Source organism: Arachis hypogaea, chromosome 5 (genome assembly GCF_003086295.3).
Source record: "Arachis hypogaea cultivar Tifrunner chromosome 5, arahy.Tifrunner.gnm2.J5K5, whole genome shotgun sequence".
Lineage (NCBI taxonomy): Eukaryota > Viridiplantae > Streptophyta > Magnoliopsida > Fabales > Fabaceae > Arachis > Arachis hypogaea.
Genome location: NC_092040.1, coordinates 98,755,276 through 98,816,223, shown reverse-complemented (window position 1 = coordinate 98,816,223; position 60,948 = coordinate 98,755,276). Strand labels below are relative to the sequence as shown.

The 60,948-nt window shown below is 32.6% G+C and overlaps 3 protein-coding genes and 3 long non-coding RNA genes across 8 annotated transcripts; 4 read left to right on the top strand and 2 right to left on the bottom strand.

Annotated features, from left to right (window-relative positions):
- Positions 1 to 2,351: 2,351 nt before the first annotated feature.
- LOC140184736 (uncharacterized) lies at positions 2,352 to 8,386 on the bottom strand. The gene is made up of 2 exons (XR_011882293.1): positions 7,960 to 8,386; positions 2,352 to 2,698 (listed from the first exon to the last, which is right to left on the bottom strand). It is a non-coding gene; the product is annotated as an uncharacterized lncRNA (long non-coding RNA).
- A 929-nt stretch (positions 8,387 to 9,315) lies between these two features.
- Positions 9,316 to 13,133, top strand: LOC140184737 (uncharacterized). The gene is made up of 4 exons (XR_011882294.1): positions 9,316 to 10,055; positions 10,127 to 10,208; positions 10,321 to 10,437; positions 12,999 to 13,133. It is a non-coding gene; the product is annotated as an uncharacterized lncRNA (long non-coding RNA).
- A 7,302-nt stretch (positions 13,134 to 20,435) lies between these two features.
- On the bottom strand, positions 20,436 to 41,599 carry LOC112802189 (cytochrome P450 CYP736A12). The gene is made up of 3 exons (XM_025845289.3): positions 41,200 to 41,599; positions 40,026 to 40,397; positions 20,436 to 21,471 (listed from the first exon to the last, which is right to left on the bottom strand). Exons 1-3 carry the CDS (start codon positions 41,518 to 41,520, stop codon positions 20,632 to 20,634), a joined length of 1,533 nt encoding a protein of 510 aa, XP_025701074.1. The 5' UTR covers positions 41,521 to 41,599; the 3' UTR covers positions 20,436 to 20,631.
- On the top strand, positions 22,074 to 26,402 carry LOC112802190 (nicotinate phosphoribosyltransferase 1). Of its 3 annotated transcripts, XM_025845291.3 has the most exons (10): positions 22,074 to 22,383; positions 22,506 to 22,582; positions 22,815 to 22,930; positions 23,034 to 23,103; positions 23,202 to 24,087; positions 24,206 to 24,238; positions 25,114 to 25,215; positions 25,553 to 25,669; positions 25,858 to 25,916; positions 26,084 to 26,402. In XM_025845291.3, the coding sequence occupies exons 6-10, from the start codon at positions 24,215 to 24,217 to the stop codon at positions 26,112 to 26,114; spliced, it is 333 nt and encodes a 110-aa protein (XP_025701076.1). In that variant the 5' UTR covers positions 22,074 to 22,383; positions 22,506 to 22,582; positions 22,815 to 22,930; positions 23,034 to 23,103; positions 23,202 to 24,087; positions 24,206 to 24,214; the 3' UTR covers positions 26,115 to 26,402. The 3 variants fall into 3 exon arrangements, with proteins under 3 accessions (XP_025701076.1, XP_025701075.1, XP_025701077.1); XM_025845290.3 differs by having other exon boundaries at positions 23,202 to 24,238; XM_025845292.3 differs by having other exon boundaries at positions 22,099 to 22,383; positions 22,801 to 22,930; positions 23,202 to 24,238.
- An 8,523-nt stretch (positions 41,600 to 50,122) lies between the features above and the next one.
- Positions 50,123 to 52,609, top strand: LOC112802191 (uncharacterized). Its single transcript, XR_011881706.1, has 4 exons — positions 50,123 to 50,268; positions 50,736 to 50,850; positions 50,960 to 51,151; positions 52,224 to 52,609. It is a non-coding gene; the product is annotated as an uncharacterized lncRNA (long non-coding RNA).
- Positions 52,610 to 56,718: 4,109 nt separating this feature from the next.
- LOC112803842 (F-box/kelch-repeat protein At3g23880) lies at positions 56,719 to 57,909 on the top strand. The gene has a single exon (XM_025847300.1). It carries the CDS (start codon positions 56,719 to 56,721, stop codon positions 57,907 to 57,909), a length of 1,191 nt encoding a protein of 396 aa, XP_025703085.1.
- The last annotated feature ends 3,039 nt before the right edge of the window (positions 57,910 to 60,948 follow it).

Sequence of the window (60,948 nt, the reverse complement as noted above, 5' to 3'; positions counted from 1 at the left end):
AGTGAATTTTTTTTAATCTATCTATATATCAATTTATTTATAATGATAAATTATATTATTAAATAAAATTTTCTCTAAATTATACAAATATGCAACATTTTATATTTGCTTATAACTGGTACGATTTTAGAGTTTTTAATATAATTGGCTATGAATTATCGTAGATTACATGCAAGGTGTTGCAATACATAAACCGATACGACTTGTAACGGTTTATGAATAGCAACAACGACTAGAAGATATAACGATTTCTAAGAAAAAAAAACAACAGAATATAACTAAAATTTTTGTTTATAATCTCATCTTATTAGTTGAGTCCAAGGTTTTGATGGCCAAATCCGTGTTGAAGTCCTCTAACTATAATGATACCGCGTATAAAGTTATAAATAAATACAGCATTTTAGTGCAGCCTTGATCTTGTTGATTCTGTCTGATATAACAAGAATGCCTGGTTGAGACGTGACGTGCTGTCGAAGATGGGATAAGAAGGACCACAACTCCACATTCTTACCCTTCACAAGTACGAATGCGACAGGAATGATGTTGGAGTTCCCATCTTCCGCAATTGCTACGAGAAGTGTTCCATTGTACTTCCCGTACAGATGGGTCCCGTCAATACTAACCAGTGGTTTGCAATATCGGAACGCCTCGATACACGGTGGAAAAGTCTAAAAAAGATGGTAGAAATATGCTTGCTCCTCACTCACTTGGCCACCCAGTCGCACTAGACTCGTCCTCAATACTGCAACACTGCCCGGCATCGTGATTTGTATGCCTAGCAACCATTGCGACAACTCATTATATGACTTTTCTCAGTCTCCGTAAATCTAAGCCACGGCTTTCTGCTTAGTCATCCAAACCCTCTTGTAAGTCGGTCTAAAACCAAAATGGGCCTTTGTCGCATTCTGAAGTACCTTGATCGACACGGCAGCATCGGCCCTGATCATAGGGAGTATGAACGTCGAGATCACATGTTAATCGATCCCCCTATGAAGACTCGATATCGAAGTGGCCAGACAAGGATGAGGTCCATTGTACCGTTTCACTTCCCAAATTCCTCTGCGTTGCTGGAGACTGATCCGAATCAACCATATGCACCCATTGCCAAAATACTTACACTTTCCATGGTACTTGCAGTAATTAGACTCCATCACTTTATACTCAACCCCACGTCGGATGCTGTACGTCTTCACACTCAACACTGCCTCGTCTTTGTCCTGAAGCTATTGTCCAACTTGAAACTCAGCTACTCCACCGATCTCCTGTGTGGTTAGAACCTCCTGAGATAGAGATCATGTCCACAAGCTTGGCCAACAGCTCAGGGGTCCTCACCTCCAGAAATTGCCAACGACAATGGAACAAAACTTTCAAATCTTCAACACTCCCTATGACGAACGAATCATACTCCACATCGTCTCGCAAAACCGAAATCAAAATTCTATAGAATAACTTCTCCACCCGTTTCATGTTTTGTAGACCAAGTTTTTGAATTATATTATCCCTAAACTCTGTGAAACTCGTCGAATGTCTAATGAAGATACTAAGCTGATCTTTATCCGTAAACTTAATTCTGAAACGTATTTTTTTCGTAATCGACCCTTTATAGTGTACCAAAACCAAGAAGCTCTCATCACTAGCCATTGTGGGACTCACTATGATGGAGAATTCGGATTCCACACCTATTTATAAACACTAAATCGAATTAGCCAGGCTCCATTTACATATGTTGCTAAAAAAATTTAGTAAATCTGATCAACCTATTTCGATTTAGCCTCGTCTTTGTCTTGAAACTGCTGTCCATACTTACATAAATCGAAATAGCCTAATTCGATTTACTCCAAATGCAATGTTACCTACTAAACCTACTCCACCTAATTTGATTTACTGCTAAAAGTTGTAAAATCGAATTAGCATAATTCGATTTACATAAAATTAGCCTTTAGGTGATAAATGTACCATTTTTCATTTTGGGTGATACAAGTAATTTTTTGCTTCATTTGGTTTAGTTAGGTATTTTACCCTAAAAAATATTAACAAGAAAGTTAATTAGTCTCATTGAAATAAAATACACTTAATTCAATGTACACAAGTTGGTAATTTGTTAATTAACTTACTAATTAATTTTTTAGAAATCACAAAAATCTTTTGATAACAACAAAAATGTAAAGTAAAGCATAAAAGAAATAGCTTAAAAGAATGTGGTATATAAACACCGAATTTAAATTTCAAATTGAATTACTTAAACATATTTATTATTTGTTATCCCAAATAGTTTAAAAGGATGTGGTTTATCACATATTCATGAAAAACTATATACGACAAGATTTTTTCTATGATTGGAAAAGAAACAATTTTCTCAAAACAATGATCTAAATGGATCAATCCATTATCTTTTGGGGCCTATCCCCAACATTGAAATGGAAGTTTTGAATTTATCATCCGATTTTCTCTCTTTTATTTCCGGTTACAGTCCACTATATCAAAAAATCCTTAGCAATCAAATAACCCCAGCCCAATCATAACATTTCAGGAATTAAACAAAGCCCAACAACGATAAGTCCATTCACATCCCTTCAACGGGATTCTCAAGCTGACCTGGTCTTCCCATCCACCGGCTTAGCTACAATGTGGAGCCTTTGTAAACCAGCCCTGCAACGTCTGCAAGCTATTCAGAAAGGTCTGCAAGCTGCTCCTCCAACTACCAGCAGAAATTCACGTGTCAGCTTCACATCGAACAAAAGAACATATTTTTACAAAAACACATATGTACGCTATAATTGCCCTTATTATTATTATTATTATTTTGCTAATTCTTGGATGTTGATTGTCTAGAAACATCTACGTATGTTGATTAAAATTTTAAATCAACTTGCATCACTAGAATTTTCATGAAGAGTTTTTGAAGTCAAAATGGTCAAAGAAGAAGCAAAATTTTAGTTGAATACAATAATCATCAATTGGCTAGATATTGCTAGAAGCTAATGTTGGAAGCTTGAAGATTATTGAAGAACATTCAAGAGAGTAGTATACCTACAACATTCTACAACATTGAAGAAATTCAAAATCAAATTGAATTGAAATTGGAAGTCAAGCAAATTAGAAGATTATGGAAACTACATGAATACAAGTTGAAAGAAGATTCATGAAGCCAACTCATAAAATAGTAGTCATTACAAAATTGAGTTGTAATTCATAAATTATTATTTTAGTAGAGAAGCATTGCCTATATAAAGGCACATATGCCTTGTGAAATGTATGTGTGTGTTCCATAATGAAATGTGTATGTTTTGAAATGTGAAAATTCTCTTCCTTGTTTTATGAGTGTTAGTGAGTTTGAGAGATGAAAAATATGATAGTGTCATTTATATGAGTGAGTGATCCTAGGGCCAATTAGTTGTGGGTATTATACTTACATTTGGTATCAGAGCTGGTTAATCCAGCGCCTGGTGTTTGAGAGTTTGTGAGGTGTGAGAGAATTCTCACATAGTTGTTTATTCATAGAGTCAGTATGGCAAACACTTTTAATATTGTGCGGTCCGGTCCCAAGTTAGATGGGAAACTTGATTATAGTTATTGGGAGACTTTGATGTCCACCCATTTGAAGGCCCAGAACCTGTGGAATTTCATTGAACCAGATTTGCAAGAAGGAGCAGATGCTGCCCAACAAAGGAGAGATCAATTGGCGCTATCTCAAATTCATCAAGGAGTAGATTATACGGTGTTTGGCAAAATAGCAAATGCCAAAAGTGCAAAAGAAGCATGGAACACGTTGAAGCTGTCATACAAAGGCGTAGATAAAGCTCAGAAAGCAAAGCTACAGTCTTTAAGAAGAGAATATGAAAGGTACGAGATGTCTAGCTCAGAAACCGTTGAGCAATATTTTACTCGTGTTACAGATCTTGTCAATAAGATGAGAGTCTATGGAGAAGATATGCCCGATAGCAAAGTGGTGGAGAAAATTCTTCGCACCATGCCGATGAAGTATGACCATGTGGTGACTACGATACTAGAGTCCCACGATATGGATACTATGACGATTGCAGAGTTGCAAGGAACCATGGAAAGCCACATCAGTAGAATACTGGAGAAGTCAGAAAAATCAACTGAGGAAGCCCTGAAAAGCCGAGTGAATTTCAACAACGTTGCAGAATCAAACCGTACACAAGAAGGACGAGGTCGTGGTTTTAATTTTCAAAGTAGAGGCAGAGGAAGTTTTAGAGGTAGAGGTCGTGGCAATTACAACCAAGGAAGTTACAACAATTTTACACCACCTAATCAAGGAAGAGGTGGAACGAATTTCGGGCCTGTCAACCGAGGAAGAGGTCGAGGCAATTTTTATCAAGAAAGAACCAATTTCAACTGTTTTCATTGTGGAAAGTATGGACACAAAGTAGCAGATTGCAGATTCAAAATGGTGAATAACAATCAAGCACACGTTGCAGAAAATCAGCATCAAAACACTGATGATAATCCGAGTACTCAGACTTTATTTTTTACAAGTAATTCATGTGCTGAAGATGAAAATATATGGTACTTGGATAATGCCTGTAGTAATCATATGTCTGGTAGAAAGGAGTTATTTTCTTCAATAGATGATTCGGTTAAACTATTATTGAAGTTTGGTAATAGTACAAAGATCCCTATTGAAGGAAAATGGCACATACCGATTAGATTGAAAGATGGTTCTCTGAGTTATATTTCTGATGTTTTCTATGCTCCTGAACTTGATTACAATTTACTGAGTATGGGGCAATTATATGAGAAGGGATATAAGATAATAACTTATCGTGGATATTGCACTCTATTTGACAACAATGGAAGGTTCATAGATAAATCAAAGATGACTGCAAACAGAATGTTTCTATTAAAAATTCAACATGTCAATCCCTCTTGCATGAGTTCTGTGATACTTGATAATAACTGGCTGTGGCATATGCGGTTTGGGCACTTCCATTTTTCTGGCCTAAACTACCTATCAAGAAAAGGATTTGTTTCTGGTCTACCACGGATTTATATTCCCAATTGTGTTTGTGAGATTTGCCAACTGAGAAAGAAGCACAGAGATCCATTCCCTACAGGAAAGTCTTGGAGAGCTAGAAGATTACTTGAAATTGTGCACTCAGATCTCTGTTCTGTAGAAGTTCCAAGTAATGGTGGTAGCAGGTACTTTATCACTTTTATTGATGATTTTAGTAGATATACATGGGTATACTTTCTGAAGCAGAAATCAGAAGCATGTGATGTCTTTAAGACATTCAAGGCGTTTGTCGAAAAACCAAGTGGCTGTAAAATCAAAATTCTCAGAACAGACAGAGGAACAGAATATCTTACATGTTCAGAATACTTTAAGCAACACGGAATTCAACACCAACTAACAACTAGATACACTCCTCAACAAAATGGAGTGGCTGAAAGAAAGAATAGAACCATCATGGATATGGTCAGATGCATGCTCAAGTCAAAACAAATGCCTAAAGAGTTTTGGGCAGAAGCAGTCGCAACAGCAGTTCATATTTTAAACAGGTGTCCAACAAAAAGTGTTCGTGATAAAACTCCAGAGGAAGCTTGGACTGGAAAACGGCCTTCTATTCATCATTTCAGAGTCTTTGGGTGTATTGCTTATGCCCATGTACCAGATCAATTAAGGAAGAAGTTAGATGACAAAGGCGAGAAGTGTATCTTTATTGGCTATAGCACAGACTCAAAAGCATACAAGTTGTACAATCCAGAAACAAAGAAAGTAATCATCAGCAGAGACGTGACGTTCGACGAGAAAGACATGTGGAACTGGGACACAAAAACAGAAAAACATCCGATTGTAATTTCAAATACATGTGATGATGAAGAAGAAAGACAACCAGATGCAACCGAACAACCTGAATCATCTAGAAGACCTCAAAGAGAGAGGAGACTACCTGCTAGATTAGCAGATTATGAAGTTGGCAATGACAACGATCCGTCTGATGAAGAAATCATAAATTTTGCTCTATTTTCAGATTGTGAGCCGTTGAACTTTGAAGAAGCCTTTAAAGACAACAATTGGAAGAAAGCAATGGATGAGGAGATTCATGCCATTGAGAAGAATGACACATGGGAGCTGACCGATTTACCAGCAATTAAGAAGCCAATTGGAGTAAAGTGGGTTTACAAGACTAAGTACAAACCCAATGGCAAAGTTGATCGTTTCAAAGCAAGATTAGTTGCAAAAGGATACAAACAAAAGCCAGTGATCGAGTATTGTCCAACTGAGGAACAAGTTGCTGATATATTATAAAGCCATTGAAGACAGAGTTATTTTACAAATTGAAGAAGATGCTTAATTCTGCAAGTTTGATTTAAGGGAGGCAATGTTGATTAAAATTTTAAATCAACTTGCATCACTAGAATTTTCATGAAGAGTTTTTGAAGTCAAAATGGTCAAAGAAGAAGCAAAATTTTAGTTGAATACAATAATCATCAATTGGCTAGATATTGCTAGAAGCTAATGTTGGAAGCTTGAAGATTTTTGAAAACATTCAAGAGAGTAGTATACCTACAACATTCTACAACATTGAAGAAATTCAAAATCAAATTGAATTGAAATTGGAAGTCAAGCAAATTAGAAGATTATGGAAACTACATGAATACAAGTTGAAAGAAGATTCATGAAGCCAACTCATAAAATAGTAGTCATTACAAAATTGAGTTGTAATTCATAAATTATTATTTTAGTAGAGAAGCATTGCCTATATAAAGGCACATATGCCTTGTGAAATGTATGTGTGTGTTTCATAATGAAATGTGTATGTTTTGAAATGTGAAAATTCTCTTCCTTGTTTTATGAGTGTTAGTGAGTTTGAGAGATAAAAAATATGATAATGTCATTTATATGAGTGAGTGATCCTATGGCCAATTAGTTGTGGGTATTATACTTACAACGTATGCAGATTTGTGATGGATGAGCCCCTGAATGACAACTATCCCTTGTAGGGGACAAAGACTACCTAAACTCGCAGAATTGAAAGCATGATTACTGCGAAAGTGGTCAGGCGCCTTTTTAACCTTAAGATTATTAATGACCATTATCAAGATCAAGGTTGTAAAAATTAGACTGGTTAGTGAATCAATAAAGTGATTAATTCAATTGTTCAATAGTTCAACTAGAATCAAATTATGGTTGAACTAATTTAATTAAATATAGAATAAAATAATTAAAAATTTAATATAAAATTTTAAATATTTATATTTAATAATTTTTAGATTAATGAAATTTAAAAAATCACAATTTCACTTAATAATTTACCTATAATTTATCATAAAGAAATTCAAAGACAAATTCAAAATTTATCACTGAAGAAAACCAAGGCAGCAATAAGGCATCAATTATTAACAAATCAATAAGAACTATTATGAAGCAATTGTTAGGCAACAAAAACAATAAGCAAGAATGTAAATCAAAGCATAATAACAATTAAACTGAAAAATTAGTCGAAGTTTGGTTCTTTCATTTAAGTTTCTCAATCTTTATGTATATATAACACATTTACAAGACTTTTTAACCTTGATTAAATAATAGCAATTCTAAATGTAACAGAAGATAATCATCCATAATAGACAACCGGTAGGTGATACCTACAAAACAGATTTTACATTTTTTAAATTTCAATTTTTTTTTCTCTTAACTGATTTGTAAAAAGCTTATTTCAAGTAGATATATCAATTTTCTAAGATACGATTTGGCGGCCCACATCAATTTGAACAGGATGGAAAAAAATTAGTGTAGTCTTCAATTTGAATAGGAAGAAATAATTCCACAACACAGTGAGAAACCAAGAACATAAAAAAACCGAACAACTAAATAAACTAAACAAAAAATATAAAAGCAAGAACAACTTTTCGCAGTTTCACAACACAGCAGCTGAGAAATCATCACAAAATGTGTTCTCAAAACTCAAAATAAAAAAAGAGTCATGTACGTACCTAACAGATGCGAGCAAGGCTAAAGGGAGTAATAAGGGATGGAGGAGACCAAAGCTAAGTTTGGGGAGGGACAAATCGCGGTTGGAGGCAACACAGCTGGAGGCGAGACTGGAGGCAACACAACAGAGGGAGAAATCAGGCTTTAAGAGGATGATGGCAAAGCAACGGAGGAGGGCGTTCGTTAGAGAAGAAAGAGACCCCACCGGATGAAGCAGATAGAGGAGAAAGCTGGGATTGGAAAATAGAGAGACAACAGAGGCTGGAGCAGCAGAAGAAGAAGAAGACGACAGCGACGACACCCTACGGTAGAGGAGAGGAGTTTAGCGATGGAAAAGGTGGTTGCTATTAGGGTTGAGTGTAAAACTTGGTAAAGCCGTAAATAATTAAGTAGTTAATTAAATATGGAAAAAGAGTGAGAAACTGTAGCAATCAAAATTCGACAATTCCGATATGATATTTGAACTTAGTGGATTTTTTTGAATAGGAAAACATAATTTTCAGCATAAAGATGTGAAGTGGTATTTTAACCGGAAGTACCAGTTTAAGTTCATCTGGTACTGCGTCTGAGAAAATTAATTTTGTGTAAAGAGGGTAAAAAGTTAAAATTTAATTTGGGATAAGTAAAAATAAGTAAAAGTGAATTAAAACACTAATTTTAAATATTTTGACCCAAAATTGGGCTAATGGGCTAAACCGATTGAATCGGGCCCAAATTAAACCCAATTCTAACGTACATAAGCCCAAATTAAGGAGCATTCCATAGGGATGGCAATTTTTCTCGGCGGGACGGGTATCCGCGGGGATTTACCCACCGCGGAGCAGGTTTGGGGAGTAATTTTTTTCTGTGGGGACGGGTACGGGTGTAAGACCCAGAACTTTTGAAAAATGGCCATCATGAACTAATTTCAAATTCAGTATTTCTGTAGCTTTAATTTTAGAAATTTCTTTTATTAAAGAAAATTAAGGCAAATTTTGATTTATTAAATTTGAAATAAGTTATAGTTATTATCCAATTTTAGAATTATTGTATTATTTTCTATATTCAAATTATAAAGTTGGTAATGGTGCAATAATAAGGATTTTTTGTATGGTTTGGATTAAATAATTAATATTTTAAATATTAGTACTGCTACTTTGGAAAATAAATGATTTAATTATATTATTCCTAATTATTTGATTTGGACATTTTATTGAAAATAATTGGTGCAATTGATGAGCAAAAAGTATTTTTATAGATATCATTGTTGGGTTTAAATTGGGTTTCAATTACTATATTATTCCTAATTTTATGTGAAATTACTATATCGCCCCTAACTCTAATTTACACACACACCACACCAACCTATTGACCTAGCCACCGAAATAAAACACTAATCCCCTAGCCCTTAGCAGCCACACTCCAACCTTCCTTCCTTGCTTCAGCAGCAACACATACAAGATTTCCTTTTATAAAAGAAGGAAAAGCAGAAAAGCAACGTGGGAAGACTGGGAACGGGACTGCCGATCTGAGAAGAGAGGAAGGACGGTGCCGGCGGGCGTCACTGCCGTCGTGTTGCACCAGGGAGGATGAGAGAGTGAGGAATGGGCACGGGAGGGAGAGGGTCACGCCGCCACGGTCGTCCAGGAGAAACGCCGGAGAGGGAGAAGCTGATGTGCTGCCCAGAACCGCGTCCGCTGCCGTCTTCGTAGGGCTTGGGTTGCTGCGGTCGCTCCTCGCCGTGAAGCCCGTCGCGATTGCGCCTTCTGCAATCAGCCTCCCCGTTCTACTTTCCGTCAAGTCCATCGCGCTGCTGATGTTGCTGAACCAGGCAGAGGAAGAGGGAGACTCTGTCGTGCTGTCACCGCGCCGGACCGCCACGCGTGAGGAGCCGGGCTGTCGTTGCCTTTCCCGTCGCAGAGGAGAGAGCCCAGAGGAGAGAGAGGGGTCGTGCAATGTTGAGGGTGGGAGATGCGGGCCAGTGGCACGTGCAGGAACGCGACCCACTGCGTAGAGCTATCGCCGCCGTTTTCATCGCCGGAGAACCTCGTTGCCATCGCCGGAGAACCTCACTAACGTCGCCGGAGAACCTCGCTGTCGTTGTCGGAGAACTCTTTCGGTACGTGTTTTAATTAAGGTTTCTGACTTTTTGGATTTCGAGAAGGTTTTAATGCTATGCGATTTTTATAGTTGACTCACCGGAGCTTTTAGCCGTTACCGGAGCTGTTGCTGGGTCGGTCCAGAATCGCAGCTGCTTCATTTTGTTGTTTCGGTGAGTAATTATGTTTTGAAAGCCCTGTGTTAGTGTCCCGTACGTGTATTAAAAGCTTTACGGTATTAATGTTCTTAGGATTTAGTAACTGAGGTTGCTTGTTGTAATCTAGAGCTGTTTATGATGCTGCGAAAACGTGTAGAGCTGTGCTTTGAAGCTGCCTTTGATTTCGGGATGAGGCGGAAAGCGCTCGGTGAGGCGTTTGGGTTATGAAATTTTGCGTTTTGAGGTAAGGGCGCTTTTCGAAAACTATATTTTATATTGGAATTATTACATATGGATATTGATGTGAGAAAATGTGTATTTGGTGATTGTATCGGTCTTATGTATTATTTGATTGTCTCGAAAGGTTATGAATGTTTGTTTGGCTGAATTTGTTGTGCGCTTTGTGAAATGTAATGTTTGAAGTTGATTCTTTAAAGAGTTGAAATTTGAGTTGAATCCGTTGAGGATTGATTTGAGCTAAGTTGACTCTCTTGATAATGTGAAAGATAGAATACTCTTTGAAATTCAGCTTGGTTTGCTTTCATTGATTTGGTTTTTATAAATGATTTGTTGCTGAACCGTTTCTTTAAAGCTTTGGAAATGAGTTAAATCGGTTGATATTGATTTGATTTTGAAACGGTTTCCTTGAGATATGAAAATGAGATGATTGTTGGATTTAACTTGCTTTTGAATTGATTTCTGGTTTTGAGCTGTTGAAAAGGATTGTGGAACTGTTTAGTTGGGACCCGAACCGCGTGGCAAAGTCCAAGTTTTAGAGAAAATAATGTCGAAATTTCCATAAAATCCGAGTCTTTATTTGAAATGTTATTTGGGGAAATTATGAGTTCAATGCGTTTCCTATTTACTTGGAGGATTGTAAATTCAGGGCTTCTTTTATTATTTTTACTTAGAATAGTTATGAAAGCGATGAAGCTACGCTTTTGAAGAATTATTGAAAAGAGAATTATGATTCTCCTTATTTTCCAAGATAAAAATAGTATGTCCTTGGGTGCAAGTCATTCGAAAGAGAATTTTGCTTGAGGCTATTTTAAAAGGTAAAACGGGTTTATGTTTTTCTCTATTAAAATATAAAGATTGCCCCTTGGAAGAGTTTTCGTGATTTTAAAAGGATTTGGATTTTGATTGATGAACCTTATTATTCTGACATTTTAAATAAGCTTCAGAGTATCTTTTGAACTCTAGTTTAACACAACAAAAATGATTCTCCTGGTTGTTTGAAACGCTTTAGATTTAATCGTGGAATTGAAGCCGATTTTGTTTAAGTAAAGGAAATGGCTTTGAAAGGAGTAATTGATTACATGACTCGGTTTGGCTTAGATCCTATTTTGTTACTCAAATCAGAAAGCCAAGGATTTAATGTTTTTAAATGAATTTGACGAAATGAGTTATGTTACTCTCCCCTAAAGACTTGGGACTCTGCCGAGAAACTTTTGATACGAAATCCCATTGTTGGATGGACGATTTTGAATGTTTCAAAATGAATCTTTAACTTTCCATGGTTTTCGAAGTTTTGAAAAGAGAATGCCGAGGGTGGCTTTGTTTTCAGAAAGGGGAAACTTACCTTGTGTAAGAGTGGCTTATGAGTCTGAGATGATTTGAGAAATGAGATCTTTAAAGCCAAGGCTGAAAAGAGTTGAAATTTGATTTCAAAATGAAATGTATTGAGAAAAGTGATTTATGGCTTAAATGCCAATTTTATGAATTTGATGATGTTGAATGGTGGAAGTGTTATTTTGTTATGGGCCGGAATGGCTGTGTATGATTATGAATATTAGCTGGTTCTGGATTGAACCGTGAGCCGGAATGGCTGTGTATGATATGAATATTGGCTGGTTCTAGGTTGAACCGTGAGTCGGATGGCTGAGATGGATGTTGATCCATGGCTGAGAATGAATGCATATATATATTGAATGATTGATAATTGTGATTTGCACTTCCTCTATTAGAGGCACGAGTTTCCTGGGAGAAAGCACTTCCTATGTCGTAAGTATGACCGGGCACTGTGAAAGTCCCGGATGAGCTCGCCCCCGTGAATATACACCAGTGAGGGTGTTGGATATGGATCATGATTATGATCAAGTTTATGTTGAGTATAACTCGAGTTGGGGATGCACGACAGAGGGACAGTCCAATGGTTAGCTACCAGGACTTGTCAGGTTGGCTCTATAACCGATAGATGATATCATCAACCACTAGGACAGGCATGCATCATATGCATCTATGTGACATTGTTTAGGTGTGCATATTGTACTTGGTTTGCCTTTGTGAATATTTAAGATTAACTGCTACTTGTTCTGCTTGCTGTAATTGTTTGTTTGTGTTTGAACCTCCTATCTGTGTTTGTAACTAGGACTCTGTTGGATTGTGGTGATTGGTTGTTGGTTGGATTGTTTGGGCCTAGGGCTGTGGTTGAATTGAGATGGACCGATGGTTGATTTCGATTTTGTGTTTCTGGTTTGGAAAAGTACGAAAGGCTAAATTGGTTCAGCATAGATAAAACTTTTGAAAGGCTTTGAATATTGTTTTAAATGAACATTTTCCTCTTTCAGAAAAAGATTTCATATTTCTCTTTTATTGTAAATTGTTGTTTTTGAAAAGAGGCATAAGACGGTTATTGATCACTGGTACGGTTTATCTTTACGTATCCTATTACAGTAATTCCCAAAAACTCTCTACTGAGAACCCTTTCAAGGATGATGTTCTCACCCCCCTACATTTTTTACTCTCTACTGAGAACCCTTTCGAGGATGATGTTCTCACCCCCCTACATTTTTTCCCTTTCAGGATTTTAGACGTAGAAGTCACGAAGAATTTATTTAGTTGTTGTTGAGATGTTTTGTATTGCTTTAGATTATTATCTTTTGTACCCTCGCCTTTATCCTTATATATTCTGTAAGAGGGGTAGGAATTGTATTGGATAATGTTTGTAATATTATATATATATATATATATATATATATATATATATATATATATATATATATACTCTTTATGAGTTTTTGTAAGTTGTATGGTATATATGGATGTACGTTATCGAATGATGTATCTTGGGAGCGATATTGCGGTAAAAGTTTTAAATAGGCTCATATTATAGTATTAAATAGGATAAGTGTCGTCGTAATGTCCGAGCTATCAGAGTCGCACAGCTGGAAGCGTGAGCTTTGGTAGTTAGGGTGTTACATTATGGTATCAGAGCGGTCTTTCCTGTAGAGCCTGAGGAATGGACTGACTATGCTTCAATTGCATACTCTGAGTGTTTGTCATGTATTAGGTCTTGTCGAATGACGAAAATTAGAGATTTGTGCACATGACGGTCTATTGATTAACGTTGTTAGTCTTGCATGCATAATTCCTGATATTAAATTTGGCCGGCTTAATACTGGTGAATTGTGTATATGAAAGCACTGATGGGTTATCATAGATGATGTACGAGTTTTAAGTAAAGCGAATCGCGGGTTTTGGGAACGTTGGGAACTATTTCTCGAGGCCACTCAGTTGTGTGTCTTGAATTTTTGTTCGAGTCGACCTTTTCTTTCATATCCTAACTTGAAGTTCTTGTTTGCTAATCCTCTTGAAAAGTAGTTTGATTTTTCAACTCTATTCCTCTATTCATATGCATTCTTGTTTGATCTTAAGTGCATATGCTTGTTTGAAATCCTTGTTGTATCTATCTTCTTCGGTTTGAGTTCTTCTTGATTCATGTATCCTTTGATATAGCTTTGAACTTGTCCTATTGCGCTATACATTTTAACTCCTGATTCCAAGTCCATTTTTAGAGAAATTGTTGATTCAGTTTTTCTCTCATTCGACAGTGATCACAGCGAATTTTGTGATTTTATAAAAATCATTATTGATTGGATATATACTTACCTACATATGAAACTTTGAGGTTACTTATACAGTTTAACAATTATTTATTTCTAATACCTCGCCTGTGCTTTTATTAGTTTATGGAACTGCATTTACTTTAAATTACAATTTGACTTTCTAGTCATTTTACTATAGATCTAATGTACATCTTCATTTGATTATGTATTTGGGTATTCTTCAAAAAATTCTGGAAAGAAAGAATTTTTTTCACTTTTATCCCGGTTGGGTTCGTTTGATAAACTTTACCTAATTTATTTTGACTGAAGTTTGGTTTAGCATACTACATTGTTTATGCCATTGTTGTTCTTTTGAAAATGTTGGACTCCACTTTCTCTTTATGAACGGACTCGTTCCTTCTTAAACTTTTTATCTCTATGAAAGTCATATGTGATTCTGTTTCTAATTATACATCTACCTTTTGGGAGCACTATAATCAATCTCAACTTTCCTTCTCTGGTGAATCTCATTCTTATATGAGTCAGTTTAATTCGTTTCAAAATAGTGCATCGTTTATCCTCTCATTGTCTTTATAAGAATTTTTAGTCAAAGATTTATCTTTGGAAAATTACTAATGATTGGGTTGTCTTTTCCTATGACTTTTGTATTCTTTCAAATCAATTGAAAGTTTGTTTGATATCTCATGCCTAGTGGATCTTGTTTGAACTATTTTGGTTTAAGATCCTTTCTTGCTGTAAGGCCCACATCGGTTGGGGAGGAGAACGAATCATGCTTTATAAGGGTGTGGATACCTCTCCCTAGCATGACGCGTTTTGACGAGTGAGTGTTGGGGCTTTGGCCATCATACCTATCGTCAAAGGCAAAATCGTGAGGCCTTGTGTGCCAAAGCGGACAATATCGTGCTAGCGGGTGATCTGGACTGTTACAGTGGTGCTGATTATAGAATCAACAACAAATAGAAGAAGAAAAAAATACCGAATACACAACAATGACAACAGAACCAACAACTAAGAGGGAAAAATACAATCGACAAAGAGAAGGATCTCCATAGAACTCAAAACTCTGAGTGGAGAAAATTGCGGTGCTACAAGTAGTAGCGGTGAAAACTAAACATGCTCGTATTGGCATGTTTCGTGAAGAAGAGGATGAGGAAGCACGATTCCAGTGGAAAAATTTCAACAGAAACACCTTCAACGGTGGCGATAATAACGGTGAAGCGACACTCTCAAGCAATATTCAATGGTAGAGTTGAGCTCGGGAGATGATGGTGTGCGTAATAAAGGGATGAAGGAAGGAGTGAAGGAAAAGGGTTTTCGTTATTTTTGAGAGGACTAATTTTGTCCTTCTGAAAATCAAAGAGAAGAGACAATTAAGGTATCTTTAATTTAGGAATGGAATATTTTGTTAAATCAAATGTTTTTGTTACAATAGGAACTTAATTGAAAAAAATAAATAGTTCAGGATTCAATTGAAAAAAAAAATTATAAAGATCTAATTAAAAATTTGACGAATTTATAAAGACTAACATAATAATTAAATCTAAAATAAATAGAGAAAAACAAATGAGTTGAGACAAAAGGTATCTAGGATAAATTAATTATTCCCTACACGTCGAATGAAACTAGGTCCTACCTCTTGGTCCCTTGTTGTCACGCGTGAGTTGAACAAAAGGTATGTAGGATGTTATTGTCATGTTTCCGATAGACTCCGGTTAGCTCTAAGTTATAATTTTTTCAAAAAGCATTTGTAGTAAAATTAAGATTTAATTATTTTGTTAATATTTATAATTTTATCAAATTTATAATTAAGATTTTATATTTTTTAATTAAATTTTTATATTATTTTTTATTTTATAATTAAATCTTTTTTGTATTAAATATATTAAAATTAATAGAATATTTTTTAAAAAAATATATAATCAAAGATTTAATTAATTTTTTAATTGTAGACATTTTTAATATGAAAAAATATTTTATTAACTCTAATATTTTTTATATTAACAAAGACTTAATTATAAAATTAAAAATAATATAAGAACTTAATTTAAAAAATATAAAAATCTAATTACAAATTTAATAAAACTAGAAGAACTAATAAAATAATTAAATCTGAGTGATAAAATGTTTGACTATCAGATTTTAATTAGTATTTTTTATAATATATAATGATATTTTATTATAAATTGTTTATTGTATAATTCTTATGCAATATCTATTAAGTATTTTAAAGAAAATGTACCTATAAAAAAATAAACTAATATTATAATTATAAAAAATAAATTTTATTTAACAAAAATGTTTAAACAAAAAAATTTTTGTTGGATTCCTTAAAAAATTACCTAAAATGTTCAAATATCCTTTATCCCTTGTATCATTTTCTAAAATATCATTTCACAAGATAAGTGAAGTTAGAGTTAATGTTATAATACTTTTAATATTGTGTTTAATTTACTAAAAAAGTATTTAATAAATTTTAAATTTTTTATTTTTTATTTTAAAAAAATAAGTTAGGCAATAAAAACACCATAAAATTCAACAAAGAGTAATTTGGAAGCATTTAAAAGCAATGTCATTGACTAACACGAGCTTTCAAAAATAATAATTGAATAATATTATATTATCCCTATTTTCAAATCCTTGAAGACGCAGAGACGCTGGCGTGGTGCCACCTGTCTTCTCCTTTCTATCTCGCGGATGCAGCCGCTGAGTGACGCTCGTGCAGCCTCGTCTCCTCCCATAGCCATGCGCGTCTCTCCAGTCATGTCCTTGCCCATCTTTGACCATCATGCTTAGCCAACCTCATCTCCTTGCTCCTATGTGGCGTCACCTCCTCCATGCTCCTCTATGGCAACAACTTCTATATCTAGATTAATCATTGTGATTGTCTATCGATTTTATTACATTTATTTAATTTTGTAATCATTTGTATATTGTTGTATATTTATGTGGTTGAAACCTATGCAAAATTAGGTAGTTTGGTTGTGTTTAGAAATATTTTATTTCAGAATTTTTGATAAATTAATTATATAAATTTAAAATTTTATTTTTATTTGTCAAATTTTAAAGATTACGAAAATGGATAGGGACGAGACAAGTATTCGTGGAAGCTAGTTAGGATGGAAGTTTTTATTATACCTACAAGTAGGGGGATGAGTGAGTTCTATACTAGTAAAAATAAAATGGGCGGAGTCAGATAGAACGAAAATCCGTTCCTATCCACTCCCATTGTCATTGGTAATTAAAAATAAGAGTAAATAGCTATTTCGGACCATGATCAATTATTAAATTTTTTGTTCATAATTTCGTAAATACCCCTCACATTTCTTCTGTCTTCCTCGTCTTCCTTCCATAATCACCAAAAAACTCCATAACCACATCACCAGAACCACCCTTCTTCACCTCATTGCTCAATTTCTCATCATTGCCGCCTGAATCCTCATCAACAACAACTCCGTTATCGTTATCTTTATCATCATCGTTATCATGAGCATGCTCGTAATCGTCGAGCGTTATCTTGGCAATAGGTCTATCATCGTTGGGGGGTTGAAAACTGCAAAGAAGGTTCATTGGCATCAGTGATTTATCTTCTAATTTCGAGGTTTTGGCATCGGGATAGACCAGAATAGGCCTGGTGGGATCCATGTCGAAGTCCTCGGCGTCGCTATTGAGAAAGCCTTCGTCATCATCTGAGCCTAAAGCAGGTCCATTAACGCCATTTAGGAGATTACAATCGACAGCAGAGCTTTCGAGGAAAGAAGAAGAAGAAAGAGGAGGCGGAGAAAGAGAAAGAGAGCTAGAGATAAGGAGAGAGACAGGAGCTTAGCTTGGGGAAGAGAAGGGCATTGAAGTCCATGGAAAAAGAGAAAGAAAAGATATATTTTGTGAAAAGAAAGGGATAAGGTTTTTCAAGTTTGGAAAGTGGTAAATGTGAGAGGGGGCAAAGAAAAATAAGAGGGATATTTACGGAATTATCAATAAAAATTTAATAATTGGTCATTTTTGTCAAACGAAACTAATTTTATATAAGTATAACTTTAGTTTCAATTTTTTATGGTCAGTTTTATCAGTATTCGAATTTTTCATGGTAAAAAATGACTATTTACTCTAAAAATAAATTAAACAACATATATATTCATATATAAATATATCATGACTGACCTGATGATTATTTTTTTGTATATACATAATATTTTTGTATAAAAAATTTATTAGAAAAGTTTTATATAAACTATAAAAAAGTTAATTAATAATATTAGCTAAGTAATAATTGATTCTTTATTTTCTCATTTTAAAATTCATATCGAACATTATTTTTTTTTTTTACCAAAGATAGGAAGACTCGAACCCGCGATCTCTTAGGTGAGTATGGAGAGACTATACCATTTGAGTTATAACTCATTGGCCATATCGAACATTGTTATATACTTATATGACTAACAAATTTATTATTTTTGACTAATATTTAATCAATTTTAAATTTTAAATATTAAATTCTAAATTTTATATATTAATAATATAAAAATAATATATTAACTCAAAATATTGATAAAAAAATAGAATATATATTTTGTACTTGAAGTTTTTAAAATAAAATATCCTTAAATTTTAATTTGTTTTAATTTTATCTTTGATATTTTAAATATATTTCAATTATACCCTTTTTGTTAATTTTTTTATAGTCAACCAATAATTAATTTTATGTTTTCAACTTTATTTCCTAATCCTAGTAGTGTTTGACACACTTGCACTCCCAAATTCATTCCAAAGCCTCCATCTTTCTTTCCAACCCCATTTCATTTCAACACCTCCACCTTTTTTCCCAAGTATCATTCGTCCTCTCATCCATCTCTCTCACTGCAACCACCGATGCCACCACCAACCACCATCACCAATCTCTATCTCCGTCTCCTGCTCTCTTTTAATTTCTCTCATGCAAACTCACTTTCTCCTTTGCTTCTTATTGTTCCACTAACCACCTTGCACAACCACTGTCACTCATTCCTTCTTTTTTTGTTGTGTCGACGCACTCACTAGGTTACAATTATTAGATGACACCATTGTGATGGTTTCAAGTCTAATTATTCCTGAATATATTTTTTGATTATTTTCAATTTTTAAATATATGAATATCTGAAAAGTAATTAAGCAATGACATTGGAAATGTTTCAGATAAATAAGGTCAAGACGTGTTGTTCATCAAATTTACCTATATTCTACAAGGCAATAGTTCAAAAAGTTCAATAATAAAATGATTCTTAATTTAGAAAAACCTTCATTTTAGACAATAAGACATTGACTATATATCCATACTGCTAATCACAACCACATATGTTAACTATTTCAGTATCCCAAGTGTGGGTAAGTTTTATCAATTCACACATTTAGCTCGATTGCAGAATGAAGTGCCAAAGCTACAAGAATTTTTGCTGCTAAGCATAGACTATAGTAACAAGTTGAAAACACTAAAATTGAATATAAAAGAATGATATTGACAAATTTCTAGTAAAACCCTTTGGACAATTAAACCTTAATCGTAGATCACCACAAGAAATTAAACATCGTCGTTTTTGTTGGGCTATTTCTAAACCAATTTATATGGGCAACGGGAGAGGGGGAGTTAAAGCTGTCAAAGAGAAAAGCCATAGCGCACATAACGATAGACCTCGAGGTACGGAGAAACCTACAGTTAATCGTGAACAGTGGAGCATGAGCTTGAGGTGTCATGAATAGTGGATGATGTGTGAGACTTGAGTATATGAAATTGGGAGAAGAGAAATGTGATGAGTGATCGGTATTCGGATCTTTCCTTTTGGTGCTTCATGATCATGAAGATGGAGATGGATGAGTGTTGTGGGAGACAAAGATGGAGATTGGTGGTGGTGAGGGTAGTGTGGTGGTGGCGTCAGTGGTTGCAGTAAGAGGGATGGATGAGAGGGTGAGTGATAGTTGGAAAAAAAAGTAGAGGTGTTGGAATGGAATGAGGTTGTGATATAGAAAAAAGTGAAGGCGTTGGAATGGATTAGGAAGTGTGCCAAACATGTACTGTTAGGATTAGAGGGTAAAATTGAAAACAAAAAAGTTGACTATTGGTTAATTGTAAAAGATTAAGAAAAAGTGAATAATTGAAACATATTTAAAATATTATAGATAAAATTAAAACAAATTAAAATTTAAAGATATTTTTAAATTTTTTTAAAAATTTTAAGATAAAAAATATATTTTACCTAAAAAAATACTAATCTGCTGACATTCTCATTCATATTTTGTTATTCAACCAATCTAACTTTATAAAACAATGTTCACGTTGAATATATTAGTGAATCAATACACTAGAAAACAGAGCACCTAGATAATAGTCACTGTAGCTTCCTAAAATATCTAGTTTACACTAATATACTGTTTAAGCAAAGGTAACTAATCAGGATTAATAATAACATAAATATTAATTCTTAGAGCTAGGACAGCAATAAAGCATCAACATCATTTTATTACACCAATCCATATTATAAAACAAAAATTTGAAGGAAAAAACTGAGAATAAACACAAATAATTCGCCAATTTAATTGTAGTTGGAACCCTTTAATCCTAATTAAGCTTCACTAAGTAAGCGATAAGTTGGCCTACCTAGTAAGTGCTTACTTCTTGGTATAGAGAGTCCAAATTTTTCAGTCATATCTAAATCCTTCGAAGCCATACCCAATGGAAGTTTCCAACTAAAACAATGTATTAATTGTGCTATAACAATCTTAATGGTAGTTAAACCCATATTCATCCCAGGACACCCTCTACGACCTGACCCAAACGGAATGAGTCTAAAATCATGCCCCTTAACATCTACATTATTGTTCTCAAACCTTTCTGGGAAAAATATGTCACTATTTTCCGACCAAACTCTTGGATCTCTCCCTATTGCCCATGCATTCACCATGATCCGTGTATTTTTTTCGATAAAATAACCATGTATAGTAACATCTTCTAATGACTCGTGTGGCACAAGAAATGGTCCAACAGGGTATAATCGCAATGTCTCCTTCACAACCATGTCAAGGTAAGGCAATTTTTCTAAATCTTTTTCTTCGACTTGTCTATTTATTCCCACAAAGACTTCGATTTCGTTTTGAAGTTTTTTCAATATTCTTGAATTTTTTAAGAGCTCTGACATACCCCATTCAATTGCAGTTTTAGAAGTGTCATATGCTCCAGCAATTAAGTCCAATACAATAGCCTTTATATTGGTTCTTCCAACTACGTATCTTTGTTCATGATCATTTGGGTCCATTGTTTGATTCATGTGGCTGAGTAATATATCTATGAAATCCTTGTTATGCTGTGGGGATTCATCTGATGAATGGTGATCGTGATCGTTGATGATATGCTCCAATGCTTCATCAATGGCTTTGCTTACTTTTTTTGTTGTTCTCTTTAGTCCCTGTTGGTTCACAATCATACAAGGTATGCATGTCATTTATTTAACTTTTGTTATGTAAATATTTTGTAGGTAAAGTATAATTACTGGACGGTGAAAGATTAATCATAAAACAATATATATAAACTAATAATATAGTGATATCAACTCTGTAGGAATAAGAATAACTAAGAAAATAAAAGAAGGTTTTGCAAACATAGGTAAATCATTTGTTCAGGAGATGCATTAAGAATTAGGTAAGATAATAGTTAATGATTATGGAAAGTCATACATCTTACTATTTACAAGTTACATTGAAAACTCTCACTACTAGAAAACTAGTTAATACAGACGGATATTTCAGACGGACTTTATCCCACGGAAATACAGACGGAATTTCAGAGGGATTTTTTGTCAGAAAATAAAAAAATAAATTAACATAAATTACAGACGGAAAAAAAATTCGTCGATAATTCTGTCGGAAAAATTAATTTTTTTCCGTGAGAAATAGTTACAGACGGAAAATCCGTCTGTAATTAAATAAACAAAAACACTACATTTTATTAAATTATTACAGACAGAAAATCTGTCTGTAATTTAAACTTTTCCGTCGGAAATATTAAAATAAAGAGATGGGTTACTTTCCTCCCAATCCTTCAGTTCACTTTTTTCCCGATATCCTTAAATTACTCCAATGCCTTCTCTCTCCATTGAAGATGTGACTTCCTCCGCCGCTGCCGCCGCCGCCGCCACCGCCGCTCGCGTCGCACAAGCTCCTTCTACCGCCGCTCTCAATGCGGTTGCTCCTTTCATCGTCACACGAGCTCTCTCGGGCGTGCTCTTGTCTTACGAGCTCCCTCCGCCGCCGCTCTCGCGCTGCTTCTTCTCTCCTCGCCGGAGGTTTGTCATCGTCTCTTCTCGTCGCTGTTAGTTCAGGTAGGCTTCCGCCTCCTCCTCATCCCTAGCCCTAACCCTTCCATTATGATTCTGTTCCAATTTCATGATCCCTAGCCCTAACCCTGTCCTTTCCCTATTTTGATTGAACTTCAAAATCAAAGAATACGATCGACGAGAGCTTTTATGTTTGCAAATCAGTTGTTGCTTGCTGCAGAGAACGGAATTTCTAAATTCTAAGGTATGAATTTTGTATATTCCTATAATTTGTGAAATCTGAAACATAATTTCTATGATTGTAGTATAGAATGAACTTTGTTTATGAACTATATATTTGAATTGCTGAGATATTTTATCTGGAGTTTGCATGTATATTCTTGTTATGACTTGATTTTGGCTCTTCCTTCTTGTCCTTGTCTGAATCTGTTGAATTACAGACAGATAACTCATTCTTTTTAGTATTTTTGAAACAGGGGAGATGACAGTAACACAACTCTAAAGACAACAACGCGATTAATTGATTCTGATCTTGCCGTTGCTCTTGTCTTTCAACAACAGCACTATCATCATGCCTTTGATTTAACCTCAAGTTACTCTCTTTCTCACTCTCTTATCTTTCACTCACTCACTCTCTTATTTATCAAATATACCTTATCTCTCACTCACTCACTCTCCTATTTATCAAATAATAGGGCTGGGAATGGGAAACTTGTAATTGTGGACTCCAATGATCAAACTAAGCTTAAACATGAGGATAAGAAGGTTTGTTTCATTGTTTGTGTGTTACTGCTTGTGCTTACTATTTCAATTTCTGTTTCATTAGTAGTACTGATTTTTACATTTTTATATAAACATTTTAGATTGAGACTGCTAGGAAGAGTCGATTGAGGAAGAAGGTAAATTAATTGCTCCCTCGGGAGCGAGCAAGGTCCTATGCAGCTTTGGAACATTAGCACAAAGAAAAAGATATTTGAGTTTAAGGGATGGGATTCACCGATCACCTGTTGTGTTTTCTCCCCTGATATAGCAATCATAGTAGAACCTTAGTGATCTCAAACACTTTGAGGCTATTGAGGTTTTAATACTTATAATTAACTCTACAAAGTGAATTAATTAAACTGAGGTATTTATCTAATGTTTTCTGTTTTAGAGTAAGCAGGGGAGGAAAAAAAAGTACTTATTTTAATACTCAGATTTTGTTCTGATTTCTTGTTGCATAGTTCTTATTTGCATTTACAAGGTTTTATGATACTTGCTAACAGGTCGCTGAAGCTGATATTGAGGAGTTTTAATGATTTCTTCTTTTATCAAAGAAAAAAAGTACTTTCTATATGTAAAATTTGCTGTTTTAGTATAGTTATATTTCATTTGCAAGTTTATAGATTTTAATGGGTCATTGTGTCCTGTGCGCAATAGTACACCATGCTTAATAAGTAATTTGAGAAATATAGGTACTATGAGAATTGATTCTGATTGAGTTATTTCAAATGTGTACTTTGTGAATGGATTTTGACCTCTTTTTTTATTTCGAGAGAGAGAGAGAGAAAGTTAACAATATATCTCGACATATTTCAACACTAATAATCACCCTCAAACATTACTTAGCATTTCTGATTCTTCCTGTCAATACTAGAATTGAGTTTCACTTTTGAGAACTCATTATAATTTGGCTTCTTCCTGAATGTGAATCAACATTGACAGTCTTGAATCGTGATCTTAGAATTTTCTCGGCTTTCAAATTTTCAGGTTAGCCCACTCAATGATATTGATAAATAGTAAATACATACCTATTGTTTATTAGATTTTAGAATGCTCTGATGTTGAGGTATATGCTATTCCTGAGGGGTCAGTTGTTTTTCCGAAGGTACCACTGATGAGAGTTGAAGGTCCTATTGCGGTCAGTAGTCGTTACCATTTGATAATCCCTTTTATTTTATAAAATTTCTAATTTATATTTCTTTACAAGATGATCTATTTTAAGATTTTACTTGATTGGTTTTCTGTCAAGTTGTTCAATTGCTGGAAACTCCTTTTGTGAATCTGATTAACTATGCATCATTAGTTACGACGAATGCTGCAAGGCATCGTTTTGTAGCTGGAAAATCAAAAACTCTACTTGAGTTTGGGCTGCGAAGGGCTCAGGTTACTAAGTGATTAAAATGAAAAATTGGTGCACTGATTTTGTAGACTTTCCAGTTTCCACACTCATCAAAAGAATCTTATTTTAGATGTAGGGGCCTGATAGTGGAATGGGAGCATCAAAATACTGCTATATTGGAAGATTTGATGCAACAAGGCATTATCTATGAAAACAACTTCAATTCCAGTGTGTTTGACACTTGAATAGGAAGGATCTTTTTAGTGTTTTGATACTAGAATTGCATTTACCACATGCCTGATATTTTTAGTTGGTATTATTTCTAATTATATATGACTCGAACTGAACTACTTTATTTCTTTCATAACACAAAATAAACAATTGCTGCTTATCTAAGATGGCAAGTTATGATTGTGTCAGTAAAACATGTAAATTATGCTTTAATATAACATGTTAATTATCCCTTTCTGAATTTCGTTTTAGTTCACTTATTTTCCCCCTTTTTACTTTGGCTTTTGTATAACTTGGCTTTTCATGTGGTGTGCTGATAGCAATGTTGCAACAGGAAGGTTATTTGGATTTTATGTTATCATTATTCTTATGCTTTTTTATAGCTTGATTCACTTTCTTTATGCTATGTTTGCTTAGTGCTTTGTTTTTCCTGTGATTTGCAGACCCTTGATGAGATTAAAGACAAATCACTTCGTAAAAAAGTTAGTAAAAGTATATTTAAAGATTTTGTTAGTTTGGTTCAAGCATGGCTAAGCAAACTTCAGGTACCATGCAAGTCTTTGCAAACTTAATTTTTCTATTTTCCGCAATTGTTTTTGCAGCACTGATAAGGCGAGTCATTTAGAGTTACTTGATTAATAAGCCGAGTTGAATATTTTCTAATTGTTGTGTTCTGAGTTATCTTTGCAGACCTGTATCTTTATTTGGTTAAGCATCACCATAACTATTGGTTATCCCTCTTAAATATCTCTATTTCTTCCCTTCTAAATACTTGTTCGGTTGTTCCAATTTATCAGTATTATAGCATTAATCTATATTCTAAAGTCGTGAGATCAAGAATATTTGTCAGTGTATAATGTGTGTTGTATTCCCACCCTGCAGCGCTCAAAATCATTGCGGGGTGTTTTTGCTGAGACCAACCAAAGTGAGCTGTCAGCATTCATATCATATGCATTGGCATTTCCTAATAACTTTCTTGCCCTTGTAAACACTTATGATGTAAGTATTTAATATTTTCTTAGTAAATCTCTGTTTCCTGCTAAGAGGAAATAGGAATGATAATCTCTCAACATTGCTTTGGCCAGCAATGTTCCATCCTTGTGTGCAAATCTCGCTGTTCTGAATTACTTCTGGTTTAGTTTAGCTTAGTTGTTTTTTCATATAATCACCTTTGCATTTCTTGGCAGGTCATACGAAGTGGAATCCCCAACTTCTGTGCAGTTGCATTAGCTCTCAATGAGTTAGGGTATGTCCGAAGTTGATTATTCCTCCCCTTCATTTTTATTGTCAATACTTGGTTAGAAGTTTTATATTGTGGTTTGTTAGTTTTTCCTGTTGATTTTGATTAATCGGGACACACAATTTTGTTATTCGTTTCTTATTTTCCTTCTATGAATTACTTCCTTCATGCAGATTGAACCAGAATCACAAACAAAACTTTTAGATGCTACACTGAACTTGGAAGGAGTATTGTTGGCTGAAGTTCCAGGAGCAGGAGGATTTGATACTCTTTGCTGTTACTTTGAGAGATTCAAGCAACAATGTGACAAAAATATGGAGCTCACTCAATGTTCTTGCCCTTCTGGTTAAAGAAGATCCTTGTGGCGTTTCTTTAGAAAGTGCTGACCGTAGAACAAATGAAATCACTTCAGCTGTATCTTCAATTCATATTGAATAATTTATTGTAAATATTGTTTATTTTTAATACGATGAATTTGTTTATTTTTTGAAATATTATAAATATTCGAATATAAATTAGATAAAAATTTGTATTAAATTTATATTTATTTTGTATGAAAACAAGTTTATTTTGTAATTAGAAAAAGTAAAAAAATTCTATTTTATCTTACAGATGGATTTTCTGTCTGTAATCATGATTTTCCAAAGTTTAAATTACAGATGGAAAATCTGTCGGAAAATCCGTCTGTAATTACAGACGAAAAATCCGTCTGTAATTACAGACGGAAAATCCGTCGGAAAGTTCGTCGCCTTCAAAAAATGGATGCAAAATTTACAGAGGGAAAATCCGTCGGTAATTGGTAAAAATCCGTCTGTAATTTTTCGACGGAAAAAAATCCGTCGGTAAATAATTTCCGACGGGACTTTTACAGAGGGACAAAATCCGTCGGTAATTTCGTCGGTAACGAAAAATCCGTCTGTAATAAAGACTAAATCCGTCTGTAAATCTGTCTATATTAATCAATTTTCTAGTTGTGTCTCGTTAATCAAGTCGAATCAAATAGATATCACTTTCTTAGTATTCATTTTAAGACTTATTTTATATTTATTTTATTTTATTTGGTTTTATTGTTTTAGGCCCAATTATAATTTGACCCATTTTTATTTTAATAAATTTATGAGTTGGGATTTTAAACTTAAGAGGTATAAAAACTTCTAAAACCTGGTAGTCACTTTTTTTTCCCTTTAATTTTGATAAATGAAAATTTTTTATTATTATTTTTTTTTTTTGAGAAACGTAGGTGTAAACATGAGAGGTAGGGTGATTTTCTTAACTATCGCATCAGAAAATCAAATTGAGGTAAATGAGTCTCTTTTTATGATTTTTTTATCTTATTTTAAGTTTTTTTCATATCATTTTGTATCATATTTCAGGTATTAGACTATGTTTATTTTTCTTGTGTTCTTATTATAATCTTGCATCCCTGTTTTGTGTTTTTAAGAAAAAAAACTCACGATCGTATTCGTTTCTTGTTCGTAGTGTCCTGGTTTTTAATTACGTCGTCAGTCTTGTGTCCTTGGTAGGGTAGAGATTGGTCCGGGTATACCTGCGGGTAGGGTAGTGTACGGGTTTAGGGTGTATTCTACCCTACCCTACCCGCACCCCATAACACATATTTTATAAAAATTAGGTATATAGTGAAGGTGGTAAGAATTGAACCCACAACCCCCTCATGTAATAACTTACAATAAGTGAGCGGCCACTAAATTAGTTAGTTAATTTATTAATTTAGAGCAGTAGTTTTTAATTTTTTATTTTATTAATATGTATAAAATTTGGAATGATTGAATTTTATATTTGCTTTGAAAAAATTTGATATTTCTGTGGGTAGGATAAGGTAGGGTTTAGAACATTAAAAGGCCGATAGGGTTAGGGTTGAGAGATTCTCAACCGACGGGTAGGGTAGGGTAGAGTTTTAATGAAATTTTTAATCTGCGGGTAGGGTTAGGGTAGAGTCCAAACCCTACCATATCTTATCCATTGTTAGCCCTAATCTACACTAACAAAAAAATCTTGTTTGTAAAAAAAAATCTTGTTAGTTACAGCAAAAAAATTCTTGTTAAAAAAAGAAAATAAAAAGAAAAAGGTCCGGTGCAAAATAAAATATTTATATTCATATATTTTAATATTATTAGTCCATTTCTTTTATTGTATTTTTGTTAGTTTAGTCCTTTCTTTATTGTGTCATATTTTACTATTTTCTTATTATTTCAATTACCCTTTGACTTAATTCTCCTCTTAGTGATTGAGTTTTTCTCCTTTTTATTTGGTTTCTAAAGTACAACAACCAAAGAGATTCTAAGAGTAGTAAAGACAAGAGTGGTGAGTTTAATACAAGGTAAAAGCCAATTTTGAAAGTGAACACGAGTGTCCATCCTTAAGTGAAACACGTGAAAGAGTGATTGTGAGGTCCTTTCTATAATTTTTTTTGCAAGTTCATTGCTATGACAAGCCACTTAGAAAAAACTCTAATTGACATGGGAATAATGCAAAAGATCATTCAACACTTAACTAATCGCTTGAATGAATTAAAAAAAATAGAGGTGGGAGGAACTTTTCAGAATCAGCGTTAGAATCATATACCTTCTGATGACGACTCTGATAGGGCTACAACACCTCGACACAGAAGTCAAGATAGTAATATCAATGCCATCAAGATGCAAATACCACCATTCAAAAAGAGAAACGATCCTGACGTTTATTTGGAATAAAAACATAAGGTGGAAAGAATTTTTGCTTGTCATAATTATTTTGAGGCAAAAAAGTTCGTTTGGTAGCAATTGTGTTCTCTGACTATGCCTTACTTTAGTGGGATGAACTAGTGAAGACAAGACGGCAGAATAATGATAGAGACTTGGGATCTTATGAAGTGCCTCATGAAGAAGAGATTTGTGCCTTCGTACTACTATAAGAAAGTGCATCAGAAGTTAAATCGGTTGACTCAAGACTCTAAGTCCGTTGAAGACTACCATAAGAAAATGGAGATGCTCATGATCATTGCCAACATAGAAGAGGATATTGAGGTTACTATGACACAATTTATAGGTGGTTTAAATAGAGCAATTACTGAGTGGATGAGTTACATCATTATGTGAAGATAGAGGATTTAGTCAGTATGACAATGAAGGTGGAAAGGCAACAACAAAGAAGAGCACCAAGGAGATTGTCTCATGCTAATATAAATAAAGTAAGAGTCTCGTAGAGCTGACACAATAAAGACTAAGGATGATGAATCCAAGGAGTTGTTTGATGATACAAAGAATAAAGGTAATTCTAGCTTTTCTTCTACTACTTCTAGGCATAAAGATATTAAATGCTTCAAGTATCATGATATGGGTCATTATGCTAGTGATTACCCAAATAGGATGATGATGGTTATTAGAGGAATGATATTGTGTCTGATTCTGATCATGGTGATGATTCTAAACATAATAGTATGCCACTAATAAAGGATTGTTCTGATGGTGATGTTGAGTATGCAGTCCATGGTGAATCTCTTGTTGTTAGACGTGCTTTGAATTTGTAGGTGAAAGAAGATAGCCTAGAGCAATACCAAAATCTTTTTCACACTATGTAACACCCTACCACACAAAACTTTACACCTAGGATGTAAAACAGAGGTGGCGAGACGCTACGACCTCTAAAAATAAAATATAAATACGTATAATAGTCAAAAGAATGTAGTAAACTAGGAGTTTTGAAGAATAGGTAAAACAAAATCGCAAAATTAAAAGCGCAACGCTCAGGATGTAAGGTTACTTGCTTACAGAGAAAGCTAAGGTTCATAAACAATATATATATATATATATATATATATATATATAAAAGCAAGAGTAGAAGGTCAAGAGTACAAAATAACAAGTTCCTAACTCAGCCTGCGAAGCTAAGGCTAGCTAGAGAATATTTACATACATATATACATAACCCAAAGCCCAAAATACATATATAAAAACCCTAGTTCTCCATACACCTCTAAGAGGTACAAAAGTAAAACAAGTTATCAGGAGAGTTCTATACATGTGATCATATATATACTAAACACCAAAATAAAGTCCCAAAAAATCCATACGCGTGACCCCCCGTTTTCAGAAAAAAATGTACGCCCACGCGTACGCGTGACCCCTGTTTTCAGCAAATGGGATTTTAGTGTTTTAAACATGATTTTAAACCTTTAAACCTTTATTTCCACACTTTTGACCCTAGATCTTAGTAATAGGTTTAGTAATGAGATGAAGCTAGGGGAAAGGAGGTATCTCGAGGATGAAGTAAGGTTGGAAAAATGATAAATTAGGTATGAGAAGATAGGTGGCATAAATATATGTATATATACTTCTTAAATTATAAAACTAATTAAAGAAATGAATAAATATTTCATTTGAGCACTCTTTCTTGAAAGTGCGACCCCAGGAGATGGTGGAAGGTGGGGATCCCTTTTCTTGTTCCTCCTAGTATTGTAAAATCGCTCTCAGCGAGATCATGGGAGGTTAGGATCCCCTCATTTGTTCCTCCTGGGCATATGAGAACGTACCTCCTGGGTAGACGCAAGGGTTGTGGTTTCGCCCGACTTGCTCCAGGTTGGTTAGTATAGAGGCTCCCCCGGTAGATGCAAGGGTGTTGTTCACCCCACTTGCACCGGGATATGATGAACTATGTTTGAAAGTGCAAATGTATGATATATATATATATATATATATATATATATATATAAGTAATGTTACGACTATAATGAATGATTATGAAATGATTGTGAATGTATATGAAAGAAATGAGGCTTATGCACTAATGTTATCTGAGATATGAGTGTCCCTAGGTAAAGTACCGTGGCTTGCTCCCACGTATTCTAGGTTGAGACTCGATACTCTGTTAACCCTACGACATAAAGGTGACTGGGCACGTATAAATTTCCGGGAAGGATACTCCCATTAAGCAATTTTATATATGAGAAAAAGCTATGCATAGACTCTTGGGGATGTGCATCGGGGGACAGTCCAGGGTTTAGCAGCCAAACTTATCAGGTTGGCTTTATAACCGACAGATGAGACTCATCAGCCATAGGACAGCCATACATCATATGCATATTGTTTGAATTGTATGCTTGTACATTAATTGGGAATGCCTAAATGATTTTAATATACTAATTGTTATACTTGCTATCTGTATTACTTGTATTCTACCTATATTTGTCATTGTCTGCTTGTTTGTCTATGTAAATTCACCAGAGTTGGAGGAAAGGAGGAAAGGCAGAGAAGTTAGGGTTTCGGTTAGGCTTAAGACTTGGTTAACTTAGGAATCCTTAGAAAACCACCTTGACTTATGGTTTCTACTTTAGATCTTTAAGCTTTAAATTCTGAGTGTCGGTATTCTAGGATTGCCTCTGGTTTTTTCGTGACCTTATATCTTACGTACGTGGTACATTTACCATGCTGAGAACCCCCGGTTCTCATTCCATATGAATATTCTGTGTTTTCAGATGCAGATCAAGAGGCACCTCGCTAGGTGTTTGGAGCTCTACAGCGAAGTGGATCTTTTGGGACTTTATTTTGGTGTATAGTATATATATGATCACATGTATAGAACTCTCTTGATAACTTGTTTTACTTTTGTGCCTCTTGGAGGTGTATGGAGAACTAGGGTTTTTATATATGTATTTTTGCCTTTGGGTTATGTATATATGTATGTAAATATTCTCCGGCTAGCCTTAGTTTCGCAGGCTGGGTTAGGAGCTTATTATTTTATAATCTTGACCCTCTACTCTTGCTTTTATATACATATGTTTATGAACCTTAGCTTTCTTCGTACGCGTAACCTTACATCCTGAGCGTTGTTCTTTTAATTTTGCGATTTTGTTTTACCTATTCTTCAAGACTCCTATTATACTACATTCTTTTTACTATTATACGTATTTATATTTTATTTTTAAAGGTCGTAGTATCTCGCCACCTCTGTTTTACATCATAGATGTAAAGTTCTGTGCGGTAGGGTGTTACACACTAGATGCTTGGTGGGTGAAAAAGTGTGTAATCTTATTATTGATGGTGGAAGTTAGACTAATGTACTTAGTACACTGATATGATGGACAAATTAGGTTTGACATGTGTTGGATATCCTAAACTATATACGTTGCAGTGGTTGAATGGCAACGGTTAGATCAAGGTTGACAAGCAGGTAACAATTGCATTTTCTGTTGAAAAGTATGTTGATGAGGCATTGTGTGATGTGGTGCCAATGCAAGCTTGTCATTTATTATTGGGGAGACCTTGGCAGTTCAACCGTCAAGCATTTTATGATGGTTATACGAATTGGCTCTCCTTTGATTTTAGTGGTCGTAAGATCACTCTTGCTTCATTATCATCTAAGGAGATTTACCTTGACCAGTTGAAGGTTCAACAGGATACTAAGAGAAAAATGGGATGTGAGGTCGAAAAAATATGAGTGAAAAGAAGCTACGAGAGAAAAGAATATAGCAAAAGGCCCTAAGGTGAGTGAAAAGAAAGAAAAGAGTACATGTCATGAGAATAGTGCAAATACAGAGAAAAATGAGAGAGTTGAGAGAAAATTGTATTTCTTTGCAAAAGAAAGAGATTTAAAGATTGCTTTAATAGGCAGAGAGCTATGATTATGGTTCGGTTTATAGATACTTTATTATTTGACACGGAACTTGATCCAAATTTTTCAAATAGATTTGTCTCTTTGTTACAGGAATTTGCAGGTGTCTTTCCTACTAACGTGCCAAGTGGTTTTCCTCCATTATGAGGGACTAAGCACCAAATTGATTTTATTCCTGGTGCTAGCTTTCCTAATAGACCAACCTATATGAGTAACTCTGAGGAGACAAAAAAAAAAACTTCAAAGACAAGTAGAGGAATTACTAGCCAAAGGTCACATCAAAAAAAGTATGAGTCCATGTGTTGTACTAGTTTTGTTAGTTCCAAAGAAGGATGGTACTTGACGGATGTGTGTGGATTGTAGTGCAGTAAATAAGATTACGGCAAAGTATCGTTATCCTATCCCTAGGTTAGATAACATGGTTGATGAATGGTATATGCATATTCACTAAGTGTGTGTGGTCGAGAAAATTATAGAATATTCCCAAAATTTTTAAGATGGGAATATCATATTCCCATGTTTAGTTCAAGGTTTGAAAAATTATTCTTAGGTAAGTTTTATTCTAAGAAATTAAAATACTATCATTTTAATTTCCACCTTTCCTTAAGGTATATTTAATTCCAATGGAAATGGAATCTGTATAACAAAAGAAAAAAGACCAAACTACCCTCATCTAAATAACAAACCCTCTTTTCTGGATCTCTCCATTCTCATTTTACCACAAATCAAAATCCTAATAGAGCTTTTTCCCCCCAAAACATGGAAGCTCCACCGGCATCGACGCCACCTTGCCGTCGCTTTTAAGTCTGCACAACCACCACGCACATCATTCTAGAAGGAAGATTCACCTCGGTTCACCGCCACTGTATTTTCACCGACATCACCCCAACTCTATTCGAATCCTTCGCGTCGTGTGGTCGCGTCTGGCCTCTTTCGTCCATCTGAGCTCGACTGCTCGTGCGTCTCTCACCTCCGCGTCTACTCAAGCTGTGCTTCCTACTCATGTCGTCACCACACCTCCCTCTCACCACGCCTTCCTCACTCTCTCCCTCCTTGCGTTTCAGCAATAACCAATAGAGAGAGTTTAATTTGTCTTCTACAATCTTGTTCATCTTTTTCAAGCACAAGATCTTCTTCTTCGGCTAAGGATTGGGTTAAGGATATTGAATATTTATGTATCTATGATTGCTTGTCATCTTAGAAATTTAGGTATTCATCTATGTTTCTCTTTTAATATTTTTTTAAACTATTAGTGCTGCAATTGGCTTTTTTATATTGTTTATTTTTTAATTTTATTTTTTGTTTGTTATTTATTTATTATTTGGCTGAACTCTATTTGTGCTGTGAGTTAGTTGGTGAATGTTGAAAATAGTGACTGATTTTTATAAAGTTACTTGCAAATATATGTTGATGATTTTTATTGACAGCAATGAAATATATGACGTATGATGTAGTTTATGGTAGTATTTGATTTATTCATTAATATGTTAGTGAAATTTGATTTGTTTATGACATATTTGACTGTTTACTTCGTGTAATGTTGTCAAACTTGCTATTTCTAAGTTTACTGAAAGAAGTTCTATCATAAAAGATGTTGTACTTGACTATATTTGTACATAATGAATTGAGATGAAGATTTGTTACGAGAGAATGTGTATTATGTATTGATTATAGTTGCCATATTCAGTACTAGAAAAGTTTGTTGTTAGTTGAAAACTTGAAATATGTTGTTAACTGTTTTCTTAACCGGAACACTATACCACAACAATGATCGAAAGTTTTTGCAATTTTTTCTTTTCAAAGTGATATTGATTTTTATGGAGTTTTATTCTATTGAAACATGGGGTCTTCTGTATGTTAGTGTGGTATTTGTTTATTTGTGTATTTAGACCTTGGATTTATTTGCAGTAGTAGTCATCAATCCTGTATTGTTCATGTTTGGCTTAGTAGTAACAAATTTCTTTTTTAATTGGTTGATGAAGCAAATGCAGCATAAGTGTGTCAATTTGGATGTTTCAATTTCAATTGTATGCACTTTCAATTATTTCAGGCCTCGTTTTATAATATTGGAAAGAGAAGAAAGCAAAGCCGAGGGTGTTGGGGAGGCATAGAGCAAATAATGAACCTTGTCCTCTGATTCCTAATCTCATTGTGCCTCCCCTCATATCTTAAGATATGGCCATTTGGGTACTATTCAATCGGTGCGCTTTCGCTGCATCTTGATTGAAGTTTTGATCTTTCTTCAATTGGATCTCCCTTTGGATCTTTGATGATTGAGATTTTTTTAATTTTATTTTTCTATGGGTTTTTCCAAGAGAGTGCTTAGTTTATGCCTTTGATTTCCACTGCCTGATGAAGGATCCGATGTTCCTTTATTGAATCCGACACAATATTTTATATTTGCGTCGCAAGACAGTTTCTCAGTTTTGTTATAATTAAAGGTATTTTTTTAATGTTTATTTTTGCTGCCTGTCTCATACATGCAATTCTCAAAATGCTCTAAACCTAGAAATTTCAAATAATGACATGCATCTTCTAGTGCCATTTATACTACAGACCTAGAAGCAGCTGAATTATCGTTAATATTTTTTGCTTTTCTTGACTTGTTGTCTTCTTTTGTAAATAATTTGTATTGAATTATATTCTTATGTATGCTGTAGAGTGTAGTTATTAGTGGTACATCTACTTAAACGAAAAAATTTTGTGATGGTTGTAGATCCTATTGATGAGATAGTATATCAAAATATACTTAGAATAGATAGAGAAATCAACTTGCACAAAAAATGTGGAACTAATAGAGAAGAAGATAGTTTGATAATTGTGATCATTTTTTTGTGTGTGAGACTATCTATCCTAATGATTTTATTTTGTTGATGTGTTTGTGTTCTTGTACAAGAGTTGTGCATGTATACTTATTAGTGATAGTAATTTTTTACTTTTATAATTTCTTTGTAACTTTGATTTGGATAATAATAAAATTTTTTAATACATATGATTAGAATTTGTTGAAATTTATCTTACATAAGTTCAACTATAGATTATAAAACCGAATTATGAATTATGAAATTTTTAAAAATTTAGATAAGTATTTTTTGCTAATTTTAATTGTGATAACGTTAATTTGAATTAAAGATATTTAATATTAGGGATATTTTAATAAATTTAAAAGAACTAAAATCAATAATAATTTTAATTAAATAAATTTGTTATTAAAGATATTTTAATAAATTTATTATTAGAGTATTTTTATAAATTCAAAATGTAAAAAAGTAATAATATTTGATTAGATTTATATTTAATTTTTTAAGAAAACTAGAGTCAATAATAATTTTGGTGAAAAATATTTGATATTAAAGGTATTTTGAAAATAAAAATATTTTTTGTCCAAAAATAATAATATTAACCTTTTAATTAAAAATATATTCATATGTAGATTTTTTTATGTGTTTATTAAGTATAATAATTAATTTTTTAATTTGAATGATCGAGAGTAATTTTGACATATTATATAATTAGATAAATATTTTGTGCTAATTTTAATTATGATAATGTTAATTTGAATTAAAGATATTTGATATTAGAAATATTTTAGTGAATTTTAAAAAAAAAATAGACTCAATAATAATTTTAATTAAATATATTTGTTATTATAGGGATAGTATAGTAAATTTATTATTAGAGGTATTTTTTGTAAATGTAAATCAATTAGTTTTATATTTAATTTTTTAAAAACATTAAAAAATTTTGATATTGGAAATATTTTTGGAAATAAAAATAAATATTTTTATCTAAAAATAATTATATTAAATTTATCTTGAAATACTTTTATAAGTAAATTTTTTTCATGTATTTATTAAGTTTAGTCATTAACCTTTTAATTTAAATGAATAAGGATAATTTTAATATATTACATAATATGATCTAACCAACAAAACAAAAAATTACTCATTTCCAAGAATATTACACAATTTCAAAGTATTAGATTTTGTAAACTAATTAAACATAGAAATGCTATATGCCAAGTAATCTCATTCTTTGATATTGTATTTCTAGAAATGATATTTTTGGAATGAAAACTAATATCTGAACCAAATTCACCCTAAAAGTGATTTAAAAAGTAGGTATCATTAAATTAGAATAAAATTCAAAGATAAATGGAAGACTACATTTAAAACCAAACATGAGTTATGTGAGTGGGTTTGGGTTAATTAATGCACCTAGTTCTTTTATGCGTCTAATGAACCATGTTTTGTAAGAATTTTTGAATAAATTTGTTATTGTTTATTTCAATGATATTCTCATTTATAGTACTTGTTTGGATAACCACTTGTCATATGTTTCAGCTGTTTTAAAAGTGCTCCGAAAAAAAAATTATATGCCAATCTTAAAATTGCACATTTTGTATTGATAGAGTTGTATTTCTTAATTTTGTTGTGAGTGTGAATGTAGTTGAAGTTAATAAAGAAAAGGTGAAGGCTATTTGTGAATGGCCAACACCTAAAAATATTTTTATGGTAAAATATTTTCATAGTTTAGTTAGGTTTTACAAGAAATTTGTGAAAAAACTTCCTATTATTGATGTGCCTCTCACAGAGGTTATAAAAAAAGATGTTAAATTTAAATGGGAAAAGAAAAAAGAAATTACATTTCATACCTAAAAAATTATTTGTGTCCTGTCTCTATTATTGTTTTACCTAATTTTGATAGAACCTTCGAGATTGAATGTGATGATTCTGAGATTGGTATAGGTGCTATTTTTATGCAAAAAAAACGAGTCATTGCTTTTTTTTTATGAAAACTTGAATTTAGCTCAGCGCAAATATTTAACTTATGACAGAATTATATGCTTTGGTTCGAGTTTTGGAAGTTCGGTAATACTATCTCTTACCTAAAAGTTTGTGATTCACAAGAATCATGAATCTTTAAAGTATCTAAAAGAACAAGGTAAATTTGATAAATATATATATATATATATATATATATATATATATATATATATATATATATATATATATATATATAATAAATAGGTGGAATTCGTTGAGTCATTTTCATATATGATTGCCTTTAAACAAGGTAAAGAGAATGTAGTTATTGATTCTTTATCTAGGAGGTATGTTTTGATTACTACACTTACTTCTAAGTTGTTAGGATTTGAGTTTTTAAAGGAGTTTTATACAACTGATTCTGACTTTTTTGTTATTTATGCCTCTTGTAAACATGGTACATTTAACAAATTTTATAAATATGATGATTTTCTGTTTCGTGGTAATAGAATTTGTGTGCCTGCTTGTTCTATTAGAGACTTACTTATTCTAGAATCACATAATGGGATTTGATGGGTTATTTTAGTGTACAAAGACATTGAATGTGTTATCTGGATATTTTTACTGGCCACACATGCGTAGAGATGTTAAAAAATTTTGTGCTAAGTGTATTGCATGTAAACAGGTTAAATCTAAGTCTTTATCACATGATTTGTATATTCCCATACCTATTCCTATGCATCCATGGATTGATATTTCTAGGAATTTTGTTCTTAATTTGCTTCGAACTAGGAAAAGTAGAGATAGCATTTTTGTTGTGGTAGACAGGTTAGTAAAATGACTCATTTTATTGCAAGCCATAAAACTGATGATATAACAAACATTGCTGATATGTTCTTTAGAGAGGTTGTGCTCTTACATGGTGTTCCCCAAATTATTATTTCTGATCGCGACGTAAAATTTTTGAGTCATTTTTAAAAAGTATTATGGGATAAATTGGACACAAAATTATTATACTCTACTACTTGTTATTCTCAGACTGATAGTCAAACTGAAGTAGTAAATCGAATATTGAGGATCTTATTACGTGCTGTTGTTGGTAAGAATTTAAAAACTTGAGAAGATTGTTTACCTTTTATTGAGTTTGCTTATAATAAAATAATTTATTTTTCTGCAGGTTTTTCTCCTTTTAAACTCGTGCATGGTTTTAATGCTTTAACTGTTTTGAACTTATTGCCTTTGTCTTTGAGTGATCTTATTAGTTTGGATGCAGAAGATAAAAGTGAAAAGGTTAAAACAATGCACTTAAAAGCACGTGAGTTGATTGAAAAGAAAATTAGATTGACAACTCAAAGGGTGAATAAAGGTCGAAGACAACTTATCTTTGAATCTGGTGATTAGGTATGGGTTCATTTGAGAAATGGGAGATTTTCTACTCAAAGAAAATCTAACTAGACCCTAAGAGTGATGGTCTATTTAGGTGCTTGAAAGAATTAATAACAATGCTTATAAGATTGACCTTTCAGGTGAGTATAATGTGTCAGTTACTTTTAAGATTTCTGACCTTTTTTCCTTTTGATTTGGATCCAGATTCGAGGACGAATTTTTTTCAAGAGGGAGGAAATGATACGAATTCTGTGAGACAAACTGAGAACTGTCATATGCCAATTGATCCAATTACAAGAGCAATAACTAAGAGAATAAAAAAATGTTTTACAAACATAGCTAAATCATTTGCTAAAGAGATGTATTAAGAATTGGACAAGACAATGATTAACAATTATAGAAAGCCAAACGTCTTATTATTTACAAGTTGTATTGAAGATTCTCATTAATCAAGTTGAATCAAATAGGTATTATTTTTTTAATATTTATTTTAAGATTTATTTTATATTTATGTTATTTTATTTATTTTAAGTCTAATTATAATTTCACCCATTTTTATTTTAATAAACTTATGAATTGAAATTTTATACTTAAGAGATAAAAATTTTCTACAATTTGGTAGTCATTTTTTTCCTCTTAATTTTGATCAATAAAAATTTATGAGTTTTAAAAAAGTTTAAGTGTAAACGTGAGAGATAGACGTCCAAAATTAAATTGAGATAGAGGAATTTTTTTTTTAATTTTCCATCTTATCTGAGTTCCGTATCAAATAATCATAAAAAAAACTAATAATATACTATTTTTTAAATTTATTATTAAAGTATATTTTTTAAAATATTTAGTTATATATCATTATTTTTGTTAGTGGTAAATTTAAAATATCACTGTAACAAAAATAATAACGACATATAAATAAATAATTTGAAAAACAAAAGTGATCATGCAATTTGATAATAAATGCAGGTTTGGTATTTTAGCAAGGTTTTGGAAATCAAATGAGATAGAATCAGAGATACAATAGTTTAAAAATTCAATTAGAGTTAAATAAATATAATAAAATAATATATTTATATAAAATATATTTTTTAAAATTATTTTAAATCCATTAACCAAAAAAAATAAGTCAGTCCAACTGATTTACCTGTTTTTGAAATAGAAAACAACGTGGTACATAAATTAATTAAAATCAAGTTATTCTAAAGTAAAAAAATTGATAAATAATAAATAAAATAATTAAAATAATAAAATTCATATATAGTAACTTTTATAAATTTAATAATAATTAATTCTTTATTTTATTATTTTACCAATGTCCTCAAGATCTAAGTTCAGAAATTAAGAGGAGACAGGGGCATACCTGAAGATCAAATGAACCTAAGATAGGCACATAATCTGCAAGATTGAAGGCACCAATCAAGTACATAACCTCATGAATGAGGCCCTTGAGGTCAAACCTATTGTCCTTGCTACGACCCAATATCATGTTAAAAGTGACATTTTCAACAACCTCCCCAATCAACTGACTAAGATCCACAACCTCACGTGAATCCGAAGCCTTCTTAAGTGTATTCACCAACATTCCCAACTCCTTCTTCCTCAAAGGACCAAACATCTCAACTTTTGATGCACTTAGAAGTTGCAAGGTGCACAACTTCCTCACGTTCCGCCAATAACCACCGTACTCCGTAAACACCAACCCCTTTCGGCCATAAGAAAGAGTTTCTACTACCTGCCAAGTAAAGATTAATCTATGTATTTTAGTTAATTTTTGCCTTTTGGGACTCGTATCTCCCTTTTTTTATTTATTTAAATAATTTTTTATTTTATGTTTTAAATCATTGTAAAAAGAATTTATTTTCGTGTATTATCTCAAATTTTGTGGCGAGTCTAATTTCGGAAATTGTACTAGCAAAATTAAAGAAAAATCCAAATTTACTGGCACGAAAAGTCAGGAAAGCCTAACTTAAAGAAATTCAAATATAATATACAAAAATATAATTTCTTCTACAATAATTTAAAATAAAAATAAAAATTTTATTTGAATAAAAAGTCAGCTCATATCCTATTGAAATTTAAAAAAAATGATCAATAATATATACTACTCCCAAAATTTAAAAAAAAACATCTAATTTTGCAAGCATGAACAACAAAAAAAAAACGTAACTAACTTAACCAAATTGAGATATAATATACAAAAATATATTTTTATAATAATTTTAAAAAAATAATATATTAAAAGATTAATAAAAATTTATTATTTTTGAGCATTTTTTTAGTCATTAATATAGTTTTTTTAATTTAGTAATCTAACAACATATTTTAGTCCACACTTTTAAATATTAATTACTAAAAAACAATAAATTATAATGTTCTCCTAATACATTTCTAATTTAAAATAAAAAATAAAAAATTATTTTAATAAAAAAGCCAACTCATATCCCATTGAAATTCAAAAAATTTGATCAATAATATATACAATTCTTAATAATCTAACTATTTTTCTTTATAAACTTTTTATTTTTATAGCTGACCTGAAGCTTAGGCCGGTTTGCAAAAACCAAGTCGTGAGTTTTCAAAACGAGCTCAGCAACTTCTGGAGAAGAAACCACAACCACCGGGAGTTGTCCTAACTTTAGGGACATTATGGGTCCATATTTAGTGGCAAGAGCCGCAAGGGTGCGGTGTGGGAGTTTTCCTAAGATGTGAAGGTTACCAATAATTGGTAAAGGCTTTGGACCCGGTGGCAGTTTTTTAGTACTCCCATTTGCGTGATTCAACACAAACGGTGATAGAATGATGAATGTGAATATCACAAGGAGAATTGCTGCAGGGATAGCTAATACTTGTAGCATTTCTGGATCTTTGAGTTTTTTGTGTAACCTTTTTCTTTTCGGGGGTTGGAATCGGCAATTGGATCGGTGCTAATTAAATAGGGTGGAATGGTGGATATAGCTGGTAACGTGCGTAGAGGACCCAACTCTGCCTTATTTTGACCATTTTAATATTTTATGTTGTTTGACCCTCTTCCTTTAAATTATATTATTGTTAGTTGTACAATAAAATTAATTATTAAAATTAGTTATTAGTATAAAATATAAATATATATTTTTAATAAATTAAATAAGTCAATGAATTATATCTTAAATGACATAATCTTTCTATAGTCATATAAGAAATTGGGAATTTGAGTTTTCTTATTTTTGGTAAAAAAAAATTTAAATAATACATATATTTATATATAAATATATTAATAATTAATTTTAATATATAAATAATATTTTTTTTATAATTATATATAAGTAGGTCAGATGACGGTTCTCATAACAGAATTTTCTTATTCTTAGGTACGTATCTGAGCATTGTGGTAGTGTGCCGTTTTCTTTTACCTGAAATTTTTTATTTTAAGATTAGGTTGATATAAAGTTTCATTATCCTTTTAATTTATTTTATTTTATAATATTATTATTTATTTGTACATTACATATGCACTAACTTTATCATTATTAAATCAAGTTATAAATTTCATTATTCCAAGGATAATTTATTTATTTAAATTATTATTATAATACTAAAATTATTTGATTATCTTAAAATTAAAATAATTATAATTTTATTCCTTCACTTTTAATATAAATTGTAGAATTTATAGAGGTTTTAAATTAAAATGTAAAACTAGGACATTATCCAGAATTCATATTAACTAGATCTATGTGTAAATCGTTGTTTCACCTTAGGTTTTAAGTTCTTCGAAAAGTTTAACTAATCCCCATACATACATATACTGATATACCACGATTTAGTTGAAAAAGGTAGTGTTGTAGCTTAAAACTCATGTAGCACCTACGATTTATTGCTTCAATTTAATTATTCATGTTCGACTCGGACACACTTATATTTGTCGGTGTAAAATATGGAGTTCTGTATATTTTAAACCCTATTGATGATCCCATGTGATGTCCAGAAACTGGATGCGGACACAAAACACAATATAATATGAGATATGTAGGTATATAAATTTAAAATTTTTATAAAACACGAATATATAATATATATATAAAATATTTTTAAAAAAATTATAATTATATTTTAATATTTTATTGATATATATTAAAATGTAAATTGTTTTTTAAAATTATTTTTAATGTTTTTTTAATTATATAAAATATTTAAAATATTTTTTATTTTAATAATTAATATTTAATAATATATACTCTTTCTAAATTCATTAAGAATACATATTAAGAATAAGGATGAACATACTAACACGTGATGGTATTTAGATGTGTGCAAATGTATCCGAAAATTTTTTAAATTTTTTCTTAAGACACAATTAGATACAGAAAATACGTATGTCAAACATATGTGTCATGTCTAAAATATATCCAACTCACAGAAACGATAAATTAAAAAAGTGTCAGGTCTTCATGATTATCCTGCGCCAAGTTCTATTAACCTTTGAATTTTTGCTTTTAATGATTCCTTGATCACTAATATTTCGGCTATAGTAAGGAGTTGAGGAGGTAGATTGTTTTGCTTTTCTGCCATTATTAATACCTGCAAAAGAGGGTAGCTAATGAGATAGAAAAGACGATAGTGAGGTTAAGTAAACTCGACCCCACAGTGGGGGCCAAACGTTCAACGTGGTAAGCCTCGGATGGTGTATAACTCATCCTGTTCAAGGATTGAGCTACCTTCACCTGAGACAGATGAGGTATACATCAACTTCAAGATCGAGGAATAGCGGCGGCAAACACATGCATAGACACTTCGATGCTCAAGTTACTAAGAATAGAAAATGAGTATAATGTTACCCAGAGTGAGTAGCGTACCTATTACGAAGTTAGGGTTTGGTATTTATAGAATGTTATGTCTTCAGAGAGGTTGAGATATCTGCCTGATCTTTCGGTCATCATTTGAGTTTGTTTCTGAGTGGGTTGTTATTAGCGAGATTCTCTCTAACTGAAGATAAATCACATTTGTTATTGGGTTTAGATTCTGATTTATAGGCATAGTTTAACCGTGTTATAACTACCGGATCACAACCCCAAGCTTGACCTGTGGTATTTTTTAATATGACGGGTTGAGCTTATGAGTTTTTATGGTGCTATAAATCAGAATGGTAATAATAAATATAGCTCGGAATAGTGATAGTAATAATAGTAACCCCTAAGCTCAACTTGTTGTATATTGAAAAAAGATAGTTATGCTTGAAAATAGCTTTAGGTGAACAATAAAGTAAAAGAAATTTGAGAATAATTAGAAATAATGGTTAAATAATGAGGATAAGCCCCAAGTTTGATTTGATGGCTTGGAGAATAAAATATTTTTTGAAAAAAATGTGTTGGTATGTAGCGGCTTGTTTTCTGACTGATTCCAACTTATAGATGCAAATTTGATTGGAGTTATTCCGACATATAAGTGTCAAGTTGTTTGGATTGAATCCGACTTATAGATAAAAATTTTATTGGAGTTATTCTGACGTATAATTGTCGAGTTGTTTGGATTGAATCTGACTTATAATTATTAGTTTGATTTGAGTAAATGGAATGAATAATAATTAATTGGTACAAAGTAAATGAAATAGAAAAGAATAATATTTAATACAGATAGTAAACGAGGTGATAGAGGTAGCTATAACCTGCAGTTATTTTTCTATTTACCAAGGTGATTATAACCGGTTTGTGTGGTATTTAAATGAATAGTTCTGATGGAATCTGAAAGTAAAGAGTTTGTAATCGTGATCATTGATTACTTAACTGTGGTAAAAGATAGGTAGAACCTGGGTTAGGGATTTTTTTAAAAAGGACACATACATTATGTGAAGTCGTTTGGTATTTTTTGTTTGAGTCTTATGGTTTGAGGATGGAGAATAGGAGTTAGTCTATTTTATCAGTCTTGCATTTTCTTCTTCTACAGCGTGTGTGGACTCTGTGTAGTAGCCTCTGGATAGAAAAATCGAGATGGTAAAAGAAAATGAAAAAAGAAAAAAAAAGATTATGAGGATAGCATAGTTGATGAGGAGTTTATATGGGACATGAATAATCCGTTTGATTGGGTGCTGAGCTGGTGAAGAAGCATGTGCAGTGTTTGATGATGATGATAGTGTGGCTTAGTTGGGGACAATTTGTTGGGTCAGGAAAGGTGTGAATTTAAGATTGAATTTTTTGCCATGTATGACTTTTGATCGTGTGTTCCATAGAGGAGAGGGTATTTAGTTTTTCTTCACGTATTCATGTGTCTTAGTTGAATTGAATGTGAAGTTTTTTTTTACTGAGTTTGAGCTTGGTGTGCTTACTCAATTGAGATGTGCCCTGTCTCAATTACACCCAAATGCATGGGTATTTGTTCGGGGGTTTTGAGATTTTGATGGAGTTCCTAAAGGTAGAATCTTTACTGGGTTTTTTTTGCTCTGTTTCAGTCAAAAGGAGTGAAAAGGGAGTTTGGATAACTCTTAGTGGGAGTCCTAGCCGAGCAATATTTTGCACTTTTAAATCCTCTTTCAAAAGATTCAAGGAAATATTTTTCAAGGTTAGGTCAGCAGAAGATAGCTTTCCCTTTTATGTAGTTGAAATGTTGATTGAGAGATTTCCGTTATATTGGGATCCACGACCAAGGCAAATCTTAGGAATGGATTATATGGGTAGTAAGGAAGAGATGATTGTAGATTTTCTGGTTGATAGAGTGTCTTTTCATAGATTGTTATCGGTGGCTAAACTATTAGAATATGAATTTGATAGAGATGCTTTAGCTGATTATATAGGTAATTTTGTATTTGTATAGTTCTGATATGGTATGAATACTTTTATTAAACGTTTGTGTTTCATGTTTGCAAGTGAGAAAGGTCCAAAAGTTACTCTATGCAGTTTGCGTGCCTTTTTCAAGGCAAAACATGCAGAAAGAGAAGGTTCAGCTAGCACTGTTAGGGTTAAGGGTGGTACCGAGATGGAGCAACAACGGAAGAAGGTGGTTAGTGTAAAGAAAAGGAAAGCTGGTGTTGGAGGCAGCATGCAAGATATGATAGATCTTGTGGGAGGTGGGTAATTGGTGAAAGATCCCACGTTGGAGGAGGTTGAGTCTTATATTTCTAAATAAAAAGAGTTGCATACCTTCAAAGGGGTTGAGGATACGAGCTCTCTTTGGAGTGATCATTTTCCATTTGTCAAGTTGTCCGAGGAGCATGCACAATCTCCTTTTGATGTGAAGTTTGTAAATGATATTGGTGATGTGGTGCTGGATCAGTACTTGTAGGTATATAGATAGTTTGATTATATTTGTGTGATTGAAAAATGTATTTGCTAATTTGTTTTTTTTTTGTGATGTAGGTCATAGGGGCTCGACTTATATGTATAGGTCGGACCTGTGAGTTGAAACATAGGAATGTTGCAATGGATAGAGAAGAGTTGAACAAACTTGTCCAGAATAAAATTGAAAAGGAAATGGAGTTGTAGAATGCTCATAAGGAGCTTATTTTGAAAGATGAAGAGAGCATGAAGGATAGAGTTAGACTTCTAGAAGGAAAAGAGAAACTCTTTGAAACCAAAAAAACCAAGCTAGAGGTTAGGATTGCTGAACTGACCTTGGAAAAGAAAAATGTAGAAGAGAGTAAATATAGTTATGGTTTGAAAATGTTGGCTGAAGGATTTGACAGAGTCTCTAATCAGGCCAGGTTTATTGCACCAACAGTTGATTTTTGTATGAAGGACCCATGTAAGATGGTTCTCAATGGGAGATTTGTTGCTGATGATGTGAAGAAGGAGAGTGGGGATGATAATATGGCCACCCCTCAGTAGTTTGAAAGGATTGAAATTGTATGTTTTGTTTGAACAATGTTTGTATGTTTATGTTTTGTTTTGTTGAACTTTGTAATGTGGATTTGGTTGTTTTGATGAACTGGCTACCCAACTTTATTGGGTGAACTCGTTTACCTTGTATATGTTATGTTTTTGCTCTGATATGTCTATATATTTCCTACAGATGATGTGTGAGTATTGTGAAATTGTTATTTTAGTGTGTAGATTGATAGGGTAGCATTATTTGCATAGTAATCGTGTTATATGTCAGTTGATGCTTTGGGATAGTTTGATCAAAAAATTGTTTTTGGCTTGTAAGGAGTAGAAATATTGATGAAAAATATAAAGAAGAAAACATGGATATGATTTGGCGAATATTTATAGATATTGTATGAGATATACTAATTGATGTGTGTTGTTCTTGAAATTATAAAATTGAATAAGTATGACTAGTGGTAATTGATGAGGATTGTTGTTGATAGGTCAAATAGATAGGGTTGGTTGCTGCCGAGTTGTTTGGCAAGTTGGTGGACCGACGTAATAGGTCAGCTTGGGTTGGACATAGTGTAGACGGTGCCAATATGCATGGGAGTTGTACCAACTTATAGATCGGTTGTTTGAAATTTTTTTGACTCGTAGGTGTCAGGTTGTTTGGAGTGTTTTCGACTTATAGATGTCGGTTTGTTCGAAATGATAGATAGCTTAGTAGCTTATGTGTTTAAAATACTGAAGTATAGCTTGGTTTTGATTAATTGATTAAGCCATTTGTTGTGGTTTGAACTTTGTTATTAATCAACCACTGGATCAATTTTCGTTTTTAGATATTTGTTTAAATTGTTGGAACATTTGTTTGTGGATAGTATCTGAAATTGCTTATCAGATAATAGAGGAATAAGAGTTCCGATCTGCTTTAAAAGCCGAACTGTACTTTGGTAAAGAGAACTGAGTTTGAATATTGGATTAGGATATCTCTTGGATAAACCTGAGCAGTTTGACTTAGTATTGATTGATTTATAATTTGCTTTTGAAATTTGACCGTTCGAATTGTAAGTCTGTTTCAGTACTGAAAAATTGGTTGCGGATAACTTTGTAACATGAATGTTTTGATGACGAAATATATCTCGATTGGATATTTAGTGAGCTGAATGTATGTGATTTTTAAAGATTCGTGGCAGAGTGATTTATTTTGATCGTGTATGAGATAATTTATAGTTCAATCAGGAACATTGATAAATGAAATTTAATAGAAAAGATTGAAAGTAGAAGAATAATAAAGATTATTAATGAAAGAAGAGAACATCATCGTGTTTCGACTTATGAGCTTATCTATAATGCATCTTTAGGCTAGTCTTATACATTGATTTTGGAGTTGAGCTATGTTAGAAGATGCAAATTATTCGAGTTATAGTCCGCATGGTAGAAAAAATATTACCAGATATACTTAAAAAAGATCAATCATAAATGAAATATAGACTGATAATTGGAGTATTTATTTTATCAAATTAAATTCTAAAATTTAATTATTAAAAAATAATTAAATAATTTTTTAACAAAAATTGCAATATATATTAGTGTGTGCTCGAATATATTCAATACTAAATGGATAATAAATTAGATATATTAAATTTACTAATAAAAAATATGATCTAAAAATATTCTTTAAGAATACTATTAAAAATAAATAAATTTTTATTTTTGTTTTAAATTAAATATTATTAAAACTAAATAAATAAAGTTAATAGCGTTTATAAATAGTTAGTTGTTAATAATATTTTTAAATCTTTATTTTGATTTTGTTACACGTAATAACAACCTAATAAATTTATTTAATATTTTATTTAATTTAAATTTATAAATTTTATACATTCTAAAAATTAAAAAACTTATAAAATTTTTATTTTTGTTTTTAAATTTTTTATTTTTAATATTTAAATTATTTTATCAAATTTATAATTTTAAAAATAAAATTATAAATTAAAAATTAATCTCTTAAAAACAATAGAAAAGTGGCTGAACAGGCATGATAGTGTTTAATTTTAATTTCAGGATTAATAATTATTGCTAACTATTTTGATCATACAAAGATATAATTCATGGCAAACTCTAAGTAATTGAACTCCAATTTCTTTGTAATTTAACTTCTTTTAACTTAATCAACTGTAAATTCTTTGATCAATTAATTATGCTAAAAGATTGAGTACAATCTCTGATTTATAAGTCATACCATTTTTGAGAACCCAAAAGAAACCTAATTATATGTCACGTATCAAATTAGTTTTAGATAATTGAAGAATTATAAGAAAGACTGAAAGAGTTTTTAGCCTAATTTTAATGATTTTAACTTTTCCAATATTTAGGAGAATTCAATTCAGATTAGAGTTATTTTTTAATATACTCTAATCCTTAGGATGAAGAACGAAACTCAATTCTTAAATAAAAATCAGTACATTAATCAAAGTCCTTAGGTAGCGTTTGTTTTGAGGTACTGAGATAGAGACTGAGAGATTGAGACTCAGTATCATGTTTGTTGGTTCAGGGACTGGTACTAAAATTTATGTCTCTGTCTCCAAAATTTCAGCATCTCCAAAAAGTAGGGACACAGGGGACTAAAATTTTTAGAGATGGATACTGAAACTTTAATAACATTTTATACCTAAAATACCCTCATTTCAATTAATTAATTCTAATTTTATCCTTTGTGCTAATTAAATTAGAGTTTCATTTTTATTTCAATTTCTGTCTTCCATTTTGCACCAAACAGAATACTGAGATTTATTTCAATCTCTGTCTCTTAGTCTTTTTGTTTCAGTCTCAGTCTTTCCATCTCTGTCTCTCCACCAAACGCTAAATATTCTTTTTTTGTCATTAAATCTATTAAATGTATATTTTTTGTCCGAATTTTTTGTTTTTGAAAAATTAGATGTTGAACAAGTTGTATTTTAAAAGATGTGAACGAGAATATTGTGATAGTTGTACTTTTAAATTTTTTAAAAGATAAATAAAAAATTTAAAAATTGATTTTGAAGAAAAATTGCGAGAAGAGCTCAATAATTTTAATTGTAACGTTAATATTTGAAAAAAAATAATTTTGATATATATTATTTACTTATTTTATGCAGTATTATTTTTTATCAAGGCAGTTAGTGAATATGTTTGTAATATTTTACTAAAAAATTGAATAATTTGTTAAGAAATATAAAATTAAATATATTAGGATATTCGTTACTAATGGTATGTGTTTTAAGAATGGCATAAATATTTAATTCTCATTGGAATAAATAGTGACTCACGATTCATTATTAGCCAAGTCAGGAAATTAAAAAAGTGTTTGCTACAGTATAATGATAATTTTATACGTATCAGTACGATAAAAACGTTGACAAATAAAAATTTGACATGTAACTTATATTATCCACGTCAGTATTTACATTTTTTTTTAAAATATATATCATATCACTAATTTTACTAAAATATCTTTATAATTTATATGAAATCGACAAAAACAATCTTTTATTTATTTTTAATAAAAAACTGAAATATCCTTATTTTTATTTCAGAAAACACTAGCCTTCTAAACCTAACAAATATCAAAATTCAATAAACTTTAATTTTTAAATTTCAAAATTTAAATAATTTAAAACAAAAGGATCGAGAGAAACAAGATCTGAAAAATACAAAATTACTCTTCAATCTTCATCTTCTTCCCTTTCCAACCGTGAGACGCAATCACGACAGCTACGGCGGCTAAAGGTGGTGAGCGGCGGTGAGAAGACAACAAATGAAAGAGGACCACCACTTTTCAGATTTGCAGTTCATCACTTTTTTTTCTCTTTGGTTCAACATCTGCATTTTGTTATCGTCAATTTATGCTTTAATGGTGTTTCGTACCGTTTTACAGCAAGGTTTTGATCATGTCAATTTATTTTGTTGTTCTCCTATTATTGAGTTGTTATGGAAAACAATCCTAATATCTAGGTATTGAACTTATTAATCCACCAAAAAACAGAATATCAATTTTGTTCCTTTGTTCTTGTTAGGTTTGCAATTCATCACTTTTTTTACTCTTTGGTTCAACCTCTGTATTTTGTTCCTTTGTTCTTGTAAATTTGATTCCTCAATGCCTCTGTTATACTATTAAGAATAGCAATTAGCAAAATATTTGATGATGATCGAAAATCTTGTCAAAGTGCATGTTTCTTATTATCTATCCTAGCATATCTGCAACATCTTGTTTGTTACTAGTTATAACATCCTTTTTTTTTTTTGTCTTACACTAGTAATTGTTATTTACTTCAAAGTTAATGGGATAGATCAGATGATCCATATCTCAATTGGCCTCACTAGAAGCTTAGAAATTGAATCCTTCCAAGTATAGCCTTGACTAGCTATAAGGTTCAAGAACTCTATCTCTCTCTCTCTTTATATATACCAGTGAGCTAAGTTACTTTTTTCTTCTCTTTATTTCTCAAATCACTTGTGTTTACCACCATTTCTTTTGTAGATATCTATTACATGTCATGAATGTGACAACTTCAAGCAAGGACTTCCTGGAACTTGTGAGAGAGTTGCTTGAACTCTTAATAAAGGCCAGAAGTCATAGGAGTTTGACTAGGCAAGGGGTAAATGTTTATGCAAAATGTTGCTTGAACTCTTAATAAAGGCCAGAAGTCATAGGAGTTTGACCAGGCAAGAGGTAAATGTTTATGCAAAATATTACGTAAAAATTCTCTCAAGTTTCAACAATGAACAAGCACTTAGATGATTTAAGTTGATCTAATTTACTGTAATTTATTAGAAATGCTTGAAATTGCATACGTAGTACTTTTATGTAAACTATTATATAAAATAATTATTGTAATTGCACAGAGAAAAAATGTGCAAGTAAGTTATGGAAGAATTACATATTCTCCTAGACAAAAATTCTTTATGACCAAGTTAACTTCGATTGTTGATTGGTCACTCACTATATAAAAAATGTGCCACATTCAATAATGCTTGTTTTACTAGTTTGAATTATTCCTTTCATGGTTGCATCCTAAATCAGGCACTATAGTAATTAAATGAATCAATAATGCTAAGTGTACTTAAGTAGGGTGCTTAGTAGGTGCAGTTCAGGAAAGAAAATTAGGGCCTTATTTGACCACCCTAACTTGTCTTAAAAATTCTGATTTTATTTTAGATTAAAGAGACCACTCCAAGTGAAGCAACATTAGAAGAAAAGATCTAAATAAAGAAAACCTAAATAGTAGATTGTTCTAGAAGAGGTATAAAAGATATTCAGGAAACAAATTGTAAATGCGCCTGAGTTTGACATTAATTTGCTTTTAAAATAATAAAAATAATTTCTGGCTATATAGAGCAGACAAAAAAAAAATGCTTAATATATTAATCTAATTCCTTTGAACAAATAGGGGTCCCTGTGTTTGAAAACTTTTCATTTGATGTTAACCGACTTAAATTTAATTAATGAAGTTTCATTCTCTGTTTGTGCATGTGCTTTCTTTCTTTTTACTCATGCATATATTGTGAGGTTTAACACTGTGTGATAGAACCATAGTTTTTTGTGAAGAGTATATAATAGAGAGAGGTCGATTGCATATAAAAGAAGAAATTAAAGAAGAAAGTGTCATATATATGACTCTCTTGTATATGAACAATGTCTTTAATAATAATATTAAAGAGTATATAATACAAATTTAAAGATTTTTTAACTGGCACTCTCTTGTAAATTGCAAATATTCTAACTAATATAAAAGTTTATGTAGGCATTTGACGGGAAGAAGTGGGAGAAGTTTAATAACAAAAAGGTTGCCTAACTGGCATTTGCAAGGATGCAAGGAAAGAATAAAAAAATTTTCGTACAAAGGTGAAGAAGCAACACAGTTATCTGCTGCTAGGGACTCCGAACATATCAATATTTCATGTGAATGTGTATATATGTGAATGTATAGTAGGTACTGTTAATTAGTTTTGTCAATGTTGTAATAAAAAAGATGTGAATGTATATGTGAATCAGTTTCTTTGACTTGCTCTTATGATAGATCAACTATCTAGAATATTTTTACCAGATCAGCTATCAAAGCTTCTTTGTATTTGTCCTCTGAATTAGTGTTTTATTGTTTTAAATCTAATTCAGAAATTCAAGTATTAAAGCATGGTAAAATATATATAATAGTATAGTTTGCTGTTCACAGGATAAATCATTAAAGAAAAATAAAGTATTTGATAAGATAAAACATCATAATTCAAACAAAAAAGTCCATAATTTAAGATCTAAGCTATAAAAAATTGTAAAAAATTTAAAATATAATAGAAAAACCAATTAAAAAATTTAAAATATAATGAAAAGACCAATTCATGTGAAATAATAATTAACTTAAAATTATTAAATTAATCAAAGATGGTAAATTCTTTAATTTTACAACCAATTGTCTTAAGTTTATAATTTTTTTTAAGAAAAAAACTTTTAAATAATAGAAAGACCAAACAAAAAATTAGTAAAATAAAGATCCAAACTTTTAAGGATATCTATTGTAGCCTATATAAATAAGAATTTCGAATCTTTAATTCTATAAAATCATTTATATAATGTCGACAAAAGGATTCATATAAAATATAGTGCATAAGAAATTTTTAAGTAAAAGGAATGAAACTAACCAACTCTAAACATAAATCAAATATGATTATATGATAATTACGAATTTTTAATTTGTATTTGAATATTTTTATTTATACTTATTGTAATTTCTTGTAGTTGAACCAATAACATTGTCTAGCATCAAGTTGTAGGACCTTAGAATCAAGTTGTGGTGGCTAAATCGATCGCTGATTCTAATTTCTCATTATAATAATAATTCAACAAAATATATAAATGAATAAAGATGGATCCGTTTTTCGTACAAATACCAAATAACATTCATGATATCTACATAACTATAAAGAAGAGTAATGTTTAATTTAAATAATCACTTAACATGTGGTTAACACTTCACAAAATAAAAAACAGATGTGACATTCAAATAATAACACTACAACTATTAAACCAAGAAATCAAAAGAATTCAATAAACCAATGGTCATTCTTCTTTAACTTTAGCAAAATAATAACACACTACAACCTCTTCCAACCTTTTTCCACTCTAACATTCTTCAACTTCACATAACTTTTTTTGCGTTATTCTCCAATCTTTCTTACATACCATTCGTCATCATCTAGACTTTTTGCAACAAACAGTAATGATGGTGGTGCTGTTTTCAGCATATCTACATAAATCAAAATCCAAAGTTAACATGAAGGTACAAATTGATAGACACTAATAGATGAAAAATGGAATTCATAGTTTGGTATAGAACGATAGGTAAAACATTTTTTTTTTCTTTCATAGTTTGCATAAACATTTACCTCTTGCTTGGTCAAACTCCTATAACTTCTGGCCTTTATTAAGAGTTCAAGCAACTCTCTCACAAGCTCCAGGATGTCCTTGTTTGGAGTTATCACATTCATGACATGTAATAGATATCTACAAAAAAAGTGATGGTAAATACAAGTGATTTGAGAAATAAAGAGAAGAAAAGAGTAACTTAGCTCACTGGTATAATTGAAGTGCCTCTCAAAATATAAACGGAAAAAGGTTAAAGGTACTGTTTATGCGTGTACTTTCTTCACAACCTTCCATCTGAATTACTTGTGTGATGCATGGCAGTGGCGACACCAACTCTTGCCACCTCACATGCATGCTATTTTTCAAACATCTATGATTACATTTTCATGTAGGACCTAAATTCCTTAATGGATGAAGCACCCTCTGCTTTGTGCGTGAGGGCGAGGAAACTCTCTTCAACACCCATGCACGTTTCACACGCACATTAATTATATTGTTCCATTACAGCTCAAGAAAATTAATTTCAGTTATTCTTGAATATCTTAATTAACCAAAGTAAATTAACAAGAAAAATTTTCTATTGATACGACTATCTTTTTCCCTAACTTGTTTTTCTTGATTATTAGTTTTAAAGATATTAGTGGGCTATGATCCTTTAATCTTGTCTTGTTTATTAGGGCTATCAATCTATTTTGTAGATAAATGTCTCACAACCCACTATAGATCTTTAGTTTGTATTAGTATTAAGTAGCTTTGTTTGTTATTGCCAACAAAGGCACAAACACCACATTTCTCATCCTTTCGATATAAATCACTGTTTTGATCTTCGTCAATGGATGTATATATATGGCCAAGGAGGAGGGTTAGGGGCTAACAGATTTTGTGATTTGTAGCCATTAAGTAATTATTATTAATATTTTTAATGGTGTAAAATTATATTTAATGGTATAAAATTACTCAATTTTCTTTTGCTGGTTAAGTGCTGGCCATATTCTAATAAAAATGCCGGCCCGTAAACTTTTTCTATGACCAAACTATATATATATTAGAGTGAGACTTGCAGATAGATAAATTAATTATACTATATATTGTATTTTAATAAATATTATATTATTTAAATATTGATGAGAAAATATATAAACTAATATTAAATTTGAATTATTTTACATTAAAAATATTTTACAGAATATTTATTTGATAATTTGTATATAATTCTATATAATTATTCAACTTAAATATAATACAAATTAAAATATAATTTATTATTTTAAAAATTTAAGTTTATTTATTTTAGAAAAAGACATAGACCTTTTATATTAGAGTTATACAAAAATATATCTTTATTTGTTGCTTTTATTTTTATATTTGCTTTAGTTGTCATACTTTGTCTTTTTACATGGTGTTCTTTGGATTGCAAATAATTAAACGAAAAAATTAAAAAAGATGAATGAGAATGAGAAACACCAAAAATATAAATTAATTTGATAATCATGATATAGAGTATGCTTAATAAGGAGATGTGCTAAATTTGAACTTTGGTGTATAAATGGTAACTGTTAGCTGACATTAGGTTAGTCTATAAATAGAGTTTTAAACCCAAAATGCTCTCAGCCACTTGGCATCACAGAGTAAAATTGAGAATCTTAAGTAATTCCTCTGAACTCAAACACTTGTACTTTGCTTTCTTTCAGTTTTTATTAATAAAATTCCTCTACTTTTACGTCTTCTTCTTTTTTATATTCATGTTTCTTCTTTTATCTTCTTTTTAATTTTTTGTTTATTTCAATTTCTGCAATTTATTTTGTCACCGATATTTTGTATTTATTTGTTTATTTGTTACTTTTGTTCCTTTTAATTTTATTTGACATTACAATTACGACATTAAAATATCCACATTTTCTTTTAAACATTAACAAAAATTTGAGTAAAACACGTACCAATTACTTTTTTCTTGTATTTAATTTCGAAAGAGAATTTGAGGTTGATTGAACGTGAAAAGAAAATTGCATTTGTGTAAGGAAGTTCATCACCACATTATAAAATTAACTTCCGCTAAGAAATTAACTAAAAAGGTAGTAAATTAGAGCTAATTAATTTAAAAATAATTTTTTTATAAAAAAAATTAATTATTCTATTAATCTTTATAGTTTTATAAAATTTTTAATTAAGTTCTTATATATTTTTTTTAATTGAGTCCTTACACTAATTTATTTTTTAAATTAGATTTTTATATTTTTTTTAATTTGAGTTTCTGCACTAATTTTATTTTTTTAGTTGGATTCTTATATAATTAAGTCAATTACTGTCAAGAGAGACCTAATTAAAAAAAAAATTGGTACAAAAATCCAATTAAAAGAAAAAAAGTATAAGGACCTAATTGAAAATTTTACAAAACTACAGGGATTAACAAAATAATTAAACCTAAAAAAATTCACTACTTTAATTTTTTCAAATTTTAATTTTAAGAAAATGACAAATCGATCTTTAACTTTTTATTCTCCAGACATTTAAGTTTCAAAAGATTTAAAAATACATTTAAATTCCTGATCTCTTCAAAATCTGAATACATCAATCCTTGAATCTAATTTTAAAAACTCTCTCATATCTGCATCTGTATCAATCAAGCAACAACAAGAATCACGTTTAATTTTTTCGTTGAATTTAATAAACCTAAGTAAACATAAAAGATTAATATATCTAAATTTTAAAAAAATAAAAATTAAATTTTCAAAGATTTAAATATTCATATATCAAAAAATTAATCACCTATTTATCCTTTTTTTCTAAAATTAAAAATAAAAAGAGGTTGGCTCGACCTCTCCTTATCGCGTTTTTCTCATTTCGAGCGAGAGAAGTAGGATTTTGCGGCGGAGGGATTGATGAGCCCTCCTCGTGATCGAGTTGTTGAGGGGTGCAACCTGGTCGGAAGCACGGCCAAGGACCGCAATCCCCTTTGTTCAACTCTGCCGGTGCTGCCAGACGACATCCTGGTCGAAATCCTGCTGATGCTTCCTGTGAGGGCCCTTCTTCAATTCAAGTGTGTGTGTAAGTCTTGGAGAACCCTAATCTCTAGCCCCCAATTCGCCATGGACAACTTTCGTCAACGCTCATCGGCGGACCGGGATCTAACGTCGCGTTTGGTATATTACAATCGCCTCTACTACCACTGCCGAGTTGGATTCTTGCCCCTGCAACCGCTGTTCAATAGCCCATCAGCCACTACCAAGGTCGTTAGCTTCGATATGGGCTGTCGTATTGGTGCGCTCGTTGTTAGAGGCTCCTGCAATGGTTTGGTGTGCTTGCATCATCTTCAGAGTTGTTGTCTCCGCCTGTGGAACCCTTGCACTGGATCCGCATCCCAATGGTTTCGAATTGAGTTTAACTGTTTCACTTATTATGGTTTTGGCTATGATCACGTGCATGACAAATACAAGCTTGTAACAGTGGAAGGACAAGATTTGACCGTAATTTGTACATTTGGTGCAAATTCTTCGACTATCGGTCCCAAATTCCCTTCTCCTGCCGTTGGTTTGTCAGGGTCCATTGGGAAATTCGTGAGTGGCACCGGCACTCTCAATTGGATGGCAAAGCTGACTGGTTCTGCTGCTAATGAGAGGAAGTGGGTAATTCTTTCCTTTGACTTGGCAAATGAAACTTTTGGCCAAGTGCCGTTGCCTCGTCTGAGTGGCGGCGGCGACAATACTTGTGATCCAGAGCTGCAAGTCTTAAGGAACTGCCTTTGTTTTACTATAGATCATAATAATACTGTCTTCGACGTGTGGATGATGAAGGATTATGGAGTAACGGAATCCTGGATGATGATCTCGCGCGTGAAACTCTGGCGTCACAAGTACAATAATCCTTTAACACCCTTCTCCATCTCGGAACATGATGTCCTTTTGCTAATGCTTCCTGATAGAAGATTGGTTCTGCATAAATCTGATTCTGGCCTGTTATATTTTCCTCTGATCGATAGCTCAAGTGACGCCCATCACTTTCCTATATGCTCCAAAACAAATTTTCGGATCTTTTTTCTTTACCATGACAGCTTAGTTTTGCCACCACAATAACTTCCTTGATCGGAGAGTTGATTGAACTAGGCCATGATTGCTTAAGAGATTATTATTATCTTTGTTACATTTTTTTACTGTATTTATCTTATGTATTCCTATGTTTTGGTTGTTAAATTGGAACCGTAGCTGTATGAGAATTCAGTTAAGTTTCTTGGTATTCTAGCTTTAGTCAAACTAGTTATTATTCACTTTAGAGTTTAGACTACCATTTTAATTTTTAAAGCCTCAAGTCTTTGCTACATTACAATTTTACATGTTTGTTTTGCCTGAAATGACCTAATTCTATGCAAACATGGTGATTATTAAGTTACGGATGTTTATGGTATAGTGATGCACGGTTGAAGCAATTTTGTTCATTTCATAATCATGAGAATATAATAAATGAAATACTATGGTTGAAATGAGAAGAGTTGATCCATTTATTTAGTTTTTATAATTTTATCCCCCGAGTGTTGGTGGTGCGCATGATTTTGGGAGGAACCACACAAGGAACGGTGGCATATTGTTTTTGGTTTGTGTTACGGTGGGTAACCGGAGATTAATAAGATGGATGGCGTTTGATGGCCCAAACGTAAGAAGGAGGAGGACTCCGGATGGATCTGCAACTCGGGAGGCTCCGTCCGACTTGTTCGCGTGGATGAATGGGGGGTGGTACCTGCAAAGACACTCCGATGCTAAGTTAGCAAGAGTGTGAGCAGGTCTAGAGAGTATTGGGTTTAGAAATACCTGAGGGGTGTCAGTGTATTTATAGTGGTGAGCCAATAACCACCGTTGGAGTAGTGCCGTATCTTTAGGGTGTTAACCGTCCCCATTATCTTGGGGAGGTTAAGATATGGCTTTATGAAGCGGTTAGAGAGATTTTAGGGGCGGTTACTCATTTGAATGAGTGTTTATCTGCCAGCTAATCTCACATCCGACTTCTTCAGACCAAGTCGTGGTTGATACCGACTACTTACATGGAGGTCGGTACTTAGCTAGGCTTAATCCTTCAGATTAGGCCTTTTAGTTGGACCTGGGCCTTTGCGTTGGGCCAGGGTATGAACAGTGCCCCTACTTGAGCCCAAATTTTCTTTAAAGTTTGGGTTCAAGTACTTAACTCGGATTCGTAGTCGATTTGCTTGGAGGAAACATGGGTCTTAGAAACCGACGTGATTTTCGCGACCTTTTGTTTCTGACAGTTACGTCAATTCAAGCGTCGTGTCCGTTGGGGAAGCATTAAGGGCTTTGGTAACGGTGCAATCTTATTAATGACTGCTCCGCTTTTACCATTATGCCCCTTAGCGTGTTTATAAATACTTTCCCTCTCTTTCATTTTTCCGTTTCTGCAATCTTTCAAACTTCTTCTTTCCTTGCTCGTGCTGTATTCTTGTGTTCGAAGATTTTTGTTCTCTCCAACCTTCATTTCTCGGATAAAGGTTAGTTTTTGCTTCTTTCACGTCATGCCTCGTGTTTGCATGCTTTGTTTTGTGTGTGGATAGGTGGGTCTGTAGGTTTTGGCTTCGTATCCCCTCTCTTTAGGGATTGATTTTCTTTTTCTTTTTCCCTTTTTGTAGGTTTCTGTCATCTTTTATATAAACAAAAATGGCTTCTGTAGACGTTCTTTCACAGTGGGTTGATGTTACGGTCCTAGGGGAGGAACCGTTGGTCGATGCTGAGTTTATCACTCATCTTCGTACTCATCACAGGCTCTGTACTTCGGAGGAGGACGAGCCAAAATATGAGCTGATAATCCCGGGTCCGGAAGACCGGGTTTGTTTTGGGAGAGTTAATAAGGCGGCCCCTCATTTTTTCTTTATGTATGAATGTATGATCACCCGCTTGGGTGTTTTTCTTCCTTTCTCGGATTTCGAGATATCTGTTTTGCACCACTGTAGAGTTGCCCCTACTCAACTTCACTCCAATTCTTGGGGTTTTTTGAAGATCTATCAGTTTATTAGCCACGCTCTGGACTTTCCGACCTCTTTGAGGATTTTCTTCTTTCTTTTTCATATGACTAAGCCCTTTAGTGGGCTAAACAACAAACAGCAGTGGGTATCCTTCCGAGCCATACAAGGTCGGAGGATTTTCACCCTTTTCGACGAATCTTTTCATGACTTTAAAAACTACTTTTTCAAAGTTCAAGCCGTAGAAGGTCACCACCCCTTCTTCCTTGATGAGCACTCTTCCCCTCGCTTCCCCCTTTATTGGCTGGAGGCCTCCCCTTGCGAGAAGTATGGTCTAGATGACCTAGACGAGGTGGAGGCGGCCATTGTGGGGTTTTTCCGAGAAGCGTGGGGGAGGGCCCCATACTTGGATACTAGGAAAATCCTCCAGGGAACGCCGACTTTTGTTCAATCTCACCTAGGTAGTGCATGCATTCCTTATTTCCGAGTTGTTCCTGCCGACTTGTTTTTTACCGACTTGTAACTTTTGTTAGTTGTTTCTTTTGTAGATATGGCAAAGAAGAATGCTCAGGAGTCCTACCAGAGGGTCCAAGAGGCTAAAGCGAAGTCCCGGGCTAGGTCCGGTGGTGCCAGGGCAATCACCTCTCCTCCTCCTCCTCCTCCTCCTCCTCCTAAGACTGTGGGTACTCCCTCTCAACCTATTATAATCTCCTCTTCGACTTTGTCTCGGCCACTCCCTTCCGCCCAACTTCTTTCCGAGCCAGAGAAGAAGAAGCGCAAGACTTCAGAGTCTGGCTCTTCTTGGGATGGTGGGGTCAAGGCGGATGCTCTTGCATTCGTCTGAAAGAACATCTATCCTTTTATAAATATGGATGATGTTTCTGTTCGGAACCACCTCACCACTCTGGCCGAGGAGAGTTTTAGGGCGGCGGGTGTTTGTGGCAAACTTTTGGACATCTTCGAGAAGACTCCCCTCAGCTCTTTGGGGGCAACCTCGAAGGTTGACGAGTTGGAGGGGAGGCTTCTTGTTTTTCAAAAACATGAGAGGGAGTTGAAGGAGGAGAGAGATAAATTGAGGGAGGAGAGAGATAACCTCCGGGAGAAGGAGAGCCAGCTGCAAGCCCAATGTACTATGGAGGCGAATTTGAGGAAG

Bases quoted from the DNA above. Each gene is read 5' to 3' on its own strand.
- LOC112802190 (XM_025845291.3), top strand. From the start codon at position 24,215: ATGAGAGTTGAAGGTCCTATTGCG. The intron at 25,670-25,857 runs GTAAGTATTTAA...ATTTCTTGGCAG, and splicing joins CCCTTGTAAACACTTATGAT to GTCATACGAAGTGGAATCCC. The intron at 25,917-26,083 runs GTATGTCCGAAG...TCCTTCATGCAG, and splicing joins TTAGCTCTCAATGAGTTAGG to ATTGAACCAGAATCACAAAC.
- LOC112803842 (XM_025847300.1), top strand. From the start codon at position 56,719: ATGAGCCCTCCTCGTGATCGAGTTGTTGAGGGGTGCAACCTGGTCGGA.
- LOC112802189 (XM_025845289.3), bottom strand. From the start codon at position 41,520: ATGCTACAAGTATTAGCTATCCCTGCAGCAATTCTCCTTGTGATATTC. The intron at 40,398-41,199 runs GTCAGCTATAAA...TTTACTTGGCAG, and splicing joins CAAACCGGCCTAAGCTTCAG to GTAGTAGAAACTCTTTCTTA. The intron at 21,472-40,025 runs GTATGCCCCTGT...GTGAACCAACAG, and splicing joins TAGGTTCATTTGATCTTCAG to GGACTAAAGAGAACAACAAA.